The 60,948-nt window shown below is 37.8% G+C and overlaps 1 protein-coding gene across 1 annotated transcript; it reads left to right on the forward strand.

The window, feature by feature from the left end:
- The first annotated feature begins 20,662 nt into the window (after positions 1–20,662).
- LOC139143167 (protein mono-ADP-ribosyltransferase PARP14-like) lies at positions 20,663–60,497 on the forward strand. The gene is made up of 9 exons (XM_070713302.1): positions 20,663–20,687; positions 21,279–21,422; positions 35,787–36,116; positions 41,766–42,055; positions 45,263–45,340; positions 45,956–46,322; positions 46,947–47,089; positions 59,685–59,862; positions 60,185–60,497. Exons 1-9 carry the CDS (start codon positions 20,663–20,665, stop codon positions 60,466–60,468), a joined length of 1,839 nt encoding a protein of 612 aa, XP_070569403.1. The 3' UTR covers positions 60,469–60,497.
- Positions 60,498–60,948: the final 451 nt, after the last annotated feature.

A 60,948-nucleotide genomic window follows, 5' to 3' on the forward strand; every position in this document is an offset into this window, starting at 1 on the left:
ATGTGACAGGTAATTTGCATAACCATTCAAAACTCGGTTTTCACTATGTTTTGTCTCAATACTTTAAAATATCTGACTCAAACTTGCTTGAATGCAAGCTGTCACAAGGCTCTTCCAAAGTGTGTCTCAGATTTCTTTATCTTGCTTAGCTTTATTTTGAGCACAATGTCAAAGCAATTAACTAGGGTTAAATTCACTGCTCTGGAAGTTTTTCTGGTATAAAAATTGTTTAAGAAGGTTTAAAATTCTGAGACACACTTTGGAAGATCCTTAGGACAGCTTGCACTCACACAAATTCCAGCCACATATCTCAAAGCATTGAAACAAACATAGGGAAAACCGATTTTTGAAAGGTTATGCAAATTACCTGTCACGTGATAGTTATGTAAACAATGGTGACACTATGGTAACAAAAATGTTCCCCTATATCTAGGCTTTCCGAAAATATATAATTTACGGAGGTTCTGAGCTTATTAACCACTAGAGAATTGTTAGCTTAAAAGGGTCAATTTCTTGTCTTGGAACCTTAAGTGACCTTTGTTATGATTGGTAAATGGGATAGCGCTAAATCAAGTTTTATATCTTTAAATTACACTTTCCTGTGGATAAGTTTTCTTTGCTGGTGAATAATCTCCTGCAAAGCTCCACTTAATATCGTTAGGAGGTTTACATATTCTGTGATTTGATGCGATATTCGTTATAAAGAGCTTTCATGTGGTGGTGTCATTAAATTGCATTTTGCAAACGAATAAACGGGATCGAGAAGATGATACTGTGTCCTTCTGTGTCATTTTTAATATTAAACTGTTAACTGTTTGCCGCAAAAACCCAAATATTTTGATTGATGACGAATTTTACAATTCCTGTTGTATATGTTTTAAATTGTATTAATTTTCTCGGGATGCATTGAATATCGGAGCTAGAGGAACGCCGTTCAAGATGAGTTGGGGATCGGCGTTCTGTACGTGGCTTTTGTGGAGGCACCGTGGGGAAGTGGTTAGGATACCTGACTCACTATAGCAAGATGGCGAGTTCGAGACCCGGTAGGTCCAGAGTAACGAGAGTCCGAGACTCCAGCACAGTGTTGTGCACCTAAGCAAGGCACTTCACTCCTCATTGCTCCATTTGGCAGTGGTTCAATGTTACGTTATCGTGAAATTGGGTCCTCCTGTTAAATGAGCAGTAAAAAAACTTTACATCGAGGATGAGATGCTGATAGTAAGAACGCGGCTCGGGGACGGATTGTCGGACTCTCAATTTCTACAGATCTTTTCTGATCTACCACTTTGGGGGCTCATTCTAATGATCTTGGAGAAAGAAAAACTTTATCGTCTTAGTTTTTCGAAAATCAAAAATTTTCCTCCCATTTAACACCGGAATGGCGGTCATTTTGAATTTCAAATTTCCACAAAATGTTGGGTAATTTGTTTCACTAGTTCAAACTTAGCACGGTGACTACCGATTTTTATTGTTGATTCTGTAAGAGAATGGTTGAGAGTTCCGTTTAGGAAAGTCTGAGCAAAACGGCGTTTAAGTCTTTCACTTTCGATGCGCATACTACCCTACGGAAGGAGATGCGTCTTCAGCTGCACCACTCGATCACGGTGTAGTATTAAAACAGAAATCCAATTTAATTTAGTTGAAATTTTTATTTTTCACAATATTGCCATGCTCATTTTGGTTAATGATTCACCATTACGATAAGTATTTTCGCGACAGCTGTGACAAGCAACTCTGGCCTAGCGGTGTAGTAAAATGCACGGTTATTTAGTATTCTGTTCAAATATGTGCAAATCACCTGAAAAAGAGTAATGCAAGTTTTGGCAATGTTGTCCTAATGCAGGAAACCAAAAGTAATCTCAAATGTCAGTAATAACAAACGCATGATTGACATGTGCATGAAATGAACTTTGACGAGCCGGACAAAGGTGTTAGGCTGTATTCCCAAATTCTGGGGAGGGGTTGAGGGAATTAAAGGGATTTGAAAATTCTGGGGGTATTAGAGGGGGGGGGCTTGAGGTTTTTGCTCTCGGTATATTGCGGGGATCTGAAAATATTTAGGTTCCTTATTTTTTACATTCTCAGATTCTGTGGTTTGGTAGGTAATTAAATGAAAATATGAATAACATACGCAATCCAGGTCAGAAGGTAATATTTCTATTCTTTGCAATGTATCCAATTACAGTCTGTTCCTCTCTCCCTACAGTATCAGGGCTCGAAATTAGCGGTAGTCCTGTGTCCACAGACTACCAACTTTTTCTCTGGGGCTACCAAAATCCATGAAATGGTAGCCCACACGGACTACCAAAGCCTGGGACCTGAAATTCAGCAAGTGCTTTGCATGCCATGTCTGGTCCATCATTTTGGGACAAGCTAAATGCAGTCAAACCTAGCTGGACACAGAAAGGTCATACTATGACTTTGTCATGCAAATTACAAAGACGACCAGCCATGTGGTGGAACTTTGCAACAAAGTTTCCATATCTGAAATGAGGTACTCAATTGAATGACAGTCACGGGAAATGATGGCCAATGAAAATGCATTTTTCGTTGCAATTTGATCATAATGTATCAATCACAATGGCGCAGAAATTATGCCTCCTTCCTACAAAAGGGCCATGGTCTATTTTAGCCCTGCTACAGTGTCTCAATGTTGAGGTTGTGTTGTCATGACGACTATCAAAATTTGCACACAACTCTGAAAGTGAAACGGGTTGTCAATAGGTTACCAAACGTTTGAGTATCACTATCGTCCATTAGATACCTGTTTCCTTGGCTTTTAAAGGTGTACAAGTATTCACATCAAATGACTAGAAAATTCATTTAATGGGCAGAATCTTGAAAAAAGCCTTTTCTTGTCTGGTTAACGAAAACAAAAGATACCCCTGAACTAAAATATGCATGGGGTTCTAGCCATTAAGCTAAGTGGACTACCAGGGGAAAAAGTTAATATCGAGCCTTGCAGCATGCTGAAACACAATATTAAGCTTTTCAACAAGCTAATACATGTAAACATGTGATGAAAAATGAATCAGAGTCCATACAAATTGCAAAGGCTGCGTTGGCAAGCGGAATACTGGACAGTTCAATATGCTGTAGGGATCGGAGAGAGAACGCAGTTGATAACAAAGATGTTGTTAAAATTGTATTATCATACATGCTATGCCTGTATCACCATTCTTATATTGTTAAGACGGTACTGATATTAACCTGTATTTTAATTCGAATTATATATTCACTGTAACCACAGAGTATAACATAAACAGAGTGGCAACACTTGCATGCCTTTTGTTCCATGGTCGTCTCGGTAGACTATTGGCTTTTCATATTAAAATGAGCTTAAAAGGTGTTAAACTTTTGGAGGCTTGGTTTGTGGTTGATAATTACACGAGATTATGCGAAACATACGACGAGATGGCATCGTACTGCCAGTCGCGTAGCAACCATAGTTACTTTGTGAGCTCTCAGGCCAGAAACACTGCTTCACGCCAATCAAAACATAACACGCCAGCAGTTTCATAAACATGTCATTTCTTGGCGCACGTGTAAAAGACGGTATGACTGACCGTAAACCATTGAGTAAAACCAGACAGTATCGATAAAAGACTTTCAAATTTGATTCAAACACACTCATTATATATTCATAAAAATATTAGAGGAATTTTTAAAACGGTAAAACCCACTTTCCTGAAGCTCAAAACACTCCCGTTTTCGCCAGCACATCAATTCCGATCAGCACCACACGACAACAACAACACAAGCTTTGTCGAACATACTTTCGCTTAACAATTGGTGAAAATCCGAAAATTACCGAAGGGCGCATGGTCGGCACTCTTCGGAAAAGAGAGCCAAGAGCTTCGTGAGGCGAGGCAAACATGGATTGCTTACGTAACCGCTTCACGCCTTAAACAATAGCTGTTGCCACTCTGTCTGATATTACTCTGTGCTGTAACCGAACGACTTACAGCTACTTGTACGCGTGACCTTCGATGGTATGTTCATACACATGTAAAGCAGCTGAGCGAATAAGACTTGTGACACTCCGAAACGTCATCGTGAGTATGGTAAAAAATTTGTTGTTTGCAGTCAGTTCACGGGCATTGCACCTAGGCACAAGTACAGTTGTACCAAAAACATACAAACGAAAGCATTGGAAGTTTCTATGTCTTGCCGACACCTGTCATGATCGTTCACGGCTGGCCTCAGATACAGTGCAGTGATTTCATGTCGTCTGCTGAAGATTACGGTCCCGGTTGACAGAGCATCATGATAGAACCGCTATACGACAAGTTACCTGTTGACGAGTTTAAGTATCTAGGAGGCGAGTTACATCGTTTACAGCCATAAATGAGCCACAAAAATCAATACGTAGCTGAAAATACTCGCAACAGACACAGATTTTAGCGGGCCTCATAATTTTTGCGAATGGATATAATTATCTTTCAAAACACGAAAACACACTCATTTTACATACTTCAGCCTATGTTTTACTTCCAGCGCCTTTTAAAGCTGAAAATAAATCTTCTCCAAATGGTGAAAACCTGTGTCGACATCTTAATATTTAAGGTTCCAAGACAAGAAATTGACCATTTTAAACTAACAATTCTGTAGTGTTTAATAAGCTCAGAACCCCTGTAAATTGTATATTTTCGGAAAGCTTAGATATAGGGGAACATTTTGGTTACCATAGTGTCACCACTGTTTACATAACTATCACGTGACAGGTAATTTGCATAACCTTTCAAATATCGGTTTTCCCTATGTTTTGTTTCAATGCTTTGAGATATGAGGCTGAAATTTGTGTGAGTGCAAGCTGTCCTAAAGATCTTCCAAAGTGTGTCTCAGAATTTTTTTAAACCTTCTTAAACAATTTTTATGCCAGAAAAACTTCCAGAGCAGTGAATTTAACCGTAGTTGATTTCTTTAAAATTGTGCTCCAAAAAAACTAAGCAAGATATAAAAAATCTGAGACAAACTTTGGAAGAGCATTGTGACAGCTTGCATTCCAGCAAGTTTGAGTAAGATATTTTGAAGTATTGAGACAAAACATAGGGAAAACCGATTTTTGAAAGGTTATGCAAATTACCTTGTCACGTGATAGTTATGTAAACAATGGTAACACTGTGGTTACCAAAATGTTCCTGTATATTAAGGCTTTCAGAAAATGTATACTTTATGGGGGTTTTGAGCTTATTAACTGTTAGAGAATTGTTAGATTAAAAAGGTCAAATTTCTTGTCTTGGAACCTTAAATTGTTCGCTTTAAAGGGATAGTCCACCCAAAATTTCATCAGCTGTATACAGATGTATACTTATGTCATAAAAAGCATTTACCATTACTTTTTGCACAGAAAAACGATTAGTTGGAGTTATACACGAAAGTAAATATCAAATCAGGATGGAGACTTTTCTAGCTAACTGTACGCGGCCATATTGTCTACTTCCTCCGCAAAGTATGCCGGGAGAAATGCCCTAATGATGACTTAAAGTTTTCGGGTTTGGTGCATTGGCTAGGGGGGGGGGGCCGATCTAGAAGGTCCCCTTGGATATAGTACACATGTAAGTATTACGGATGTACCAATAATCGTGAGCGAGATTTCGATTAGGCATTATGCATGATTCCGATTCGATACCTTAAGTGTAAAAAAGCGTCTACAAATTGTTGCCGGTAAAGGTTGGCACTGACATAAGTTTTCAGAACTATAAGTAGGCTACGGTACAAGTTTTTGCGTATTCGAAGCCATTTCCAAGAGAAGTACTTCGTCAGCAGTTTGACGATCTATAATCAAATAGTGATTAGCAAAATACTTCAAGATGATGCTGTACCACAAAACTACAATGCAAAGGAAGACATCAACACTCTCCGTAACAGAACAGAGGTTTATTGTTTAAATATGATTTTTTTTCTGTATTGCCGGAGAGTTTTAATGTGATCACCTTTCCTACAAAAAGTTTACTTATCATCCTTGTTATTCTGATGACACCGCATTGTATTTAAAACATAATAAAGTTCGCTTCATGAACTGAAATCAGAAAGTTTTATTTTTGCTCGGTCATGTTTAACTGCATCAACGCAACTAGCGTCCAAGCGTCACATCACTGGCATCGATCCATATGTTGAAATGCGTTATCTTGAACCAGCGCATGGCTGCCAAAGAGTTAGGGAAAAATCGATAGAGGAAACTGGAGCAGAACTGTCATTGATCCCGAGACAATTTCCGACATGACAAAATATATGAAGTCTTTCCTTCCTTTTAAAAAAAGTGTGGGCACCTTAAAGTTAAACTTAATATCGGCCTTTGTGTTATTACGTGTTATAGGTTGAATTTTTCTACGATACCACGGCAGTAAGTAGCGTCGAAAAAGTACAGAGAGATTTCGCCATGTTAAATAAACAAGTAACAGTAAGTGAAGTTCATTACCAGTGCGGAAGTACCAGGGATTTTCCAGAAAAAAACTAATCACATGTATTTCAATACTTGGCCCAAAATGAACAAACGTTTTATATGAGTATACTTCTCGACGCCGTACAACCACGCCTAGTCTGGCAGAGACCCTGCGATTCGATTTCTTCCCTGTTGGAACACGCGCGCGCCCTTCAGAGACGCGACGCGAATCCCAGGGTCTGGACGTTCTTGCAAGCGACCGGTCGGATTTCTGCCTGATCCGGGTACTTTATAGAACTGCACACATCCGTTAATCAAAAAAAAAAAAAAAAATGACAAGTACCATAGCCAAATAAAATTAAAAATGAAAAATAAAAACATGCCGCGTTAATAGGTCTACTAGCTACTAGTATATATTCACTAAGCCAGTTAGATACGTTTTTCTTTTGACGTCACTACCTTATGAATATTCATATCCTTGCAAGAACTGACAGTCGCTGTGTCTGGCAGCGCGTGCTCACAGCTGCACAGCGTAGCCTTCGAATGCAGGCCCACTTTGGGCGCGCACAAAACAAGGCACAGCGACCATGTTTGATGGAAGTGAAAACGAGGCTCTCTGTTGGAAGGTTTCCAGGAATTTCCATAGGTAGAGATCAGAGTGCATTATCGTAATTCCAATTCGCCACTCAACCGCAGCAGCACATAACGTCATTGAGCTAAAGCCAGGAAACTTTCAGTTCCAGAGTGGAAAAATTGAATCAGAAACTCGATATGTATGATCGAAATTTTTTAGCGTTTCTCTCCTCAGTCAGTCCATTCAGATTGATTATTCCTCAGGGCTGCTTTCTCTCCACTTTGCTATAATACGTGACTTTTTAATTTTGCCATATTGTCTCTCCCGATCCGTTGAACGGTACTTTATTTCATTCCTTTTTATGTAATTTCTCCCCACGACCGGTCGCATGGTAGTGGCTGTAAAGTGTTGAATTTTTGCCGACATTTTTCTCCAAGACCGGTTGTAAAGTAGTGGCTTTCAGCTTTATGACTTTTTTCATGATTATTTTTCTCCAACACCGGTCGTGAAGTCGTGATTTTTAGGTTTAGACTTTTTTCAGTAATTTTTCTCCATGACCGGTCACCAGGTCACGGCTTTCAGCTGTTTTACTTTTTTTTCTCTATTTTCTTTCCACGACCAGTCGCCAGGTAGTAGCTATAAAGTGATGAATTTTTCCCAACATTTTTTTCCACGACAGATCGTGAGGAATGGCTTTCAGCCTTTTTACTTTGTTCTGTATTCTCTTTCCACGTATTCTCTCATGGCTGTAAAGTATTGTATTTTTCCCCACGACCGGTCGTGAGGTCGTGACTTTCACATTTGTGACTTTTTTTATTTACTCTCCGCGGCCGATCGCCAAGACATGGCTGTAAAGTGTTGAATTTTTCCCGACATTTTTCTCAACGACTGGTCGTGAGATCGTTGCTTTCAGATTTTGACCTTTTTCAGTAATTTTTCCCCAAAGACTGCACCAAGTTGACAGCAGACAAACGGCGACTCAAATCCGAGTCCGCCATCACTCTATTCCTACCTCCATGGCGTTTTCAAATTACCGGTAGCTCACGACCAGTTCAATGTGAGTTGTGAGTAAAGGAAAATTTTAAGTGTATGTTTTATGACTCACGTTGAAAGGATAAATTAAAATTTCATTTTAATAATGCCTCGAGAACATTACAGTGTGTTTGAAGTTTACTTTGGTGCCCCGGCGAACATGAAGATGCATGTGCTATTGTATGGTAGATGAGCAACACTCCATGTAGAGTCGACACATGTGCCGTTTCCGGTCGTCCGCTTTGTCTCTCCTCCTCCCCCGAGGAGAACGGTGCTTGGAATTATCTCGTCATTCGTTCACTTCTTTTCTATATATAACAAATTCATATTAACTGAAAAACTAGCACTTTAGATTGGCATTTTTCGATAAACTTTCTTTCACTTGTTATATAAAGAGTTGTCAATGTTTTTAAACGAACCTTGCAATTGCCATGGAGCTAGCTCCATTCTGTGGCTAAACAGGCGGAGCAATTTCGTCATCCAATTCTCTTCGGGCGTTTGAAATCCAACATTGTTTGTTTTCAAGTGATAATAGCTAGCTTGCAATGCTGATCGAAATGTTTTGCCTGAGAATACACCAATTCAGGGTAAGTTAGAGTTTGTTTCGTCTCCAGGCGATATTGGAGATGTGTTCAGCTCCATGTAATAAAATAAACATGGCCTCCTGTCGCGTTGTAACTTGTGCAGCTTCCTACGGTAACTGGTGGAGGCACGTTCCCTTGTCTTACTTCCGATTCTGTCAATATGTCTGTGTATTCATTGGAAACGCCAGGTTTGAAATCCTGGAGTTAAGAATCGCTGAATTCTGGTTCAAAGTTAAAGGTTGAAGGCCTTGGGTTAGGAATCGATGAATTCCGGTTCAAAGTAAAAGGTTGAAGGCCTGGTGTATCCATAACGCAGCAGCTCAATACAAACGTATGATAGATCAGACCCCCTAGCAATACCCCCTAACTTCCTCAACCAAACACGAAAACTTTACGTCATCAAAGGTGAAGCCTCTCTGAGAAATTCCGATTGGTGGCGCTTCCATACCGTGAAAAAGGCGTCATACACAGCAGTTAATAAAACATTAATTTCTATGATATTAAATAGCACTTTGCTCATCTTTTCATCGTAAATATTACAAAAATAGTCTCGTGATGTGTCCGTATTTTGACTCGTTGCTGCGCAACTCGTTAAAAATACGGACACATCACTCAAATACGACGCGGTATAGCCCAAACTTCGTGTAATAACCCCTAAATATAATACCGCATTCGTACTGCCTACGGGCAGTGTCACTGTCACTGCATACTGGCAGTGACAGAGATAGCGCTGGCTCTGCTGGAGTTGAAAAAGAGTTTGGCTCATTTGGCGCCCATGAAAGTTAAACGTACATGTCTGTACACAAGATCAGGCCGGAGAGCAATGCATGGAAGAAAAGGAGATTTGACATCTATAAAATAGGTAATGACCAAAAGGGACAATATGTACATTCATGTTTACAAAATTGAGTTGACTATGGTACACAAAAGTTCTTCTCCTAACTTCTATTCCCTTGTTGCTACCTGTATTTGTCATTTGCTATGAATACGTCGTCTATAGAATGCTACAAGGATGTAGGTACGGTAAAATTTATATTTTCGCTTGACATTTTATCGTGTATAAACATCATTTTTTGTATTTTAGCATGGAAATTCATCTATGTTGGTAGCTGATTGATTGGTCAATTGAACTTCTGATCTTAACACGCTACATTTTAAAGATTTTTAAGAACCCTGTTATTGTAATGCTCTTTTACCACATCTTACTCGAATTTTCTGTACCTGATGCCGTTGTTAAACCACTCCTTAAAAACCGTCTCTTAATCAGGAAATTCTCAAAAATTTTCGACCTGTTTCAAATTTTGGTTTTTATTGAAGATTCTAGAAAATATTGTTGTTGACAGATTAACTACCTATATTGTCAGTCATTCATTAGATGAACCAATGCAATCTGCCTACAAGCAAGGACACAGTACTGAAGCTGCTCTTTTAAAGGTTACAAATGACCAGTTCAGACTTTGTCCGCTGCGATAGTGCACATAGAAATATGGAGATCGTACGTTCAGTGTGGCAACTCCAGAATTCTTAAACAGTCTTCCATTAGATATTCGGCGTTCTAACAGCCTGTCAATTTTTGAAACTATTGTTGAAAATTTCCTTTTTAAATATGCGTTTTAGGCTTTGTTTTATTTTTTTTCAGTTTTTAAAAATGTATTTAATTGCTGTGATGTGTACATTTTATTTCAGCGTCCTTGATCACTTTTATTATGGATATTGACGCTCTATAAATAAATCGTTGTTATTATTATTTTAGTCACTGAATTTTTCGGTTGCAGCACTACAGTCTTCATCAGAAGATTAACCCAATCTCAATACCGTAAGCGTTCGGACACGTGACATCGAAATCCCGACATCTGTGGTTTCCAAACATATTTGAAAGAGGTGTAATGGCGGCAATATATATCCGTGTTTACCAGCCACCTCTTAATATAGGCAGTGGATGGTATAATTTACCAAAAGTCTATGATCTGATTTGATATGTCAAATGGGCCACGACATTAAGATCGGGTTTTTAGCTGATGAAGGCTGTAGTGCCGCAACCGAACATTTCAGTGACTAAAATGGAGCGTTTTGAGATCAAAGTTCGATTGACAGTAATAAGTTTTTGTATTTTAAATTCTAGAAAAATCACGTTGAAATGCTTTAAGCTTGTTCACACAGCCTGATTTGATATGCAGCTAGCAATGTTATGGTATATTGACATTTCGATTTATAGCAGGATTGAAATGCAACTGGCAACAATATAAGTCTATAAACAATAACATATATTATGCAAATGATGTTGATAGGCTGAGTCCATAGTATTTCAATATGATAAGACGCGTAAGCAAGAGTTTGGAGTTTATACGAAAGGCAGAATACACTGAAAATTATGTAATATCGTTTGTTACGGATGTACATTTGGGAAACTTGTAGCTATTTTTATACTTTTAAATTAAGGAGTTTTGAATTCAAGTATATTAGAATAAAGTTACAGGAATTTGTTGATGATTTACTCAGAAATCAGCATGTTTTTAGAATCCCTCCTATTTTAAGTAACTTTGTCTTTTCTTCGTTATTGAAGGCGAAATGTATTGGTTTAGATAATGTCCATTGCAAACTCCTGAAAATTGCTGTTCCTGTAATTACTGTTTCTCTTCTCGTTTATTTAATATGAGTTTATCTCAGTCTGTTTTTCCAAACGCCTTTAAATGTACTAGAGTGGTTCCATTGTACAGGGGACCAGGAAGTGTCAATGACTTTGCGAATTATCGTCCAATTTCTATCTTACCAGCTCTTTCGAAAATACTTGAGAAACATGTTCAAATTGCTCTGTATGATTATTTGTCATGTAAAATAATAATTTGCTGTTAGATAACCAGTCTGGTTTTAGAAAAAACGTCTCGTGCCAACTGCTTTATTACGCCTTACAGATGATATTTTATGTAATGGATAATGGATACCTAAATGGCGTACTCTTCCTTGACCTCTCAAAGGCTTTTGATGTAATCGACCACAATATTCTTTAAATAAATTGTCAGTTTATCGTGTATGTGATGAAGCTATCAGTTGGTTCAAATCTTATCTTTCCAATCGTCATTTAATTGTTAGCTATATTGGCGGTATGTCTGAGAGAGCTCTGGTTCAAGCGGGCGTTCCACAATGCTCTATTTTAGGCCCGTTCTTATTCACAGTTTTTATTAATGATTTATCATTATCTGTAGTTTCTTCTCATTTACATAAGTACGCAGACGATCAGACGTTGCTTCCACGTGGGAAATCCATAGATGATTTAAACAATACCATAAATAATGATGCTGTACCTATCAAGAGCTGGATTTCTGCGAATTCTATGCGCCTTAATGTTCAGAAAACAAAGAGTCTTTTGATTACAACTCCTCATAGGTTAAATCGTTTAATTGATCGTGATGTATCGTTATCTGTAGACATTCATGGATTTTCTATACCATGTGTTTCATCTGCAAAGGTTTTAGGTGTAACTCTTGAAGAAAGCTTATGTTGGAATGATCATATAAATTGCATGTGTACATCGTACAGCAAAGTATTGGTCTTTTACGCAGGGTACGTTCTTTTATACATGGCAAATAGGTAGAACAACTAACTGTATTTAGAGGACACAGAAAAAATACTTGAAATTAAGTTTTAGCTTACCATATTTCTGAATTTCAATTTTATTTTTAAAATCAAGATGTAAAGACATAGACACAAATCCAATTATGTGATATGAATAATTTCTCATGTGACTTGAAGCCATTCGCTGCAAATAACTTTAAATCAGTTGAATGGCGTTGGAAAATTTGATGGAGAATCCAGATTCTAAAAATAGTTGGAAAAGTGGTATTTTGTGAGAGTTATGTAGATACAGGCCTGAAATACTGAAATAGTTTCATGTTTTGGATTTTTATTGAAAAACTTAAAATTTAGATTTTAGAGCCAGTTGCCAATAGTTGAAAATATGCCCCCACACGAAAGTGCTATACTAAGCTAGCCCGTAGAACGCCGCTGCTGTTGTTCTGGTATTTGACATATGGTGGGTGTAAAATTATGAACACGATTGGAACTAATTTAGGATAATTGGATGGTGAAGTAACAGCAGTTTAATCTGCAATAGTAATAAGCTAACCATCCTTTATTTTTAAATATACACTTGTTTTTTCTGAGTAATTTGTAATATTGCAACATACAGCTATAGGGCACTTAACACCCGTGAGAAATTTGATGAGACGTTATCATGGAACGTCCAACTTAGTCAACGAATTGGTTTACTGCGCAGATTACGTCGATATATCCCTTTTGATCGTCGCATTATCTTATATCATGGTCTCATACAGAGTATTTTAGATTATTGTTGTGTTGTTTGGGGTAATGCAACGGCAAATAATCTTGACAAAGTTTATACTCTTCAAAAACGGGCGTTACGCACACTTTTTGAGTTATCAATTGATTTTCCCTCAAATGCTTTATTTTCTACATTCAATGTTATGTCGATTAGACAAAGAATTTTTTATTTCATGGCACTTTTAAGTTTCAAATGTATGAATGGTTATGCTCCACAATATTTATCTAATTTATTTACTCCACAAAGTAATGTTCATGATTATTTTACACGCTCTACTGCACGTGAGAATTGTCATGTACCAAGATGTGTTTTAGGCACTGGACAACGTAGTTTTCATTTCCGTGCCACGAAAGTTTGGAATTCATTACCGATTGAAGTGAAAAATTTGACCAGTCTGTACACATTCAAATGTAAACTGAAAGAATATGTTAAAAGAAATGTTCCCCTTTAATATACTTTTGTTTTCTTGTATTGACAGATGTATTTTTTCCTTTTTTCGAAAATTGTATGAGCCCCGATGAAAATTACTATTTCAGTAACTCGGCCGCTCAGTAAAAGTGTAAATAAAATAAATAAAAATAAAATAAATCCAATTATCACAAATTAGTTCCAATCGTGTTTATGTTAAACCACATTAAAGGTTAAGAACTAAATTTGAACTATGATTATATTTGCTTTAAGTGCTTTTGTTTGCCTGGAAATGTTAAATAGCATCAAACGGCAAATCAAATTTACTGCAGAGACACGTGTTGGATATTACCACTGTAAGAGTTTGGTTATGATGCTTTCGCGAGGTTTGCACTCTACCATTCCTTTTCGACCAATACGTGTAATTAATACACAATTTCACAACACCGCCGTAACAGTTTGGACGCAAACTGATGTGGATGGTAAGTAGGTTACTGTTTAGAAGCAAATAACCTAAATACATCAATTTTAATGTACAACAACTACTTAACAAGAAAAAGGCGATATTTATTCTGAAACTCAGCATTTAGGCTCTTGTTCAATGTCCAAATCCAAAGCTGCTGTCCCTTTGGCATAGAAATCGACCTGTCTCAGCTGCAAACTTCAAAGTAACAATTCTCCAAGAACAAGCAGTATTGTCATCCTGATTTTAATACTGCAGGAGTACGCACAACCCCATTAACGAGTATATGGAATTTGATAATGAAATGTTCAGAGAGGGCGCATTACATAATCACGCAAAACCTTTGGACCAGGAAATATTTATGCAACAGCTATTCCATTGCAAAGAAACCTAATCTGTACACACAAGTAGCACCGTTTTCGGAAAGTTATAAGTGAACATCCAGTGGCAAACTAGAAGTCGCTCTGCTGCAGTAACAGTTGGATTACACTACTCGCCTTTTTATGCTTTCGCGAGGTTTGCACTCTAAAATTCTTTTTGGAATGGTACATGTCTTAATACACAATTTACAACACCGCTGTCACAGTTTTGGACGCAAACTCAGTGATGTCGATGGCAAGTAGGTTACACGTTAGAATAGTCCCTTGTGATTACGTAAACGCCGGGCACGTCCTATGACACGAAATATATTTTACCGAAGCAAATCACTTAAATATACATCAATTTTAATGTTCAACAATTACTTAACGAGAAATGGCGAAAATTATTCTCAAACTCAGCGTCGAGGCTCTTGTTCAATGTCCAAATCCAAACCTGCCGTCCCTTTTGGCATTAAAATCGACCTGTCTCAGCTGCAAACTTCCATGTAACAATTCTCCCAGAACGAGCAGTATTATCATCCTGAATTAAATATTACAGGAGTACACACAACCTCATTAAAGAGTAAATGGAATTTAATAGTGAAATGTTCATAGAGGGCACATTACATAATCACGTAAAACCTTTGGACAAGGAAATATTTATAAAACAACTATTCCCTTGCAAAGAAAGCCTAATCCCTACACACAAGTAGCACCGTTTTCGGAAATTTATAAGTGAACATCCAGTGGCAAAACTAGGAGTCGCTCTGCTGAAGTAACGGTTGGATTACACTACTCGCCTTTTGATGCTTTCGCGAGGTTTGCACATTGCAATTCCTTTTCGACTAGACTTGGTTCAAGTCGGTGAATTTTAAAAAATAAAATCATTTATAATAGTTTTCTCTTGTGTCTCTCCTATTTCGTACAAACCTATCCGGAATTTGCTCACGCCAGGTTTTCCCAGCGATTGAATGCGTCACGTTTGAGTCTGCGCAGTAGTGAGTTAGTTTGTGATTCCGGGTGAAACTCCGCTGTATAGCGTTCACTCCACTCATCGCGTTCACCCTACTCATCGCGTCCACTCACGCGCGCGTTTCACATGAAAGCAAAATACAAGTCATTGCGTTCACTCCACTCAAACATTCACAAATCACAGACTTGAACCAAGTCTACTTTTCGACCAATACGTGTACTTTATACACAATTTCACAACACCGCCGAAACAGTTTCGGACTCAAACTGATGTGGATGGTAAGTAGGTAACTGTTTAGAACAGTCCCTTATTACGGAAACGCTGGGCACCTCCTATGACACGAAATATATTTCACCGAAGCAAATCACCTAGATATACATCAATTTTAATGTACAACAACTACTTAACGAGAAAAAGGCTATATTTATTCTGAAACTCAGCATCAAGGCTCTTGTTCAATGTCAAATCTAAAGCTGCTGTCCCATTGGCATAAAAATCGACCTGTCTCAGCTGCAAACTCCAACTTGAAGTAACCATTCTCCTGTACGAGCAGTGATATCATTCTGATTTAAATATTGCAGGAGTACACACAACCCATTAAAGAGTATATGGAATTTCATAATGGAATCTTCATAGAGGGCACATTACATAATCACGCAAGCCTGTTGACCAGGAAATATTTATACAACAGCTATTCCATTCAAAAAAAGCTTATCCCTACACGCTATCTAGTGGCACCGTTCTCGGAAATTTATAAGTGAATATCCAGTGACAAAACTAGGAGTCGCTCTGCTGAAGTAACGGTTGGATTACACTACTCGCCTTTTGATGCTTTCGCGAGGTTTGAACTCTACAATTCCTTTTGGACCAACAGGTGCAGTAAATACACAATTTCACAACACCGCTATAACAGTTTTGGACGCAGTCCTTTGTGATTACGTAAACGCCGGGCACCTCTTATGACACGATATATATTTCCCGAAGCAAATCACCTAAATATACATCAATTTTACTGTACAACAACTATTTAACGAGAAAAAGGCGATATTTATAATGACACTCAGCATCAAGGCTCTTGTTCAATGTCCAAACCTAAAGCTGCTGTCCCTTTGGCATAGAAATCGACCTGTCTCAGCTGCAAACTCTCCAAGAACAAGCAGCATTGTCATCCTGATTTTAATACTGCAGGAGTACGCACAACCCCATTAACGAGTAAGTGGAATTTGATAATGAAATGTTCATAGAGGGCGCATTACATAATCACGCAAAACCTTTAGACCAGGAAGCATTTATGCAACAGCTATTCCATTGCAAAGAAAGCCTTATCTGTACACACTGGTAGCACCGTTTTCGGAAAGTTATAAGTGAACATCAAGTGGCAAAACTAGAAATCGCTCTGCTTTAGTAACGGTTGGATTACACAACTCGCCTTTTAATGCTTTCGCGAGGTTCCTTTTCGACCAATACGTGTACTTAATACACAATTTCACAACACCGCCGTATCAGTTTTGGACGCAAACTGATCTGGATGGTATGCAGATTACTGTTTAGAACAGTCCCTTGTGATTACGTAAACGCCGGGCACTCCTATGACACGAAATACATTTCACCGAAGCAAATCACCTAAATATACATCAATTTTAATGTACAACAACTACGAGAAAAAGGCGAGAGCGATATTTATTCTAAAAACTCATATTCAAGGCTCTTGTTCAATGTCCAAATCCAAAGCTGCTATCCCATTGGCATAAAAACCGACCTGTCTCAGCTGCAAACTTCAAAGTAACAATTCTCCCAGAACGAGCAGTATTATCATCCTGATTTAAAAATTGCAGGAGTACACACAATCCCATTAATGAGTAAATGCAATTTAATAATTAAATGTTCATAGAGGGCGCATTACATAATCACGCAAAACCTTTGGACCAGGAAATATTTATGCAACAGCTATTCCATTGCAAAGAAAGCCTAATCCGTACACACTAGTAGCACTTTTCTCGGAAATTGATAAGTGAACATCCAGTGACAAGACTAGAAGTCGCTCTGCTGTAACGGTTGGATTACACTACTCGCCTTTTGATGCTTTCGCGGGGTTTGCACTCTACAATTCCTTTTGGACCAATACGTGTACTTAATACACAATTTCACAACACCGCCGTCACAGTTTTGGACGCAAACTGATGTGGATGGTAAGTAGGTTACTGTTTAGAACAGTCCCTTGTGATTACATAAACGCCGGGCACTCCTATGACACGAAATATATTTCACCGAAGCAAATCACCTAAATATACATCAATTTTAATGTACAACAACTACTAAACGAGAAAAAGGCGATATTTATTCTGAAACTCAGCATTTAGGCTCTTGTTCAATGTCCAAATCTAAAGCTGCTGTCCCATTGGCATAAAATCGACATGTCTCAGCTGCAATCTTCCAACTTGAAGTAACCATTCTCCTGTACGAGCAGTATTGTCATCCTGATTTAAATATTGCAGGAGTACACACAACCCATTAAAGAGTATATGGAATTTCATAATGGAATCTTCATAGAGGGCACATTACATTATTACGCAAGCCTTTAGACCAGGAAATATTTATACAGCAGCTATTCCATTCCAAATAAAAATTCCAAGCAAATCACCTAAATATACATCAGTTTTAATGTACAACAACTACTAAACGAGAAAAAGGCGATATTTATTCTGAAACTCAGCATTGAGGCTCTTGTTTAATGTCCAAATCTAAAGCTGCTGTCCCATTGGCATAAAAATCGACCTGTCTCAGCTGCAAACTTCAGGAAACAATTCTCCCAGAACGAGCAGTATTATCATCCTGATTTAAATATTGCATGGGTAATCAGAATCCCATTAAGGTTCCAAGACAAGAAATTGACTTTTTAAGCCAACAGTTTTCTAGCAGTTAATAAGTTTTCGGAAAGCCTAGATATAGGGGAACATTTTGGTTACCATAGTGTTACCATTGTTTACATAACTATCACGTGACAGGTAATTTGCATAACCTTTCAAATATCGGTTTTCCCTATGTTTTGTTTCAATGCTTTGAGATATGTGGCTGAAATTTGACCTTTTTAATCTAACAATTCTCTGGCGGTTAATAAGCTCAGACCCCCAGTAAATTAAATATTTTCTGAAAGCCTAGATATAGGGAAATGTTTTGGTGACAGGTAATTTGCATAACCTTTCAGAAATCGGCTTTCCATATGTTTTGTCTCAATATTTCAAATTATCTGACTCAAACTTGCTGTAATGAAAGCTGTCACAACGCTCTTCTAAATAGTGTCTCAGATTTTTTATATCTTGCTTATTTTTTTGAGCACAATTGTAATGAAATCAACTAGGGTTAAATTCACCGCTCTGGAAGTTTTTCTGGCACAAAAATTGTTGAAGAAGGTTTTAAAAAATTCTGAGACACCCTTTGGAAGATTTTAAGGACAGCTTGTACTTACACAAATTTCAGCCACATATCTCAAAGCATTGAAACAAACATAGGGAAAACCGAATTTTGAAAGGTTATGCAAATTACCTGTCACGTGATAGTTATTTAAAAAAGTGTAACACTAGGGTAACCAAAATGTTCTCTTATATCTAGGCCTTCCGAAATATATAATTTACAGGGGTTCTGATCTTATTAACCACAAGAGAATTGTTAGCTTGTAAAGGTCAATTTCTTGTCTTCGAACCTTAATCACTTGATAATTATTCCCAATAATTATTCCAAACTTTCGGGCGCTTCTCTACGCGACATAACATTCAGAGGTTTCTGTCCGTAGCTGCAGTACCTCTGAATAAATCGATAAAGCTTTCTGTGTAAATCACGACATCATTTTAGCTTCGATTGGTTTTCTTTACCCCTCTCAATGCTTATATTTTAATGTTTTCAAAGTAAGCGATATCCTTTTCTTTACGTGCTGTTATAAGGCGATGACAGCTATCGCCAGATTGCTATTTGGGCTTGCATTTGATAACCATGTGGGACCCCTTATGGTGATTTTGTCATGTGTTCCTATGCAAGTCAGAATCATCCCTGAATTTCAACAAAGGAAGCATTTGCTTTAGACATTCTTATACTAGTAATGCGTCTTGTATTCTTGTATTATGCCTTTATTCTCTGTAAATGCTGTGTTATTATGTTAGTCCGTGGACTAGAAGGGGTCTACGTGTACCCCACAGGATAACAAACCTGTATTTTCCAGAAGCCTTGGGATCCCTAGAATATGAAATTGAACTTTAACAGCAAAATATATGGATGCAATAGTTGTTACGGTCATGTTTTGAAGGGTACCGCAAAGCTCACATGAAGTCAAATAAAATACATACAGGGAGATGTCTTGACAAGCTTGTGATCTTTATTCATGATGCAATTCTTTTTATCCGAAGATATACAGCATATATTTTGCAAATGAACTTTCCGCTCTAACAACATAACACCTATTAAACTCAGGCTAATCAAAAGGGAAGATCAACTTCAGAAAATACAAAGAGAAATTGGATAGAACTTACTAGTGCTGAGTTGTTGCAAAAAGAACCTTTTAGCGGGGTACCCTCTGAGCCCGTATCATGCTTGGCTGGCAAGAAAAATAGAATCCCTTTTCCAAGGGCCCTTGGCCCAAGGAGAACTTGCATAGTTTATCAATATTATTTCAGGTAGGCATGAACAACATGTCAAGTAGCGCTGATGTCGAGCATTTTCACCTTAATATTCCCATCTGCAGGGAATATATCCGTTTTCTTCATCAGAGATTAACATTAAGTAGGCCTACCAGGGTCCCCGGAAACTGTTGTCTCTATGTGACGCGAGTGCGCATATCCCCAATCTATTCAAAACCCCTTATAATAATCACAAGCGCGCGTATGTCGCCCTTCTAGTCATTGGCATGTCGGATGTCGAAAAGAGTAGTTCCCTCTGTTCCCTGTAAATGTTTAGGTACAAATTCTTTTTAAAAAATTGTCAATATAGGATAGGGCCTTGCTGGGTCTGTGTCCATATGCAGAAACCATCTACACGAGTTGTACTTCTTGTCAGTGCTGCTGTAGTATTATATGAAGGGAATTTAAGGGAGGCCGGTGCTTGCACCCATTCGGGAAGTGAACTCAGTCGGGCAACTCCGGTAGGTTACAGGGAATATTATGAATAACAATTTTGTGGAACCAGTCAAAACTGAAATGCCATGTTGATAATGGGTAGAAAAATATTTCCATGACAGAGCTATATGTTTACTTTAGATTTGTGAACAAAATAGTTTGAATAAATCATTCATTGAGTACTGCAAAGCCACCCAACAGGCATCACTCGGTCAACTATCTTAAGTTTTGTGATCACCATCTGACAAAGCCTAACCACCTGTTGCATTGCTGATTGAAATCTGTTTGGTACCTGAAAGTTACTGAGTAGCTTCTATTGGTTGGTTTAGTATTTTGTTGGTTCAGAAAAATTATACAGAAACAGACATTTTACACGACTCTTTCAGTAAAATACTACATGCCAAAGTACATAGAAGGGTATGACTCTTTTAATGTTGATCTAAATGCAAAATGATAGGGATGATGGAGGTAATATGGCAATTACCAGGAATACACTATTTTACGCTGAGCTAATCATGTGATTGAAAAGGGTCAGAAAATCAATGAACCTTGTGACCTGTACTTTGACGTATGTTTTCACGTACATAACATTTTTGCTTTAGATCAGTTACAGCCAATGACTGGCTTTTTCATATCCCTTCTTTCTAGTTGAGTTATTATGACATCAAAATCATACACACATATATTTTAAATATTGAATATTCGCTCAGATTTAAAGAAAGAGGGGCCTGCGTTCAGGAATATTTATGTTATTAAATATGACTAAACTTTGTTTTTACTTTAGGTCAACCACCGGGAGTGGTTTGCTTTATCCTAAACTAAAGTTGTCATCAGAAGTGTTTCGACAATTCCAACCTCCGGGCGTTCCATGCTACCAGCCTAATATTATATGTGAAGGACTAATAACGACAATGGGACAGTTATTGCGTGAACTATACCTTCATTTAGATGAACATTTGGACAAGAATTCTGAAGACTCCATTAGAATTCTTGTGCAAGATCATAAAATTCCAGTTCGTGAATTAATTTCACTGCAAGGCCCAAAAAATATTTTTGTAGCTTTGGAAGAGAAGGGCTATATATCAACTGATAATGTAGCCTTCTTAAAAGAATTGTTAGGCCAAATTGACAAACCCGTGTTGGTGAAGAAGGTTGACGACTACGAGAAGGAGTTTGACAAACGTAGAAAGAAATCAGAATCAGGTATGTATAAATATGTTGTTAGCTTTTTCATGTAGACTTCGGGTAACTTCAGCACTTATAACTTCAAGACCTTCACTCTCATGCTGATTTTATTCTGTGAGCTTTGCACGTATCAACCCCAAGCCTGCAAGCCAAAGGATTTATCATTGATCAGTCTGGCTGACTCAACTCGGGATCTTTTTGTCATCTGAGGTGATTATTTTCAATAGATTTCAATTAAAGAAAATTGCTTTCCCGTTTTTTTTCTGAAGTAAAAGAAATTGGGGGCTTGTCCTGTACACTGCAAGATCCGAGGTGCTACCTTTTTATTAGACTCCCTTCTCGCTACTTATCGAACTGTAGCAAGTGTAGCGAAGGCTGGGCAAGGAAGTGTAATTACAGAAAAATATATCAATATGCAGCGTGTTTGAACATGGAACTATTTCTACGTATAGTGTCTCGTATGCATCATTGCGATTAGTTGTTTTTATCATTTGTCAAATACTACAGCTTCCGTAATATTACGTTTGCATACGCATTCGAATACATTTATGTTTGTTATCTTCACGTCTGAGAATGCATTATCCTAGTCTCGTTCAGATTGTTAGTGTTGAATTACATTATATCATACTACCATGTGCCATTCTGATTGGAAGAGAGCTCATTCCACCGATGCTAAAATACTGTTTTAGCACTGATAGCGATGGTAAAACGGGCCCCTAAACCAGCATTTTCGAAAATTGCCCGGTCGGTGCATTTGAACGTACCTATCTAAACCATAGACCCTCGAGAAAAACCGAAACAGTCCACTTTGTTTCAAAGACCGGAGGCCGAATTTTGATACACAGATAAAGTGAGGGACTGTAATTCTCCTCTTGGTGTAAATAAGTTGGGATCGATGATGAAAGACACCTCTGAAGAAGCACATTTGGGGTGAGATGCACACAAATATTTGGGCGACAGCGCACCGTGCACTTTGCTTGATATTGCGGGAGTCGAGACGCGATATATCCTACCGCTCTTTAAAAAGAAGATAGTATTCATTCATACACAAATAAATTGACACTTCCTCACGGTAACGGTATGTCAGATATTCTTTACCAAAGTTTGGGCTGTAACAGACCGGGGTGTCCTGACGATGTAGACCAAGATGTTCAAAATGACACTGGGACGACTCCTGGCGACTGCGACGATAGTTGACATCAAATGTAACGAGCAGTGTCAGCGTCCAGCTCTCGCTGCATCGGGCAACACACTCTGCACAACTATTCATCACAGTTGCAGTCATCGCAAGTCTGGATTATTTCAAAACTGCTTGTTTTCTTGTACAATTAACGTCCAAATGATCCATCAAAAATAGATCCTGTAACTTCACTGTGCCACCTCTGAATGTCGCGACGGTCGACGTATACCGTATAGGCCCAGGCGTATGCGGTACAGAATGAGACAAATCTACTTTTAGTATCCCCAAAAAGCCAGGATTATTGTTCTTATGTAAATTTATGAAAAAATATTGTTACCTTTTCCTTTTGATATGAACTCTTGACCCATTTTCTGTGTGACTGCAGCAGGTATTTTTTGACAAGTCTAGTGCATAGTGTTCATGTTGCATACGAATAATTTGCAAAGTCGATATGAACGTAATGTGTATTTATCGTAGGATACTGTGTGCCTGTACGTAATCCCAACTTATAACCAGATATGAACTGAATATGCTCACGTGTTTTACAACAGGTTCAATCGTAGTACGCTTCACAGAACAATAAGATATATGTTATCACTATATGTAGCAGGTTTTTTTCAACTTCGCACAGTACTCTCAAAGTTTAATCACTAACTATAAAACTTTATTTAATATGCAAATGAGCTGTTAATTAACTTGACACTGCTCAATGCTTCATGGGACAATTAGATATCCATCAGATCAATATTTGTAGCACGTTTTATTTAATTTAATGCTGTAATTTTAGAGTAATGTCACTAATTACAAAGTTCATTAAATATGCAAATAAACCCTAAATTAACTTGACACTGTTCAATGATTCATAGCACAATTAAATATTTATCAAATCAATATCTGTAGCACGTTTCACAAAATTTGGTGCCGTAATTTCAGAGTAATATCACTAATTACAAAGTTCATTAAATATGCAAATTAACCCTTGATTAACTTCACACAACTAAATGCTCTACACCACAATCAGATATCTGTCGGATCAGTATCTGCAGCAGATTTCATCACATTTGGTGCCGTAATTTCAGAGTTATATACCTAATTACAAAGTTCATTAAATATGCAAATGAACCCTTAATTAATTTCACACTACTAAATGCCTTACACTACAGTTAGATATCAGTCCGATCAGTATCTGCAGCAGATTTCATCACATTTGGTGAAGTTATATCGGAGTTATATGACTAATTACAAAACTTCATAAAATATGCAAATGAGCTATTTATTAACTTGACACTGCCCAATGCTTCTAAGTATAATTAGATATATATCAGATCAATATTTGTTGCAAGTATCATCAAGTTTGGTGCAGGAATTTCAGACTTATCTCACTAATAACAAAAGTTCATTAAATATGCAAATGAGAAGATAATTGACATAACACTCACAGTATCATCATAATGTTCTGAGATTGTCATCTGTGAAAAGTTTCATGAAATTTTGTGCAGTATTTCTTGATATATGTCTACACTGTCATTACCGTCTCCATAGGGAAACCATTGTACGGAAAAAAACGATATTGCATAACTTCATTAATATGCAAGCCACACTAACCAAAATCTAATCAGTTCTTGCAAGTAGCATATGGTACCTGTCTACCAAATCTGACTTGAATCCGTTCAGGCGTTTTTGAGTTATCGTGTAAACAGACAGACAGACAGACAGACAGACAGACAGACAGACACACACACACACTAACACACACACACACAAACACACACACACGGACAGACAGACAGAGATCGCTATGACATTAGCCCACGTGTTTACACACGTGAGCTAAAAATGCTCGGTCTGGGGCGCAGAAATTCGCTCCATATAGCACTCGCCTATCGGCTCGCGCTATATATCGCGCATTGTACCAAAATCTCGTGTACACCCTCCTGCGGCGGGGGTTATTGCTTAAATGTATAATTGGCGTTATTGTTACATTTGTCAATTCACGGATGTATTAATGAATTAAATTATAATTCACTATGGTCCAAATGCACCCCATTTTGTACAACAATAGCATCCCAACTTTTGGCCACACATACATCGAGTACGTGCATAGATAGTCAAATCCACATTTCAGGTCATGTTGAAAAGTTTGCCTAATTTCCTCACTGCGCAGCTAAATATTGATAAAAGAGTTGTAGATTCCATTTCCCATATATGCTGCTCTTTCCATTATGGTATTTTGGCAAGAATATCAGGGAGGAAATCCGAAAATACCTAAGCGATGATATTCATGTGCAAAAATAGGCGAAAATACAGCCAACAGCCATACGATCGTTAACTCGTCATTTTATAAAACATAGGGCCAAAGTCCCTGAAGCTACTATAGACATGGATACAAAATTAAGTATTTCCTGACTGTATGAAATCATCTCACTAAGGTCATCCTAGGGACATGTAAACCAAATATTAAAGCTGTCTGACCAGCGGTTTTGAAAAAAACAAGCCACTCAACAGTTGACAGAGCTCTGCTGTGTTATGTAGAGAATAACCTTTTGTGACACATGTATTGATGAAGGTGGATATCTTTGATAGCTCATTTCAGGATGGCCTGACCAAAATGGAAAAAATTCCATAAAAATACAGATTTGCATATTTCATGAGACTATATTAGTCTACAATAGCAAATAAACGAGAGTTAATTACATTCTAATTAAAGTAAACAAGACTTGCTTAAATCAAGATTTACGTCATAAAAAACAGCATATCTGTCAGGTTATAAAGAATCTTGAGCTGGTTATCTTTTAATATCAGTATTTTCATCCTATTAACCAAGCACATTTTAACTTTCAAATTAACATTGTAAGTAAGTTCTGTTGAATAAGTTGACACTGTACGTACTCAGAGAAAGCACACTGAAGAGACAAATGTTTGAAACTTAAGAAGTTCAAGGTCATCAAAAGCATTATAAGGAATCATGTTACACTTTCATTGCACTGTTTACACAGATTGCATAATTGCTATAAATAGCACATGAGGAATCTTACAGCCCAGCTTTACCATAAAAACCCTATCACTTTGACCACTCTTTTAATTGACCACTCTATTTTTTTGCTCCAAAAGTAATCTTATTTATCCTTACCAAGTCAACCATGTATGGAAATTAGAACTTTCTCTATCTCTATTTGTTTAACCACCCTATCATGACAAACTATTATGAGCAATTTCTTTTAGATAACATAAATGGTGGTTCAGAATATATCAAAGTTGGGATTCAGGAAAGTTGCCTTTACATGTTTTAATCCTCAATTCACTATGAACTGTCAAAAAATTTTAACTTTCTGATAATTCCACACTAAAAATATTTTGGCTTTGATGATTTCCTAATAATTCAATTATTTAAAAACATATTAATTATTTTTTCTGGGTGAATTGATAGGGTTTTTAAAGTACAGGAATTACATACAATGTAAGTCAAACTTTGACCAAAAATGACAAAAAAATTCCTTAAAAATACACATTTGCATATTTCATCACAATTTGAACAAATCTAAGTTGGGTTATCCCTAGGGACCTGTATACCAAATAACAAAGCTGTCTGACCAGCGGTTATGAAGAAGAAGATTTTTTACCAAAACACCTTTTTTGGCATTAATTTGCCTATTTTCGACAATATCAAAAATAAAAAAAAAATTTCTGAAAATCATATTTTTCATCTACACAACAAATATCAAACCAGTAAGTACTGCGGTTCTCAAGATATTTGAGTGGACGGACGCCTCACAAACGGACATACATACACACGCACACACACACACACACACCACACACACACACACACACACACACACACACACACACACACACACACACACACACACACACACACACACACACACTACATACATACATCATACATACATACATACATACATAACATACATACATACATACATACAGACATACAGACTGACGCCGGACGCCGGACTGATACCCATCCCAATAGCTTCTATAGACTATAGTCTATAGTAGCTAAAAATGAGAAGGAAACTAAAAAAAGATAGTTTTAGTTAACCTTCAGTAGATGTGTAATCTCAAATATTGTAAGAAATAACAGCGAAATGAAAACGTTATACCAACGATTTTTCAGATGTATTGTATACAGATTTTTATCGCTGCTCGTGTTGAGTATAACAGAAAGTTGGATTTGGAGAGAGTGTCTTTTCATCGAAGTAAAATTGAAAACGCAAATACTAAGGAACTGTTCCGAGTTGTTGATGACATTTCCGGTGCAAAGAAATCTGCTTCCGACATTCTCCCAAATAATCATGAACTATCTCAACTACCAGCTGCCTTTGCAACGTTTTTTGAACAGAAAATAGTAGACATTCGCAAAAAAACTTCAAAATGCTAGTCCTCTTTGTATCGAACCATTCTTGTATCAGAACTCGCTCTCCATTCTTAAACCTTTATGTATTGATGATGTAATTTCTATTGTTAGTAAGATGCCTTCTAAATCGTGTCAACTAGATCCAATGCCCACACAGCTGGTTAAAACATGTGTAAATGAACTAGCCCCATTACTGCTCCGTATTGTAAATTCTTCTTTTTCGTCTGGTGTTTTTCCAAGTGATTGTAAAACAGCCATTGTTCGTTGAGGCCACGATTTCGCCATCCACTGGATGTCATCACACATGACCTTGGCGTAATGCTTGACTCGTTCGGTCTCATGGACGAGCATATTCGCTATGTTTGTAGGGTGGCATCTCATTCACTTTGGCGGATAAGTAAAATTAGAAAATTGTTAGACCAGCCTAGTGCTGGAAAATTGGTTCACGCTTTTGTCACATTGAAGTTAGATTATTTGTAACAGTCTCCTTTTTGGCCTACCTGCATATAAACTGAGCAAGCTTCAACACATTCAGAACTCTGCTGCTCGTTTGGTAACCGGACGGAAGATGGGGCGTCACATTGATATGACATCTATACTCAAGGAGTTACATAATTTGGCTTCCAGTAGAAGAACGAATCCGTTTTAACATTCTTTGTTTGGTTTTTAAAATTGTCCATCAAGATGAATTGGTTCCAAATTACTTATAAGAACTAGTAACAATTGATAGCCCAATACATAATACCAGAAGGAGTGTTGGTGTAAGATTGAATCCCTTTTCTGTCAAAGATCACGGGAAACAACTTTCTAGAACATATGGTGACAGAGCTTTTAGCGTTTATGCCCCTAAACTGTGGAATAGTTTGCCGCCCGAACTTCGGATGATAAAGAAATTCGCTCTTTTTAAGAAGGCTCTTAAAACCATTATTTTTCGTCAATGCTACTGTTGACTTGGATATAATTTTTACCTGCATGTTTTATAGTTTATTTATTTTTTATCATTTTTAGTGAATTTTTTAAAATACTTTCTTTACTGTTTTTAGGTGGGATCCTTTAGTCTAGATTTTAGCTTGCTTGATTTTATCGATTGTTTTTAATTACACTCTTTCCTCTGTGAGTTATTTTCTGCGTTTATTTTAGTTCTTCCAGTAATTTTCTGTAATGTACAGACCACTGAGACAAGGTGTGTAGTGGTCTTTAAATAATAAATTATTAAATTATTAAATTATATTATTTTTCATTTCACGATGCGGCGAACAAGTTCGATTTCCCATAGAAAACAACGGCGTCCAATGTACCTAACAGGTAGCACCCTTCCTGCTGATTCAAATTTCGCAATTCTGAACCAAAGATGGTGAAAAGTGGTACGGTGATCCTTTGATTGATATACAAAATTCCTGTTGTTTTAGATTTTTGAATTTCTTGATTAAAACGTGTTTTATTAGCATTTTAGTCATTCCGGTCTCTGAATTATACTCTTGCCCTCAATAAAATAGCGATCTTTCGGCGTTTACATGTGCAGAATCGGGGTCTTAAATTGACGCATTTTTATCAGTAAGCGTCTCTTAACCTGTACAGACCAAATACCTGTCAAGTCGTTGTCATTTACACAAAATCTGGGCGAATATGAACGATAAAAATTCCAGTAAAGTGGAAAAATAACACTGAACGGAGGCAAACGAATGCAGGGTGTCCACTGTAATCGTGCAGCGAACGTTAACAATCGATATTCTTTTATTGGAAATCGATACAATGTTGTGTTACATACCTGCTGGTCGTTCCAAGCTTACAGTGGTGCCAAACTAGGTCAAAATGCGCCAAAATATACTGAAATGTAAAAGTATCACCAAAACTGATAAAAAGGGTCGTCGATTTTAATTTAACTAGAAGAAACCAATGGAATCGCTGATGTTATGGTATATAAGTCAATATATACGGGTTATTTTGGAAATATTCATGACGTGATCTGAACACACCAGCGGAACACGAGCAGATTTTGATTGAGAATCTATTAAAAATAAATCGATACTATGTTCGCCGTCGAAAACAGCGACCGGCTGCAAGCCCTTTCAGGTAGTAAATATGCTTCACGGAATACCATACATTCAGGCATACTTTGGGACTGCAGTAATTCGTTACATACAGAAAGCAATCAAGTACGCCATACTTTGCTTTATTTTGACAATACATGATAGAAGCCGAGTTGTTAAAGCTAAACAAAATGCTTTATTCAATATAAACCAATACTTCTAACACATTCACCTTTCAATTGTTATGTTAATTTAGCTTCGATACACTTCGCTACATTTTGCAACACTTATTCTCATTTGCATACAAATTTTGCACCTCGGATCTTGAAATGACAACATTTTGCCAGCCTTTACAAACTACTGTATATCGTGAATTCAGCGGTTTTTTTTCATCACAGCAGAATTCAAGCCAGACGAATTTGTAGAAGACCTTGATCAGGAGACATATGATTCCCCCGCAAAAGACCGCCTATTTTAATTGGCACTTTCGTTACAGTAAAAGTCTAAAGATCAATATGCAAGAGGGAAATACAGCACAAAATTGTAAAACATTTACTTAGTTAGGGACAATTTAAGGAATCTACATTGAAAGATTATGAGCCTGCATCTGCCTTTGAACTCGAAAAATTAGAATTAGAAATACAGGCAAATTTTGCACTTAAGAAATTGGAAATGGATGAGAGAGAAAGAGAGAAAGGTAGAGAACATCTATTACAGATATAATTAAAATGTATAGAACTTCAGAAAAGTTTGATATCACTAAACATTTTAGGTTAGTTCCCCTTCCAAAAAGGAAGTTGACAAATATTTCCCTCATTTCTAGCGAACTGCACAGAGTCTGGCTTGGCCTAGGAAGTTCTGGTTTGCGCTTTTGCAGAGTTTTTCGGTTGGTAAAGCCAGAGAAATTTACATTCAGTTGTCAGTAGCAGGCTTCAGATTATGATTCTTTGAAGGAATTGATACTCAAGGGTTATGAGTTGGTGCCTGAAGCTTACCGTTAGAAATTTAGGAACTGTGACAAAGTGAAAGATCAAACTTACGTTGAATTTGCCCGAACAAAGGTACAATTGTTTGATCGTTGATCCCAACTCTCAATCTCCTTCTGGCAAACAATTTAGTACCCTTTCTTGTCATTATTGTAAGAAAGACGGCCATTAAATGTCATATTGTCTCAGAAGAAAACGTGGAGGTCAGAGTGGTCAAAGTGGATCTAAGCCCACCGGCTTTATGTCTTCATCATCTCAATTAGAGTCTAATAATGTGTGCAACACATTTTCTGAGGTTAAACCCCTCTTATCCCAAAACAATGAGGTCAAGGGAAATTATTCTCAAGATAGCAGTATGGGTCTTTTCGAACCATTTGTTCGTGATGGTCTAATATCACTTTCCTGTGATTGTCTTCCGCTACCCCAGTCAAAGTTTAAGAGATACCGGGGCTTCTCAGTCTCTTTTATTGTCAGATACCCTGCTGTTTTCTGAAAAGTCATTTTCAGGTTCTAAAATTCGTAGTAAAGGGGAAGATTGTACTGATTACATTCCCGTTCCTCTCCACAATGTCTATTTGTCTTCTGAATTTGCTTCTGGACATGTGACTCAAAGTATTAAGCCTTTTCTGCGAACTTGTTGGGGACGAGGTCATTAAAAATCAACTTGTGACTGATAAAACTAGTTTAAATCAGGATCCAGAGCCAATTGTACAGGAAATTCCTGATTGTTTCCTACATGTGCTGTTACTCGAGCCGTGTCAAAGAAAACTTCTGAGAATAAAAATATTCACAAAAATGACGTTACAGATATTGTCTTAAATGAAACCTTTATCAACCAGGTGTTTGATGCAGACTGTTTCGTTTATCTCTAGAGGGTTTAAAACCTTAAGGATGATAGATACCAAATCGGTCAATTTTCTGTCAAATTAAGCACGAAGCTATCCCATGTCAAATCGGGGAGCATTTGTAAACATCGCGGACACATTTGCATGCTATTTGCATAATCCCCCTTGCGTGACAACATTGCGTAATTTACATAGTGATGTTGTACGGCTTTTCCAAAATCAAGGATTACTCCCGCCTGTCAACAATAAACCATAACAATAATGTTTGTTGAAGCTTAGTCAAATAAGTCAGTTTTCGACATACAGAACTGTACATGTTTTACCAGTATGTTTCACGTCTGTCCATACTCAATAGAAGTACAGTAAGACAACCAAAACTGTTCTCCATCCCTCTTAATATTACGACCGAAAACCCAAAAAACATGTCCACTTCTGTTAATATTTTACACGTGAGTTGACACGCCACAAAATTCCAAACTCAAAATCCTTCGATCCTGCTCAAAATGAAATTAGGGCCGAAAAAAACAACCAAAACCAAGACTTTTCTGGTATATAATGTCAGTCTATACAATGTCTGACATTCAAAAACTGTTCCCAGAATCCCAACCTATGATGCTGAACACCAATTATTATGTCCGTTTCTGATTATATTTTGCATAAACTGCTAAAGTCCGACATCCAAAACTGTTCCTGCTCCGAAATTATTTGAGCCAAAAAAGACGATGATCTTTTTTCTGATGCAGTGATTGTGTTTTACACGTTGGTCAACCATGGTCAAACTCAGTAAAGTTCGCGCGTTAAGCTTATTATCAGCATCCTCAATGCATCTGAATGTAATCACAGTGAATAAAGATTACGTTCCAGTACCTCACTAAGGGTTTAAGTATCGTTTTATTTTGGAAATGGTGGTGATGTCATACAATTTGACAGTCTATGGGGCGACATCCCCCACGAACTTTTATTCCCCTAAAATTGTGCGCGAAAAAATATGCCGACCTCTCCTCGTACCCGATCGGCAAACGTTGTCTGGGTAACACATGTTGACTTTTTCGACATTACGTTTAAATGACCTTGCTTTGGTTTGGAATCTCCAATGTCTGACTGGAGCTCAGAGCAATTCAAAATCAGACCACAGTCCCACTTTGAGGAGACATTCGTGGCATATGCATGTAGCACTGATCAGATGACGGGTCAAAGGCCATCTCGATTGTAAAATATGCAATAGTTTACAGTCCTAATTCGTGTTCATATGATCTTTTTAAATATTTCAAAATTATGTTTGACGCAATTTTAAACTTTGGCAAGACTTTTATAGGAACATTGACCAAAACAAAAATACAAAAATAATAACGTTAACTCCAAAAATTACATCACCCCCGAATGCGACGGACAGCAGTCACGAACGAACAATGCAATTTCTGGTTTAAACATGTCAAAGAAGGCAATATTTTAGTGTTGAACCGAAGTACACGACCTGTATTTCATTATTTGTACAAAAACTAACATTGTGGGTTTTTAAGAATAACATGTTCTGTTAATATCCCAGTGGTCACGGATTTGCAATCAACTTTCAGCTCAAGATGCCTTCATAACTCTCCGAGACGCGCAATCAAATTTTTTGTTTGACCAAATGTGAAATGTCGGCGAATACATTTTACGAGCAAAACACAGACAGATAAATAAATTTACGCAAGCCACACAACAAAATGGCTTTCATCCTGCCACTCCAGATATGGCCACTGTCAGTGATCGTTGCCTGGCTCAGAACACACAAAGCCAGAAAAATTGCAGAGTAATTACTTAACGGCACCGTTAAGTTCAGAATGTTTGCTATAAAGTGGTTTGGAGATGTGACCCTTCAACAAAATGGGTCACAAGCTTTCCTTTGATGCGAAGGTGAGTAGATTTACATGTATAAATAAATGACACCTCTCGTGGGACAAATTTTTGGCCAGTCTACAGCCTGGAAATTACATGGCTGGAAAGTTGGGTTGTGTGGCTGGAACAGTTATCGCTGCATAATTTAAATAAACATGTTAATGCAGATTTATAATGAGCTGTTTGTTGAAGGTACGTTAAAGTTACTGCGCTATGCTACTCATCAAAATACGGAAACATCAGTCGGTATCCACCAAACTTCGTATGATAACCCTAATCATACAAGTAAGCTTTTATCTAAAAATACCCATAGTTATGGTTGTGGTAGGAGGTTGAACTCGCCGCTTTGCAGTGCTTGAAGTCTTTCCTCATTTATTAGATTTCTTATCACAACTTGTGAACAATAAACAATTAGTCCGATAGTATCAAGTTCTTCGTCGTGTTGCAGTGTTTATCTAGGGAATGCAGGCAAGCTTATTTACTTATGAATTTAGTACACGCCCGATATCAGTAATGACTGCTGATGTCATTTTTTCGCCTGCTGAAGCCATTCGCTGTGGCGATGTGCCACAGCAATGAAGGCTCAGTTTTCCGGGATTTATTTTATTTTCCTCAGACGTTTTCTTTGAACAACTGCCATTCCCGGTCGACATCCCTTGGTAACAAAGTGTGACCGTGTTTAGGTTAATGCGCGTTTAATTACAAAATGACGTGGCGTGGAAGTAACCAAACAGGTTTTTTTGCGTTTTTCTCAAACTCAATGTGTGAATGAGGTAGCCTTCTTTGGCACCTCGTCAATTCGTGCTCACAAGCACCAGCTGCTTGAAATTCATACTGTCTATTGGAAACATAATGAACTCAAAATCCGTGTCTTGGATTTCTGTTATATGCTTTGATTTGTTTGTTATGCGCTCTTGAAGGTGTTAGACTAAAGTGCTTTTCAAGGAATTGTAATTGTCACGCTATATAATTTGAATGGAGATGCAGAGAAAAAATCGCAGGCACGGATTTGAAGGATATTGTCAAGACTTGTAAATGAACAAATTTCAACCGGAAATCTTGCAACATGTTCACTTTTTTGGAAGGTTCAGCAAAACACTTGTCACATGATTCTTATGCAAATAATGACCGTGTACTGTGCTCGGTCGAATTTCTCTATATCAGGGCTTTCGGAAAATATATACCTTTTGGGGTTTAGGAGTTCTTCAAATGAGAAATAAAAATCTGAAAATGTCTAAAAGGTATCTATCTACCTTAAGTTGAACTTCTGCTGACCAACTCATACATTTTCTGGATCAAATCTTATTACCGAACTACACAAGGCCCCAGATATTTTGTGTTTGTTTGACAGGGTTGTTGTTGAAGCCGAAACTTCTGATAGTCCTGTGTGTTATGATAAAAATTCTGGTATTCTCATACCTAAGTGGAGCCTCCAGATGTCTTGGTTGATGACGCCCTGGCTATAAAACATCAGATAGTGATTTCAAAGTCATATCATGCTGAAGTATTGCGCTTTGCCTATGATACCCCAGGCCCCTAGGCTGGTCATGTAGTAGTCAGGAAGACCTATCATAAAACTCTCAGTCATTTTTACTGGCCTAGTCTCAGGCAGGATATCACGCAAGTCAAATGGTAGGAAAGCAAAATTAGACCATTCCAAATACCCCTTTACAGCCTATTTGTGCATTTCAAGATCCGTTTAGTAGGATACTTATAGACTGTGTTGGACCCCTACCTTAAACTAAAGATCAGGAAATGAGTTTATGCTGACAAGAGTATGTATATCTACGCGATTCCCAGAAGCATACGACTGAGAAACATATAGGCAAAAACTATATTGAAAGTGTTAGTAAATTTTTTCACTGTATTTGGCCTACCTAAATGTGTCCAGTCCGATCAAGCCTCCAATTTTGTCAGGAATTTTTCAACAAGTAATGGATCACCTAGGCATTAAACAGTATAGGTCCTCTGCCTATCACCCAGAAGTCAGAGTGCTCTCGAGCGATTTTGTCAAACTTTGAGAAATATTTCTTAGGACCAACTGTTTTCAAACTGAGAAACAGTGGGATGAAGGAATTCATTGTCTCCTCTTTGCTGATAGAGATTTAATTCAATAGTCTCCTGGTTTTATCCCATTGGAGCTTGTATTTGGACATACAGTCCGTGGCCAATCTAAGGTTTTAAAAGGGAAATTTTTATCAGACAATGATAATTAACTGAATATTTTGCAATATGTATCAGAATTTCGTACAAAACTTACAAAGCCATCTGAATTAGCTATAGAAAATCTTGACTCATCTCAGCAGTATTTAAAAGTTGAATACGATTATAACAGCTCAATATGGAAGTTCGAACCTGGTCTAAAGGTTCTTGTTCTTCCTCCGGTTCATGGCAAACCACTCCATGCTCTTTTCTTTGGCCTTATTTCATTATTAAGAAATAAAGTGATTTAAATTACATCTTAATAAGTTCTGATAGGCGCAAAGAAAACAGTTATGCCGCATGAATATGCTTAAGCCATATTTAGAGATAACCCTACTGTAATACAACCTGTCAGTGCAGTCAGTTGACACCATTATAAAGGTATTGATAAAGAAACTGACTTGAGTGAAAATACTTGAAATTCAAAGCTTGGATTGGTCAAACTGCAGAATTCAAAAATCCTAGAAAATTCTGAGGCTACGTCGATACACCTCCAGCATAACAACAACAACAGGTGAAAGAACTGCTCCATGAATATAAACACCTGTTCAAGATGTTCAACGAGGACAAACGTCATTACATGACGTTGATGTCGGTGACAGTAAGCCTGTGAAACATCATCCATTCAGACTGAATCAAACGAAAGCAAAATACCCCCAGGAAGTCAAATATCTGCTGGAGGATGCCTTTATTCAACCTAGTAACAGGAACTGGAGTTCACCGTCCATACTTGTGCCAAAACCTGGTAGAAGCTACCGTATGTATACTGACTACAGGAAAGTGAACACTTTTACAAAGACAGACACTTTCCTAATCCCGGGATTGATGACTACGTTGTTCGAGGGGGAAAGTCAAGTGTCTGACAAAATTTGATCTACTCAAGGGATTCTGGCAAGTCCCTCTGATGGATCTTGCAACGAAATATCCGCCTTTGTTAGACCTGATGGATTGTTCCAGTACAAGGTAGTGCCACTTGGAATAACGAACTTGCCTGCAACGTTCCAACACATGATTATCGACGACATATCTGAATCAGAAAGATGTAAAGCGTATGTCGACGATGTTGTCCTGTACAGCGACACCTGGGAGGAACACATCAAACTCATGCGGAAGTTTTTTGAGAGACTGAGCAAAGGAATGTTGAATGTCAACCTCGCCAAAACTGAGTTTGGCCGAACAAGGGTGACTTACCTTGGACACACTGTATGGCAGGGTGAAGTAAAACCTATCGATGCCAAAATCGGTGCCATTTCAATTTCGTTTCCCATACCAAATTGCAAGAGACAACTAATGTGCTTTATTGGTATGGCTGGTTACTACAGAAATGCCATCTAAATTTCTCCTCCATTACCGAGCCTTCAGCTAACTTACTTAAAAAAGGTAAAGTTTGTTTGGTTAGATCAATGCCAACAGGCATTTGATAAACTTAAAGGCAGGGGGAGCCTATAAATACCCCCTATCTCCCTGGGCATTCATAATCCAACATGAGTGGCACATGGTAACAGCGTCAACGAATGCTCCCGAAAACCTGGAGCTTTCAACAACCATGGTGTAAATTCAAGCACTGTTCCAACATATTACGTTTTGTGAATACTTGTGGCATCACCTTGTTGGTGAAATTCCTCTCATTTTTTCCATTTTAAGTTGATTTTTGATGCCAAAACTGCTTCGATGCTGTGTTCGAAGTTTCCAACAAACAATAGATGAAAGCATTCAAACAGCTGCCAATCACGAGGGGACGCGCAAAGGTGCAAAACGATCAAACGTTTGTTATGTACATCGGATCGATTACGATGTCAACAATGAATAAACGATTCTTACTACTGAGCAAAATAATTGACCAACGGTTACTGAGTAGGATTCTCAGATGAGTTTAGACACAGACGGACTGCTTCATGGTTTCAAGCAGATTGCCTCTCCTTGTTTGTTTGTTGATCTGTGTACCTGTAGGCCTATGAATGGGTGATGTTTATGTTGACCTGCAGTACGATATTTTACGATAGATCTCTTTTGGAAGTATGTTGTGTCCTAGCCCTGCGTACTATGCCATGTGTTCCCGGCGTTATACAGCCTCCCACCACGGCTCTGCTGATTGCCATAGACGAAACCGGCAACATGCGGATCCAATTTGGACGGAGCACGAAAAACTACTTTTCTAACTGTTTTCGGCCGAAATCAACTCGATTCCGATCTATGCAGCCTACACAAATCACTCAACTGCTCACAGACTGCGAAAAATGCTCTCGTGCCGTCCAAAACCGTTGTTTGCTGGCGATGCATGGTCAATGGCCCATGCAGTGGACGGCCATTGGATACGTTCATGCCACGATTATACAGGTGCCCATGAGCTGCATTATTTCCTGTCAGGTCGGGGCGATGAAACTAAATCGTGATTGATTCATCTCTGTCGGATTTGACCAAAAAGAGACACTTGACATAGATTATAGCATCAAATGTTGACCGTTCAGACTGAAAGATGATGAAATGTCTGAAGATTGCTGTGATGTCATTCTTCTCTATACGTTTTTCTGAGCTTGCTTTTTACCAAATATTATCTGACGGTTTTTTTTTAAATGATCAAATCGTAATCAACTTTTCTTTCCCAACCAGGGCACAACATTACCTTTTTTACTTTCTTAGTAACCCAGGATTCATTTAATTCGCAGATTAATAGACTCTTATGTTTTTCCTCGCTTGTCTGTGACTGATTTTGCTACCCTGATATCGATATTGCATTCGTATTCAGCTGGGCGTCTTGAAACTTATGTCATTCACTGAAATATTTTTCGGACAAACTCAAGAAATTCGACAACTACTAAGGAATAGTCGGCAAAATTTACAGGGACTAGCAATAATAATTATGGTCATTTACCGTCATTAACTAAGCGGACTCGCTTTGCGGAAGTAGTATACATCGATCTGAGTTCCCATTTTTACCCTACAGTGTGAGTGTAATTGTATTCGAACAAGTGAGATATTATGCTGTTCCGAGTGGCCTGGAGATTTTTTATAATATATAATAAATTGACCCTATCAAAATTACTCTGTTTTACATTGCTTGGATATTGATATTTTTTCTATTCTTTTTTACTTTTGATTTGAAGTCTTTTGATTCTCCATGGGCGGCAGCACATGTACGGTTACAACCATCATGTGATCACCGGAGTGTGATTGTAAAGTTGTCGAGGAGTTATTCAGAAAAAAAAGCATTTTGTATTTAGAGGCTGCAGCTCGGGATTTTTCAAGATAAACTACCCATTATACATTTCCTACATCTTTGAAACGGGGTACGGTAATCTTTCATGTGATGAAAATTTTTTGAACGTCTTTGCAATGTGTTCCCATGAAGAGTGTGAACTGATTCTTTGCTTGTAAAAATCGTCAGAAATGGTCCAGTGACCATGATAAAATAGACACAGATGTAAAACCATTGCGAGGAAGATAGTAAGAAATTCACATTGCAATATTTGCTGTCGTCTTTCTCAGCAGGAATAATCAATTTTTACACGTTGTGTATATGAACAGCAAGCAGGTGTTCTGCGGTCAATTGCTTGTATCATTATGATCTTGATCGCAGCTATTTGGTGAGAAGACAGTGGGTACTTATAATCTCGCAATATTATTGATATCATGTCTTTGTATTGGAAATTTTCGATCGGAGGCAGCTCAAATCAACATCCGTGGTATATTGGGAATAGTGTTCTCACTGGACACCGAACTACCTGCTATCAACAGTACGTTATGTACCATCGGCGGTAACACATTGGTCGTAATCTTGTCCTTTTCTGTCCCGCCTTTTGTACCGTCCAGAAATTTCAAAGCTAGAATTTTTTACCCTGACATATAATACAGCGACCTTGCACACTAATGATCATTCCACTGTTTCTGTTGGGGTTTGTTAGTTTTTTAATTTGCTCCTTGGCCCCGTTGAGATTGTTTCAATACGGTACACAGTTTGAATTTTTTCAAGGTAAATTTAGTATATTCCCAGTTTTTGGGGTAAAGTTGTCTGGAGTGAAAGTTTGACTTGACGCTGATAGAGTAGACGTCGAGCCCTGCATAGTTGACTAAGATCCGGTCGGTTTGGGGTCGTTTAGTCCAGAAACCTGCAAAGTTCTGTATGATCACCGTTCGGCATTTGGGTGTTTTAACTCAACTATATATAGTTGTACACGTAGTTCCATGGGCTTTCCACTGTCCCTTGTTACGAGCTATGTTCAAAGTGCGTCAAGCTACGAATATTTTCATGTATGGATCCCAAGTTACAGACATCGGTGAAGTACCGGGTACATTGATCTTGTTCAAAACCACTGCCTGTCTGTTCCTCGTGTTGTTTTTGTGTCCCTAACGTCGACTGGCTCTATGTGTGTACACACATAGCTGTCAGCATTAAGATTTCCTGGATAAATAGATACACTTATAGTTTATTCCGCCTCTGACGCAAAGATACACACTGTTTTACATATGCCACTCCTAGGCCCTGGGATCGATTTCTTCTTGGTCTTCTGGCCAGAGGTCCATATATCTTTCTTTCATGATTATGACTTTGTTTGTGTACCGTCTATTTACTGTCTGTTCTGTGCTGTTTTGTGTCTATGTTTACAACTATTGTCTTGCGAATTCCGACCTACTGTCATTGGATTATGGATTGGTATGATTGCGATTATTTTTCCATACCTTTAAAGCCATACTTTAAAGTGCTCCAGTCTTGTCTGCACCAGATTTCAGTTTGCCATTCAAATTTGATGCTTGTGATGTGGCTGCTGGTGCTGTTCTATTGCAAGATGATAGTCATGGGGTAAACCACCCTGCTTGCTACTTTTCATGCAAATTTAACTAATCCCAGAAACACTACTCTGGAATTGAAAGATAGAGTTTATCTCCGATATTGGTTTACATCATTTTGAAGTTTATGTTACTTTGAAAAATCAGCCAGTATTGGTTCATATTGATCACAACCCTCTTGTTTTTCTGCAGAGATTGTTAAAATGGAGTTTGATGTTACAGGATTTAACCTTGACATCAGACATATCAAAGGCAGGAGAGAGACAATTTGATTATGGACTGTCTCGTGTTAGAGTATATCATTTTTCACACTTTAATATTACGTTAGTAAAACATATTTTTTTTTGTTTGAAAGATTTATTTTAAAGAGGGAGTGTTATAAGGTCATTCTCTGCCATCAGTAACCTGAGTTTAATTAGTCTAGAACATTCTTCTTCTTAAGGTCGATCTCCTCCATTACCTTGAATTCAGTTAGTCGTGTTTACTTCAAGAAAAGAATAGAACAGTAATTAGCATATCAATAGAAGTTCTAGATTGTTCTTATATTCTCTAGATCGAATCATTCGGCTTGAATTTGGCAGCACAGGTTTTCAGGTAGAATTCGGGATCACTTCAGCAGTAATTACTTCAAGACCTTCACTCTCATTCTGGATTTATTCTGTGAGTTTTGCATTGATCAACCTCAAGCCTGCAAGCCAAAGGATTTCTCACTCATCAGTCTGTCTGACTCAACTCTGGATCTTTGTGCCATCCCAGCTGAGATACGTAGCCTGTAAACATTTACAGTTTGTTCCATATCACTTAATTAAGTGATTATTTTCAATAAATTTTATTTTAAAGGAAATCGCTAAATTCATCGTCTTTTTCTGACGTAACAGCAATTAGCTTTTTACAACTTACGTAGACGTATCATAAGCAGAGGTATATAATAAATTATTTGCCATGCCCTAGGGCCTGAGTGATACTTAAGTTAAAGCTTTATGTCTAATGTCTAAGATAAAGAAATAAAATCGCCTCTTTTTTGGTGCAATATGACTAAATGGGTTGAATACCAACTATTTATTAGTTGCATATGTATGTGAGTTTGAGGGTTTCGACAAATACGGAATACCATAGTTTACAATGCGTAAAACAGTATTACCTCATGGTTTCAGAAAGACTAGTACAAATGTCTAATTAACGATGTTAACAGAATTATCTATTACTTGTACAATACGTGCCAAAAAAGGAAACGTATGTACGATACGGATACTTATACAGTACGGTACAGTACGGAACAGGTATGGTACGGTACGGTTCAGGTACTGATCTGGTACATGCACATTCATTTTAACCCTATTGCACGGTACGATACAATACAATACGGTATGGTACGGTCTGGTGATATTTGACATAGCCCCATTGGCCAACATTCACACCCTATCTGACCCTTGACGATAAGACGGCCTGAATGATATGTGTCGCTTGTGTAATACGGTTTTCATGTTTGAGATAACTCCATAGTTCCGATATTCAATCTCTTTTCTGACAATATACAAGTTTGACAAGTTATTGTATGTGTCGACTACAGTTCTCGCTCGCCACATGCAATGAAATTTTATGCTATTTTTTCAGTAAGGTACAGTACAGGTACTGTACCTTACCGTACATACGTTTTCATTTTTGACACGTACTGTAGTGTAAAGTAAATGTTTTAGGTATAAGTGATGCTAATGGTTGTTATTCACACAGTGTCTTTTCCTAATACAGAGATTTAATTTTGATCGATTGATTTTTTTGATCAACAATGTTCAGGGAGGCGTGAGTTGGAAAATTGGGTGGCTCAATCTGTCATCATACCAATGCCACTTTACAGAATTTATCGATGAAGGAAACGTTGATGAATGAATTATAATATTCTTCAATTTCCTACTTTTTTACGTTAAGTGTCAAGTATCTCGTATGTTGCTAAAAACGTCAACGTATCAGACAGTGAGCCACCTGTAAACATACCAATGCCATTTTACAGCATTTATCGATGAGGAAATGTTGATGAATGAATTTTAATATTCTACAATTTCCTACTTTTTTCGTTAAGTGTCAAGTGTCTCATGTGCTGCTAAAAGTGTCAACGTATCAGACAGTAAACAAGCAATCAAAGCAGAACAAACGGATAATGCAACCTTACATTTAAATCTGGAAGACCAAACTACCATTCAGATGGCAATAAAAAGGTTATCTAAATGCAAAATACAAACCGACAGCTACACAGCAAGTGGAGGAAGCCCATCACATAGTATCACATTGAATATTAAACTTGACTCTCAAAAAGGTATTGACAAGGCAATAGAGATGTTGACTTCAATCACGGGAGATTTCTATACACACGTACGTATAAGCATTAATATTATTTAATTGGAATTCTGAATCCATCAAAAATTCTTTCATGCCCTTGGTTCTTATGTGTCATTTTCGAAGAGATACTTGAAACTTACAGATAAGTACGTGGCAGGGGGTGCATGTACATAAGGTACTCTGTTCTCTATAAGATTCTAGTATTTCAAGAATGCTATAAAAATCGCTTTCATCTGGTGGAATATTCCATACTGCATATTGCTTCCTTTAGTAACATAACATACGAAAGCATTTGATGAAAGAGTGCTCTTTTTGGACTGGTATTGGATCAAAGGCGCATTTTATTTACCTCATTTAGTTTCAAAATGACTAAATACATATAGATAATTTCATCAAAAGAGCTCCACTCTAAGCACCACATATCATCATTATAGAAGCGCTAGCATTCCATGTTCTATTATGATCTTCTTAAACATTATCCTAATACTTTCAATGATAAGGGTACGTTGAGACAACAGAAAGCAATAAGAGGAGAGACCAAACTATGATAGTGTACAAATCGTGAACTAGTTCCTTGCCAGGGTCTTCTAAATGTCTACTACACCCTAAGATACAAAACAAATAAAAGAATCACCTTGATGATGTAGTGATATGATTGTAGTGTAAGATATGTAGCCTTTTTAACTTCACCTCATCAGTAATTTCTGTGTTCGAAAAAACTAAACAAATTGATCAATTTAACTGGTAGACCTTGCCAATTAATCTTCAAGTTGCCATGTATATTTGATGTGCCTTGTTACAATAATAGTATTGATACATTCTATTTTCATTTTAGCCTTCAATATTAGGCGTATGAAATTGGAATTGTGCATACCAATGTTGATTAAAGTGACGCACATTGATAAAACAACGATCGAGTTGTTGTTCAAGAGTCTTTTTCAGCTCACTCGTCAGCTCGTCAGCTCGTCAGCTCACTGCATTTTTCATGACTTTTCCTGATGATAAACAAAAACGTGATACCGAATGATCAAACTCGAACAAAGTTATGTACGTTAAATATAACAATGAAAAATATTTGCAATTTTTAAGAGAAAACGTAACATGCTGTGATGGATTTTTGCTACATCTTTAGCAGGATGAAATGCCCACATTGCTGCGCCATAAAGAAGGATTGGAAGGATTATACAATCGAAAATATCTAAAGCAATTTTAACAGGAAGAGTGCCAAATTTAAGGAAGCAACTCTTCAAACTGAAAAGGGCTCTATAAGCCTGTTCGCTTAAACACTTCAGGGCATGAAACCATTTCCCAGTCCAGGAGAAAACCACACCTAGATAATTTTGCAAGGAAGTTACCATCAAACATTGCCCATTGTAAAACCATTTTTCATAGTTTTTCAAAGTACCACCTCTTCTAAATACAATAATTTTAGTTTTACCAATATTTACATTTATGTGCCACTAGCTACAATATTCATAAAGTTGATTTAAGAAGCGTTGTAAACCTATTCTCGAGCTACTAATAAGGGTCAATTCATCTGCAAACAGTAAATAAATGATTTTAAGAGACCGACGTCAACGCCGGAAAAATGCTTAGTGTTTCCCAAGGTTTCTCCTTTATCGTTTACAAACATAGTGAACAATAGCGGAGACAATACAGACCGTGTTGGACTCCAAATTTACAGGAAAAAGTATGTAATACCATTTGGTGTTCGTACACTGGCTTTTACATGTTGGTACATTGAAAATATTACCTTGTACATTTTACCCTTTACACCTGATTTAAGCAATTTATAAAACATAGACAAGTGATCAATTCTATCAGACGCTTTTTCGAAATCGATGAAAGCTACATATAACCTCCCCTTTTTGTGTGCTAGATATTTAGAAATAATTGTTTGAAGTATCAAAAGGTTATCTTCAGTACAATATGACTTTCGGAAGCCTGCCTGTTCTTCAACAATCGGATGGTTATTATCCAACCAACAATGCAATCTATTGTCTAGAATGCTACAAAATATCTTGCCAATAATTGGCAACAGAGTAATTCCTTTGTAGTAATTGACACATTCTGTGTCACCCTTTGTATAAATTGGATCAATTACACCCTGAGCCCATTCAGAAGGGAAATTTGAAGTATTTAAAACCACATTGAAAAGTTTGCTAACCATTTCTCGAACTATGGGTGGGCACTTTTTATAAAAATCTGGAGAAACCCCAATATACGAATATGTGAACATGTATGAACTTGAATCATTGTTGACTTTCTTTATAATATCAGAGAAAAATGTCAACATATTTTAGAATGTTGCAAAACTCTCCACTAAGTTTCCATAGATTTTCATGAATCTCAGGTCATCCTAATTTTCAGTTTTGCTTGCAGCCCAACAAAAACTAATCTGGTGAAACAGGCATACACATAAAAAAGACTCGTGAGAACATTCAAAAGGTTGTACGGTCGATATGACGACATTGCGGCCAAATAAGACACCTAGGTCACTCAAATGATTAGCGACAGCATTCCCGGCTTTGGCTTATTAAAGTGATTCATATACTGTATCATTTCAGAAATGTTTAGACAATTTAGGGTCGAATCCTAACTGATGTAGCATGCTAGCAGAGTACGCTTACCCTTTCCGGACTTCTGGTACCTCCGCTAACTACCAGTGTTTCAGGATGGTCCTACTTAAATTTGTAAATCACACATTTTTATGGCCCTTGTAATGTATTAACTTGAATTGAAATGATTATTTGACCAGTTTAATATCATATTACTATCCACTATGCTAGGGAAAGTTAAAAATGGTCAAGTAGTTTCTCGAAAGAATACATTTCCGAATATGTACAATTAGTTTCAGCGAAGAGTTTGCCCTCTACTTTGACAAAACAGACTGTCACACACGCTTAAACCTATTTGATTATAATCAATCAATCACGCTCTATTCACGTTGGCAGTAATCAATATATATGATCATGTTGATGTGGTGTACTCTTGGCTGAGGCTAAGTGACGCAATAAGACTCAGTAAAAGTAACTTTGTTCACTGCTTTTAAAAAAAATATTTCATCACTTGCAACATGCTTTCAATTAACTTTTACTTATACAGTGTATTGAAACATTTGTTTACCTATAGTTTTGATATAAGATAATCAGTAAAAATTACGTGTATAGCGGTCTTAAATCCAGTACAACTGGCGTCTTAAATTTAATGGATGATTATCACTTTATGATAAATTCACAGGAAATAGACAAACCTATCGTCAAGAAATTAAGAGATGAAGACTTGGCTATAATCAAGCAAAGGGCGTTTCAGCATGAGGTAGTATGATTAGCTTGACATTTATCATTCGTGCTGCACTTTACTATATGAATTTTTCGAACTTGACGAGAATACGTAAGTAAATCAGTCGTTTCATATCAGTTGATCGCGAATCTGAAACAATATAAACTTTTGTATTTCCAAGGAGGCTTCGCTGCATAAACATTTTCTTGCAAAGAAAGACACAAATTCTGAGAATGACTGTTGAAATAAGATAAATGATAATGTACATAACTACACACAGTGTCATGCAAATGTGTACTCTTCTAAACGCAAAGTTCAGCTGTTACGTATGAATATTGAAAATGTTGATGAAAAATTCTTGCTTTAAACGTCTCGGCTTAAGAACAAGAACACGACACATCATATTAAATCCTATTTTAATTTAATTTCCAATTTAAAGCATTAAAATTGTTTGATTTTCGTCATTCCTGCAGGGTGTCTCTTGACAACTAGAGAATATTTACTAGGTCTAATGAATGGACTTTTAATAAAAAATTCCGAAGGCTTTTATGTGTTATATCTAAGCTCTCATTACATCAATGAAAAAAATTTCGAGATGTTTTCCCATTAAATGTATGTTTCAACATAAGCATTCTGTGTTTATTGTTACAGGTAGACATTGTACTTGAAGAAAAAGGGTTTCCTGCAAAACTTGTGCTGAAAGGCTTTCGTCCTGATGTTCTTACCGTGCTTAAGGAGGTCGATAAGATTCTTGACAATGTAACCACTAAAATTCACTATCAAGAGAGACAAAAGCTACCAGCTCATAAACCCACATGGATGTATGAAGATCATGGTACCTTCGAAAAGTACGATGAAAGGGTTAGCGGAATAATTGAAAGGGCGTTTGAAGAGGGAGAACAGACTGCGGAATTTCAAGTTGGAGATGGACGGTATCTGATTGATTTCAATAGAATGGTTGACATTGATCTATCGGATCAATCGAACATAGTGGCAGTCAAAAGAGTTGTGAAAGAAAGTAAGTGTTTTCTATCTCTTTATATTGTGTATACCAAGAGTTAGGGGAATAATCGAAATGGCCCATGAGGTCGTAGAATAGACGGTGGAATTTCAAATCGGAGATGAGCAGTCCGAAGTATTTAATAAATTAATTGAGAATGACATATTCAATGGGTCCTCAGCAGTCTCCATCAAAAGAGTTGTGAAAGAAAGTAGTTGTTTTCTCGTCCCCTGTATTTTACATACTTAGAAAATCTCCATACAACAATAAACCAGTGAAGTACTGATGAGAACATTTATAAAACTGGCCAAACACAACGTAGATATCAACGGGAATGTATCTAGTATGATTGGAAAGATTGTTAGAAGTGATTATAGTTGTTTTGAATAAACGCACACACGAGACATCCGTTTTACATTCTGCCTACAATTTGTACAATTTGTATGCTCAAGACGGATGCTTCCCGATGTATGTTTATACTATAATCGTTCAAGTTGTAACCAGATGTCCTGTCGTCTGTTGCTATCTGTCTTTGCTTTGGCCAATTTTATTGTTGTTCTTATCAGTAATTCACGTTGGTTGAGTTGTAACTCTTAATAAAGTGGCATTCGTCTCCTTATCGTGTTTCATTAATCTTTTTAGGAATCCATGCGCTTCCTGATTATTGGGATTATATGCTTCCAACCCATCGATCCAAAAGTGTAATTCTTAATCCACTGTCAAAGGAATACAAAGAGATCGATACCCTTTTCAGGAAGACATACACTCCAAGAATGACAGTACAGGTATGTCAGCAATCGTTCACTCTAATAATATTAAAATTGTAACTATAACACAATTGGAACTAATTTAGGATAATTGGATGGTGAAGTAAGTCGATTTAATCTACAAATGTTATGCCATCTGGTTTTCTAATTATATTACACGCTTGTTTTTATGAGTAAATTGCGATATTGCAATATTCAGCTATATGGCACCTAACACTTTTGAGAAATTTACAAAGTATGAAAATCCAATTATCCCAAATTAGTTCCAATCGTGTTCTATGTTCTTTATACTTTATACTTTATACTTTATACTTTATTGTACATAAAAACATGGAAAATTGTCTTTAAACATCAGGACCGCTATAAAAACACCAAATACGGACAACACCATACAATTGGTACAGACAAACACAACACTATATTAAAAGTTCCTACTTAAAATGGTGTTTGCTCTGGTTCTCCTGATGGAATCAGACATATTCATATTTAAAACAGCAACTGCTGACGGTATAAATGACTTCTTAAAAAGATTCTTCCTAGCCCTGGGCACAAGTAGACGGCGTCCCGAAGGCAGATATTGAAACTTGTCATTCAATGGGTGAGATTTATCACCAAGAATGGATAAACCTTTCCTACGAAGAGCATAAGTATACAGTTCTCCAAGATCTTTTAACTTTGTCCCGACAAGTCGACTACATATGTTTACAATTTTCGTTAGTCGCATTCTCTCTTTAACAGAAATATGACCAAACCATGTGACAATTTTATAAGTTAGAATACTTTCAATACAGCAACGATATACAGAAACAAGGATGTGACTGCTAACTTTGAAACTCTTTAGCTTCCTCAGAATAAATATTCGTTGGTGAGCTTTCTTATAAATTTTGTCTGTATTCTCTTTGAAACTTAACTTCTGGTCTACTATGGACCCTAGATATGGAAATGATGATACTATTTCAACCTGTTGGTTGTCAATGGTAACAGATTCTACTTTTTCTAGCTTTCTGCCATTATTAAGAACCAACTCTTTCGTTTTTTTGATATTTAAGGTAAGAAAACTGTCTTTGAACCATGAACACAGGCGATTAATTTCAGGAAAGTAGCGTGACAAGGATACTTCGCCTTTTAATCTGGCAACTAGTGCCATGTCATCAGCAAACTTAAGCAGAGTCAACAAATTATCCGATAACATGATTTCGTTCGTGTAAATTGAAAAGAGTACAGGAGAGAGGACGCAACCTTGTGGCGCGCCAGTATTCAACGTTAGTTCATCGGACATTGTACCATTTAAATTTACACGTTGAGGTCGATCGCTTAAAAACTGCCTTATCCAGAGAATGATAGAATGATTAACGCCTAAATCCAATAGTCTTTTTATCAAAAGGTATGGTTGTATTGTATTAAAAGCGGAGGAAAAATCCATGAAAAGAATGCGTACATAATTGGCTGGATGCTCAAGATGGTCAGCGATTAGATTTACTAACATTAGACTAGTGTCCTCTACCCCTCTTCTGGGCTTGTAGGCAAATTGTAATGGATCCAAGCGATCAGCCACAGATGCCGTCAACTTGTTACTAACCAACCTTTCCATACATTTAGCAAGTATCGAGGTCAAGGCCACAGGTCGATAGTCATTTAGTTGTTTTGGGTGTGGTTTCTTTGGGACAGGGATCACAGTGGATAATTTCCATGATCGCGGTACATAGTGGGTGTTCAAAAACAGTTGAAATAAACGGGTAAATACGTGACTTAACTGATAGGCACATGTTTTGAGGACTCTACCCTTCAGACCATCTGGACCAGAGGCTTTAAAAGGGTTGAGTTTCAGAAAAGAATTGACGACCTCTTCCTCTTTAACGTTAATTGGCGAAGGAATGAGAAGTTGACATGTCATTTCGCATTCTTTCTTAAAATCATGTACATGAAATCTTGCATAAAACTGATTTAATTTGTGTGCAAAACCTGTCGGATCCTCGGTACATATTCTGTTTTTCTTACGGTGTTTACCAATCATCATATTAAGACTTTTCCATGCATCTTTCGCCTTTCCAATTCGTAGATTTTTCTCAACTTTATCTTTATAATTAATTTTAGCTTGTCGAACCTCACTCCTAAATTCTTTCATTACCTCTTTAACCTTAATTAAGTACTTGGTCTTTCAGTATAAAACACGGAAAGTTAGTTGTTCAACATTGCAAGCTACTGAGAGAAAAACCTTGGCATTTGAATAATATGACAGAGCCCCATGACCTGTTAGTGCAAGCCCACCATGCTAGCGGTATTTGCATATCATTGAGTGCTGCGGCGACTTCGGTAGCAGTCCCTCACGTTCGCTCGTGAAAGGACAGCCAAATCCACCTCAGCACAAGTCTAAATAGTGGTAGAACCCGGATGTAGACTCGCTCGCTACGGCATCGCGAGTTTTCTGGCTCTTCTTTTTTTCGCCTTTTTGCGGCGTTGAACGTTTTTTTTTCGTCATTTTTTTGGCAATTGCCCTGTTGATTGACTATTTGAGCTGTCAAGTCTGTGCGATCTGAGCGGATCTACTCCCTCCTCGCGGCGATTTTTCTGTCGTTTTCGTTTCTTCGTCGTTGTTAGCTCCGTGAGCTTGTACTTGACAATGGCCGAAGGTGTTAATCAAGACTTTCAGCAACCACCTGTTGAATGGACAACCGTCGGTCATGGCGGTCAGCCTGAACGTCGTGAGTTCACTGTCTTTATCTTTGAACGATCATTTATTGACTTTGGAGAGTCAAAGAGGAACCCTCTGACTACTGAAGAACTTTATCATAGTTTGATCCAGGATATTCACTTCGAGAATTTGATCTCTGTACAAAAAGTACGCGCTCTGTGGCGTATTTACGTCAGAGACAGGCAATGCCAGCTGCAACTATTGAACAATGGTATCACAATCCGAGGAAAAGCTGTAGACATTCTCGAGCACAACCCGTTTTCTCTCGCAAGCAGAATGCGTGCCTTAGGGGCAACCCGAATCCGAGTGAGAGATCTTCCGCATTCTGTGGATGACAGCGCTCTACGCGACACTCTTATAGAGCAAGGATGTAACATTATGTCGGAAATTGTGCGAGAAAGAATCAGATACAATGGAAAGCTGACAAATTGTTTTAATGGTGACCGTGTGGTATACGTGGAGTTACCGACAGATTTTACACTACCCCGTACGGGGCTGAAAGTCTGCGGTTTTCCGATACGCTGTTTTCATCCTGGGCAGAATGTACCAATCAGAAGACCTGCGTACCCTGAAGATCCCCACTCTCCCTATTCGGCACCGGATAACATGTCTACTCACAACACATTGTGCGAAATAGTAACTCTGGGTTTGATACAAAGCATGCAAAGAACAATGATCTCAATGCGCGGCGTCGCAATGGTAATCATCCGTCTCAACCCGATTCCGACGGCCGTCGAAGCGATGGACAACGTTATCGTCATGCGCAAGGAGTCGAAGAATATCGCCGTACTCAAGTGAGTCCAACTACTGAAAGTTTACAAGTGATTGACGATGCCCATCAGCGTTTTGTTGCCTCAACGCATGAAGATTCTACAGACACTCCGAACATGGACAGCCTTTCTACGTCGTCAGGTAGCTCAGAGACTCTGTGTCAAATACCAACAGCCAAAACAGATAATAGTACTGCTACAATAGCTATACCTTATAATACGCAGACTAAAAGTAAGAATGACACTTGTAATGAACCAGAAAGTCAAGCCGCCACCAATACACAAGGTAAAAGAAGTACATATAAAATTCAAAGTTTCTTTAAATCAAGTCAAAAATCGAAAGCAAAAATCAATCAAAATGAAACCAATTCTACTCCAAAGGATCATAGGCAGACACGTTCAAAATCAAAGAAGTAATTTATGTGTTTTAATTTGTTGCTCTTTATATCTTAGTTCTTTGTGTTTTTACTAGCTTGATATCATGGAAAGCATCAACATATTATCAGTTAATGTCAAGGGTATACGTGATAAATCAAAGCGTACAAAGTTTTTAAAATGGATCAAGCGTCAAAAAAGCGACTTGTGTTTATTGCAAGAGACGTATTTAACACCGGAATTAGCAAATCAATTTCAGAAGGAATGGGGTGGAAGTTGCTTTCACTCATTTGCAATAACAAATCACAGTAGAGGTGTTTCTGTTCTTGTTAACCGTAATTTACATTATGAATGTCTTCATGTTGCATCTGACCAGGACGGAAGAGTTCTCCTTGTGAATCTCAAGATTAGTAATTTTTGTCTTTCATTGATCAACATATATGCACCAAATAACCCAAAACAAAGATTGTCATTTTTTACCAACCTTACCACCTGGATTAGTGAACATGATCTTTATAATGTTATTATTGGAGGGGATTTTAATACCGTTTTGAATCCGGAGTTGGACAAAAACGGTGGTAAAAAACCCGATCAAACAGTCTCATGGTATATTCAAAATAGTATGTGTAAGAACTTTCAGCTCATTGATATTTGGAGAGTACAACATCAAAATTGTAAGCAGTATACATGGCGTCAGACTCAACCAGTTGTGGCATGTCGACTAGATTATTTTTTGGTGTCCAAAACCTTAACCTGCAAAACTCTAAAGTCCTCTATAAAATCGTGTTTTCTGTCTGACCACCAGGCGATATTTCTCAACTTATCCACGTGTTCTGTCGAAAGGGGACCAGGACTTTTTCGATTAAATATTTCTGTACTAGACGACTCGGAATATATCAAGGGTGTTAAAAGAGTGGTAGAAGATACAGTGTCTGAATTAATGATATTTCGAAAAGCTCCTATGGGACATCATAAAAAAGAGAATTAAACATTTTAGTATACTGTACTCCCAAAATGCATCCGCAAAAAGGAAAAACAGGTACAATGAACTTGAGAAAGAATTGCAGTCGATTGAGGAAAAAATAGATGAAACACTTGACTCCAGCTTACTTGCTGAATATAGTACCCTTAAAACAGAAATCCACACTGTATGATAAGCAATTGGAAGGTGCCCGAGTGAGAGCTAGAGCCACCTGGTCAATGCAAGGAGAGAAATGCACTAAATATTTCTTGAACTTGGAACGCCGTCGTAATGCACAGAATACGATAGAGTCACTAAAATACAATGGAACATCTGTAAATTCTACTGACCAAATCTTGGACTGCTGCTTGAATTTTTACAAACACTTGTATTGCTCCACCAACATCCCAACCAATGAAATACGGAGCTATCTAGAACGAATTAACACCCCAGAACGTGTAACAGACAATGAAGGAAAATTTGTGACTTGACACTTTCTTTTCATGAATGCACAAAAGCAGTTGAAAACTTGAAAAATGGCAAAACTCCTGGCCCAGATGGGCTACCAGCGGAATTCTACAAACGTTGCTGGGACTTTGTTGGACCACTTGTCTACAATTCATATGTTGAAGGATTTGAAACAGGTGAATTATCCAGCTCTCAGAGTCGAGCCACAATTCGTCTTTTGCATAAAAAAGATGATCGTGAATCACTGAACAATTGGAGACCAATTAGTCTTTTAAATACTGATTATAAAATTTTAGCACTTGCACTTGCTCGAAGACTCCAAATTACTTTACCTCATATTATTAATACGGACCAAACTGCATACATAAAAGGCCGCTACATTGGACAAAATATTCGTTTAATCAAAGACATCATTGATTATGCAGACGACGAAGAATTGAATGGAGCTATTTTATTCCTTGATTTCTCAAAAGCCTTCGACTCATTAGAATGGAACTTCTTATTTGAAGTGCTCACTAAATTCGGCTTTGGTACACAGTTTATTCACTATATCAAAACTATTTATTATCGTTGTGAAAGCAGCATCATCAACAATGGATGGAGTACCTCATATTTTAAGTTGAACAGAGGTATCCGACAAGGATGTCCACTTTCTGCACTTCTCTTTCTGCTTACAGTCGAAATTATGGCCTGTCATGTAAGACAAAATACAGAAATTCATGGTCTGAGTATCCCAATTAACAGTGTCACTAATTATCCAAACAGAGTAGAGATTAAAATATCTCAAGTTGCCGACGACACCACACTTTTGTTTCTGATGATACATCAATTCCTGCTTCAATTGCTGTAGTCACACAATTTGGTGAGTTATCGGGTTTGAAACTGAATATCACAAAATCACAAGGTTTATGGCTGGGAAACTGGAAAAATCGGGAAGATAAACCAGCTGGACTTGTTTTGGGAAAAGGAACCGATAAAATCATTAGGGATCTACTTCGGATATGACCATGCGAAATTACTTCTTTTAAATTGGGAGAAAAAATACAGAGACTTAAATCAATATTAGAAGTCTGGGGAAATAGAAAATTAACCCTTTATGGCAAAATTACCATCATTAAATCCCTTGCTATACCACAAATACTATTTACCATGACAACACTTGGATGTCCAGACATGTATCTTCAACAAATAAATCGTTTATTGTATAATTTTCTATGGAATGGAGCAAATGACAAAATTAAAAGAAAGACAATGATAGGCGAACTTCAAAAGGGCGGTATGAATATGCCGGATATTTTCAGTTTGCAGCAATCTTTGCTTGCATCATGGGTGAGGAGGTTATTCACCACAGATAACGCCAAGTGGAAAGCAATTCCCTTCAATAGATTTGAACAGTTTGGACCTGATCTTTTGATATTCAAATTTAATTATCGTAGCTATAAAGTCTTTCCTTACCTTGACCATTTTAAACCTGAGTTTTACAGACAGATTATCAAAGTATGGCATGAGGCTGGTGGTGGGCAGGAAAACCTGCTCGACCCTACCCATTTAGATATACGCAATCAAATAATATGGGGGAATGAACACATTTTATACAACGGTAAAAGTCTGTTTTTTGAGAGTTGGGTTAAGTCAAATATTATTTATGTAAATGATATTATAGATCATGATATAGGTTTTATAGAAACTGAAAATATTGTTAATAATTTGAGAGATAAAAGAAATTGGATTTCCGAATAAGCATTGTTAAGAAATCTCTCCCTTCCAGTTGGAAAACGAAGCTTATAGGGACTCGACTTGACCATTTTCAACGCATCCACAGCTTTCTAGTTGTACATGGAAACAAATTCTTTCTTTCACAAAACCTTTCAAAATTATCTTCGAAGTATTTTTATACAATATTTATATCCAAACGCTTTGTTCCCCCCTATAGAGAAAATGTTTTGAATCAAAAAATTAAAATTTACTCCCTCTCTCAGTGGAAGACAATCTGGATTAATCAAACTGTTGGACTTACAAATGATAGAAAATTGGCTGAATTTAATTTCAAAATCATTCACAACATTCTGCCCAATGGGCCCAACTTACGAAGATGGAGAATTGAAACTTGTGAAAAATGTAAAATTTGTAATGTCCCAGACTCGTACGAGCATATGTTTATAAACTGCAAAAAACTAGGGAATTTTTGGGACCGAGTTACATCATTATTACATAGAATTGATATGCGTATTTCTGTAGACCTTCATCTCATTGTTTTGGATATAAGCCTCTTCAAGACTCAATTTTAATCAGATTTGTCAATTTTATTATCACGCTTGCAAATATTGTATTTTCTCATCCTGGGTTCATTTTCGAACGAAGAGGGACTGTTGCAAATCAGTACTATCGTACGATTTGTTTTATAAATACTTGTATTTCAGGTATATGATCCACAAAGTAAACAATTACAAAATTTTCCTCCCTCTTTGGAAAAAACTTCTGCAGGATTATTTACAAGAGTAAAACAAACAGATTGCTACTCGTAATTAAATAAGATAATATTCTGAGTGGAAAAGATTGTTCAAACAGAAACATACTTTAAATTTACTTAGAAACCTAAGATATTGTAGCTTTTTGTAGCATTCTGATGTATCTGTCACGAAAGCTTTATATTGAACTAAATAAATAAAAAAAAAAAAAAAAAAAAAAAAAAAAAAAAAAAAAAAAACAAGTCTAAATAGTGCGAGTAAGGCGCGCTTGCACAGATAAGTCATGCGATTCTGTGATTATAAAATGTTTTATCTCTCATTTGCATCATTCTCAATGGCAATCAATGTATAATCGTACTACATGTCTGTCAACTCCTCGACGCGACATCGCTCGTATCAGCTCTAAACTGTAGATTTATATATTACATTGATATTACTATAAATGAGGCATTGATTCAGCTTTTACTTTTCATTGGCCAATGCCGCCACACACTCTACTTTGATAGGCTAAACTAATATTTATTTGTTTACCAAAATGACCAAATAGGGGCGTCATCAGAGAGCTCTTGCTGTTCTACTCAAACACATATGTACCACAATAAGGCAAAGGCAGGAAAAACCCAATTTGTAAACGGAACACATTACCTTTTTGCAAATTTTATGCTCGAATTTGTTACCTGAATAGCCACTAGAAATTTCTCTTAAAGCCATTTTTACAGGAAGTTCAAGAATATGACATGGCAATGTGATTGGTTTTGCAAGGCAAAGGTAATCATTATTTCGCAGGTTTGCTTCACAGAATGGGAAATCAGGAAGCTTAAAACATCCTCACCCTGAAAACTTCAGCCAGGGTAGCAATAAACAATTACAATCCAAACATTCCCTTTCCAAATGTTCTGTTGGGAATTGTGTCATTTGGTTAATTAATGTATGCATACTAAGTGTATCTTTTCATATATGCAAATGAAGTCACATGATAAAGTTTCCCCGCCATCCGTGTACACTCTCTACCCATATGGCATGGCGGATATATGTAGCCTGTCTACATCTCTTGAATAAAGTTTACTTGTTTCCCTTCAAACATACGTCAGTCGTCCAGTCGTCACCTCGGTAGTAACAAGAATCGAACCAGACAAGAACAAGAAAAGAACACAACATGGGGTCAGGAGTGGGATCCAGCCGATAAAATGTCCCTCATCGCTGGATCTGCAAACAATTGCGACATGAACAGAGGGCATCCGTAAGTTTATGCAGTTACCCTTCGTTCTGCGCAAGATGGCAGAACTTAGCGGGTTACCAACGCCTACAATGGACTGGCATGCGGCAGATCCCAGTACTGCCCTCGCCAACTTCAAACGCTTATGGAAGCTATACTTTGAAGGTCCTTTTTTAGCATCCATCGACGACAAGAAGAAATTCTGCTATCTACTGATTTGGATAGGGCAGGAAGGTCGCGACATAGCAAAGTCGTGGTGCCAAAACGATGATCTGAGCAAGCACTTGGAGACATTTGAGGCGCACCTCAAACCACAAAGCAACTTCAGAGTGGACGATTCAAGCTACACAACTTGAAGCAAAAGGCAAACGTACCGGTTGATACTTTCATGAAACACATAAGACATGTCTGCGCAGACTGTAAGTACAAAGAACCAAACGAACACATGTTACACATGGTAATCTACGACATCAACTCTCGTCGTATACAGTCAAAAATGCTCAAAGCTGGTGAGAAAACCACACTTCAAGATGCTATCCGGATTGTTCGGTTATATGAGGCTCCATACGCAAGTTGGACGATATAAGTAGTGCACAAGAGACAGTACATGCCGTTCATAATGCACCAAAAACAAAGGAAATGCTCACCAGGCGAAGGGCGCCAAGAGGCCGCATACACGGTCAGTATTGGGCCCATCCTCCCTGACGTGCAGCAACTGTGGCAAGGCCCAAAAGAAGGACAAAATATGTCCCGTCCGAGGATCTGCCTGTAGGAGCAGTGGTAAAAGAAATCAAGGGGTAAAAATGTGCAGATCATCCAGCAAAGGCACTAAACCAACAGCTCGTATTCACAAAGTGAAAGAGTCTGATAGAGAAACTACAGCCGATGATTACAATGCTGATTAAAATTATGGGTATCATAGATGTGCAGGTTGTGAAAGACGACTGGTATGGTTGTGGTTTTGGGGCTCTGCCACAGCTTGAGGTTGCAAGCATTGTTGGCTGCCCAGGGGTACTGCCCCATGATGTGGTAGTGGTCATGGACAGAGTCTGCAGCAAGAGGCATCTGGCATATGTGGCAGGTAGTGGCAGAGCGATGGGCCTTACAGTCCTCTAGGGTAATTCGCAAGTCTTTAGGATTGGCCAAGATTTCCTTGATCTGGCGCTCCTCTTCTTGGACAGCTTTGAGGAAATGCTCTGCCGTGTTGAGCCCTCTGTACTCCATAGGCGGTTGTCACGCCGTTACAGCACATGATCACATAGCAGAAGCTTCAGGGCACATGCTGTTGGGTTACCTGGGTGTTACTGGCCACGGGGTTGAGCTCAGGGCCCTCAACCTTAGTAATGAGGGCCTTGAAGTCAGTGTTGATCGCAAAGGGGGTTGGGAGCTGCTTGTGGTAGTTTTGGTAGGCGAACTTGTTTTTGTCCTTTTCTGCCATCTCGATCCTAATGGCAATCTTTACGATCCCCTGGCACTCTGGCTCATGGGCCTCCGCAGGTCCTGCCTTAGTATACCAATGGATGCAGCATATGCAGAAGTGTCTGCAATGTTTGTTCTTTGCCTGGTTATTCAAGAGCTGGTTGAGGCCTTTAACCCAAGTGTAGTGGAATTTCCCTGCCGCCTCAATCAACAGCACATTGATCTTGGGCAATCTCCTTGGCTGCTTGCTGATGTGGAAGACAAGGACGCCATTGTCCCAGCCTAAGACATGTATGGCCAGGCCTACCTGTTTCTCAACTTTACCAATCGGGGAAAGTGTCGATGGGGTATTGATGGCGTTGAAGGCCTTATCCAGCACATCCTTGATGGGTACATTGATGGCCTGTCCACATTATGCTTTGCAGGAAACAAAGCCAAACGGAGCGCCCAGTGGAGGCAGTTGTCATCTTTGTTTTTCATGTTAATGATTGTGTTTTTGTTTCTGAGAACTGATGGTTGTGGGATGTAAGAGCGGCCTCTCAGGGGCTGGTATTGAGTGATGTCCAGCGAGAGGGTGGTCACTCTATCAACCACCCTGCCTTAGCCCATCCTTGTCAAATTTTCCAACGTCTGTAGGAGAGTTGGGAAGATTTTGTCTGGCGCTTCATCAATCTCCCTGGCCTGTAGGAGTACCTTTTGCCTGTTGCGGAACACAGGCTCTGAGTGATTTTGGTTATTATCTTGTTCATCTAGCCTAAGGTGGACCATCAGCGCCAACTGGAACTTCAGGCTCCCAAGGTCCTGAACCTTTTCGGTGAGTCTCTGGCTGATCTGGGGTCGTATACCGTCCAAGAAGGCTTGGGGTCAGCTCCGAGTTGATGCCTTTGAGCAACATACATTCGCAAGCTCCGTAGGCGGCTCTTAACATGATTTGCGCGTAGAAGGTAAGGTCACCCCCAGACCAGGTTCTATGTTCTCAGCCATATTTGATGTGTATACTTATTATATAATTTTGTAGGAATTTATTCCTCTTATATAAAATTCAAATGTAGTCGAAGGCTAGGAAGCACCATAACTTGACCAAAATGGCAACTCGTTATTCCAAACTATCATATCAAGTTTCCTCTGTCTCACCTTCACACTTTGTTTCCTCTGTCAAGCTTTCACTTTTTCACTGTCATACCCACACCCCCTACACAGAGAAAGCTGGTTCCGAACCTCAGGCGGGCTTTCATGCTAACCCCCTTTCTGGAGCCTAGTGCAGTGGATTTTACAAAACTCGTTCATGCAGCTCTGGCCGCACAGCTGCCAAGGGCCCCTCAGCAGGCACTTGGACACGTCTTTGTCCTTCACCACATAAGGTATACCTTTCATCATATATCTAACTTCACCACATAAGGTATACCTTTCATCATATATCTAACAGGGCTTAAGGGAGTAAAGAGGGAGGGTGTTCTCACTAGAACCTCAGAACACAAATTTTTGGCGAGAGCTGCGTATTTTTGGCGAGTTGTGTGGTTGCATGTTGTGAGCCTCCTGAGTGATGTGGAGGCTTAGAGAGGGCAGGGGGGAAGTGAGCCAGTGGACGTTTGTTAGAAGTGGTCCACTGATCATAGTTAATAATCATGTGGCCATCAGAGTAATCATAATACTATCAAAATTTTGACAAGTATATTCAAGTCTACGTAATGTGACAAATCAAATGACAAACCTACTTGTATTTTTTTTGTTAGTTTGCAGGAATATAACCACACTCATTACATAAATAATAAACGACCACTTGCCACATAGCTTCTGAGATATGCTTTCGATATCAAGAAAAATCAACAATTAATCACCTCTCGCCATCGGTAATTTCATAAGCATTTCCTTAGAATTCTAAACAAAGAAGGCTGAATGAACGAGGGAAGAATAAAGAATAGAAAAGTTAACATAGCTCCAGGAACCCAAGAAAATTAGCCACTTCCACACATAGTGACGGTATAATTTTCATCAAATGTGACAGGTATTTGTCACAAGATATTGATTCAACATAAAACACAAACGTTTGTGACTGTGAGGGAGCTTTATGTAATTCGTTAATGTTTTATGAATTTCAATTTTAATACCAGTGACACTAAATGCAAAGGTCTTGCAAAGAAAATGACCGAAGGTCATAATAACAGAACTCGTAACACATACCTCAAAGGCAAAATCACAGCTATATGCATGTTTCAATGACCACAATTCTTCTTCATCTTTCAGATTCAAAGGATACAAAATGAAAAGTTGTATCGCCAGTATATCAGGAATAAGCAGAATATTGACGCTAAAAATCCACAAGGAACGGTGAATGAAAGACGATTATTCCACGGAACGAGTGCAGATACCATCGAGAAGATCAATTCTGGTGGCTTCAATAGAATCTTTGCAGGTGAAAAAGGTAGGTGTTATTTATCGGTAATATAGCTCGGTAATATGACAGTGCATAATATGTTAGTGCACACTACGTTACTGATAGAAAGGAAGGTGAAAAGAATAAAAGTACATGAGCAAGCTAACGAAAGGACCAACTTGAATGTTCTTTGTGATAATTGAACTGAGGAGACCAATCACACAATCTCCACAATTCAATGCAGTCAAATCTGTACTGCAATCCCTTTTGAATTTCGCATTCAAATGATTCCGTTTTCACGGATCTCTAACCTAATGTTACACAAACTGCTGCAAATTCTTACAGTCATTTTCTTTGTGATGCTTTTCAGCCACACCATATGGAAAAGGCACACACTTTGCCGTTCAGGCGTCATACTCAGCAGGCGGTTACGCTGCTCGAGATACCAGTGGTACCATGTACATGTACGTTGCTAGAGTGTTGACTGGCGAATTCACCTTGGGTAACTCCGAAATGATCGTACCGCCATACAAGAACCCAAATGATCCAACCGATCGTTATGACAGTGTCGTCGATAACCAAACCAATCCGATTATGTTTGTGGTGTTTCAAGATGATATGGCGTATCCTGAATATCTCATCACCTTTAAGTGAGATGCTCCCTCATTTTTATATAATTGTGAGCTGTCGATATGTATTGTCTCACAAAGAAGTTGAACTAATGTTGCATTTATGAACATCAGAATGATTTGCAGGCTGTGCTCCATTTTACACACTTTAAGTAAGTACAACGAATAACATTTGTCACTTAAGTTTTATGCATCCTGCAGCAGAGGATAACAATTGAGATCTTCTGTCTGAGGTTGCAGGATGCATGAAACTTAAGTGACAGAAAGTGACAGATATTATTACTTTGCACTGAAGTAATATGCTTTATTGTCTATAACGCTCTACTTTCCGCATCGAGCACTGTAATTTCCCTGGAGGACATCTGTGTGTGTATATATATATATATATATATATATATATATATATATATATATATATATATATATATATATATATATATATATATATATATATATATATATATATATATATATATAATATATGTGTGTGTGTGTGTGTGTGTGT

The sequence above is a fragment of the Ptychodera flava genome, chromosome 11, assembly GCF_041260155.1.
Source record: "Ptychodera flava strain L36383 chromosome 11, AS_Pfla_20210202, whole genome shotgun sequence".
NCBI classification, from domain to species: domain Eukaryota; kingdom Metazoa; phylum Hemichordata; class Enteropneusta; family Ptychoderidae; genus Ptychodera; species Ptychodera flava.

Excerpts from the sequence above, each read along its gene's own strand:
- LOC139143167 (XM_070713302.1), top strand. The coding sequence starts at position 20,663 with ATGCAAAATGATAGGGATGATGGAG. Across the intron at positions 36,117-41,765 it reads TGGACACACTGTATGGCAGG|TGTCAAGTGTCTCATGTGCT; the intron begins GTGAAGTAAAAC and ends TTTTTCGTTAAG. Across the intron at positions 47,090-59,684 it reads CTCCAAGAATGACAGTACAG|ATTCAAAGGATACAAAATGA; the intron begins GTATGTCAGCAA and ends TTCATCTTTCAG.